This window comes from Dama dama, chromosome 1 (genome assembly GCF_033118175.1).
Source record: "Dama dama isolate Ldn47 chromosome 1, ASM3311817v1, whole genome shotgun sequence".
NCBI classification, from domain to species: Eukaryota; Metazoa; Chordata; class Mammalia; order Artiodactyla; family Cervidae; genus Dama; species Dama dama.
Genome location: NC_083681.1, coordinates 80,714,598 through 80,786,686, shown reverse-complemented (window position 1 = coordinate 80,786,686; position 72,089 = coordinate 80,714,598). Strand labels below are relative to the sequence as shown.

General features: G+C 41.7%; 1 protein-coding gene across 1 annotated transcript; it reads right to left on the bottom strand.

Annotated features, from left to right (window-relative positions):
* Positions 1–24,050: 24,050 nt before the first annotated feature.
* LOC133056579 (fatty acid desaturase 2-like protein FADS2B) lies at positions 24,051–63,417 on the bottom strand. Its single transcript, XM_061142000.1, has 12 exons — positions 63,097–63,417; positions 52,575–52,685; positions 45,303–45,500; positions 42,661–42,762; positions 39,290–39,415; positions 35,081–35,141; positions 32,381–32,457; positions 32,122–32,219; positions 30,616–30,712; positions 28,659–28,738; positions 26,831–26,956; positions 24,051–24,547 (listed from the first exon to the last, which is right to left on the bottom strand). The coding sequence occupies exons 1-12, from the start codon at positions 63,415–63,417 to the stop codon at positions 24,487–24,489; spliced, it is 1,458 nt and encodes a 485-aa protein (XP_060997983.1). The 3' UTR covers positions 24,051–24,486.
* Positions 63,418–72,089: the final 8,672 nt, after the last annotated feature.

Sequence of the window (72,089 nt, the reverse complement as noted above, 5' to 3'; positions counted from 1 at the left end):
ACATGTATCTCTTTCAATTCTGGTTTCCTTGGTGTGTATGTCCAGCAGTGGGATTGTTGGGTCATATGGCAGTTCTATTTCCAGTTTTTAAGGGAATCGCCACACTGTTCTCCATAGTGGCTATACTAGTTTGCATTCCCACCAAGAGTGTAAGAGGGTTCCCTTTTCCCCACACCCTCTCCAGCATTTATTGTTTGTAGACTTTTTGATGTCAGCCATTCTGACCAGTGTGAGATGGCACCTCACTGTGGTTTTGACTTGCATTTCTCTGAAAATAAGTGATGTTTAGCATATTTTCAGGTGTTTATTAGCCATCTGTGTGTCTTCTTTGGAGAAACGTCTGTTTAGTTCTTTGGCACCATTTTTTGATTCAGTCATTTTTTTTGGTATTGAGCTGCATGAGCTCCTTGTATATTTTGGAGATTAATTCTTTGTCAGTTGTTTCACTTGCTATAATTTTCTCCCATTCTGAATGCTGTCTTTTCACTTCACTTGTAGTTTCCTTCATTGTGCAAAAGCTTTTAAGTTTCATTAGGTCCCATTTGTTTATTTTTGCTTTTATTTCCATTACTCTGGGAGGTGGGTCATAGAGGATCTTGCTGTGATTTATGTCAGTGAGTGTTCTGTCTATGTTTTCCTCTAGGAGTTTTATAGTTTCTGGTCTTACATTTAGATCTTTAATTCATTTTGAGTTTATTTTTGTGTATGGTGTTAGAAAGTGTTCTAGTTTCATTCTTTTACAGGTGGTTGGCCAGTTTTCCCAGCACCATTTGTTAAAGAGATTGTCTTTCCTCCATTGTATATTTTTTCCTTCTTTGTAAAAGATAAGGTATCCATAGGTGCGTGGACTCATCTTTGGGATTTCTATTTTGTTCCATTGATCTATATTTCTGTCTTTGTGCCAGTACCATACTGTCTTGATGACTGTAGCTTTGTAGTATAGGCTGAAGTCAGGCAGGTTGATTCCTCATTTCATTCTTCTTTCTCAAGATTGCTTTAGCTGTTCAAGGTTTTTTGTGTTTCCATACAAATTGTGAAATTATTTGTTCTAGTTCTGTGAAAAATACCATTGGTAGCTTGATAGGGATTGGGTTGAATCTATAGATTGCTTTGGGTAGTATACTCATCTTCACTATGTTGATTCCTTCAATCAATGAACATAGTATATTTCTCCATCTATTTGTGTCATCTTTTATTTCTTTCTACATGTTTATTATACCTCAGGGGGCAGTGGGGTTTTTGCTAGAGAGACAAACATGAAATTTACTGTGATCCCTGAAATATTTTTTTTTAAGTACAGTTAGCTTAATTAGGATTGAACAGTAACCATTCTCCTAGGCCTTCAAGGACTCATTTTATTGTTGCAAGATAGAGACAGGATTGTTCTAAACATACACCTGGTCTTGCTGCATAATTACTGTCAAGAAAACTTGTATTAGTTTCCTGTGGCTGCCATAACAAATAATCCCAAATTTGGTGGCTTAGATTTATGTCCTCATAGTTCTTTAGTCTAGAAATTCAAAATCAGTATCACTAGGTTGAATGAAAGTATCAGCAGGGTTACACTCTCTCTGGAGTCTCAAAGGAAAAATCTGCTTCTTGCCTCTTTCAAATTCTAGTGACTGCAGGCATTCCTTGGCTAGTGACCATATCACTTCAGTCTTCAAGGTCTACATCTTCAAATTTCCCTCTAGTCTGTACTCACATCACCTTTTTCTCTGTGTTACATCAAATCTCCCTCTTATACAACTACCTGGGTTGCATTTAACCACCTTACTTGCCCCACCCCATCCCAGTTATTCAAGACAGTCTTCCTTGCCTCAAGACCCTTAACTTAATTACATCTGCAAAGATTTTGCCACATGAAGTACTGTTTACAAGGATGGGGGATGGGGACCTGATAAATTTTGGGGCCATTATTCAGCCTATTACAACTACATTTAGCTCAATTACTTTAAAATACTTATCTTCAGTGTGGCGGAATACCTTATATAACTAGTAACCCAGTATAGCAGGACAACTTTGGAAGGGCATTTCATGGTTACTATATTTCCTTAATTATAAGATAATATCAGTTGAAAGTAGCTTCTGAGAGGAAAAAATAGTAACTACATTAAATGTTTGCATTCATTTTGATCTCAGAAATATTATAGTGTGGGGAAATTGTGTGTTTTAGAATCGAGGCTTTGTGGTCATTTATCTTGATAATATCACCAGGAAGTTACATTGTTTAAAACTAAATGTTTCATGGGTAATTTATTGAGATATTTCCAAAGAATTATCAAAGGTGAGTGGTAATGTTTCCTTGAAAATTTCTCAGAGTAAAATCATCCTGGCTATAAGTGAAGCATAGAAACCACTCCTTTGCTGAGAATATCAGAACTATTGCTAGAGGTAAATTCAGACTTTTCCTTGAGTTGCTTCTGCTCTCATCTCTTTTTCTTTTTTTTAAATTTTTTAAATTTTTTTTTATTTTTTCAGTGGGTTTTGTCATACATTGACATGAATCAGCAATAGATTTACACGTATTCCCCATCCCGATCCCCCCTCCCACCTCCCTCTCCACCCGATTCCTCTGGGTCTTCCCAGTGCACCAGGCACGAGCACTTGTCTCATGCATCCCACCTGGGCTGGTGATCTGTTTCACCATGGATAATATACATGCTGTTCTTTCGCAACATCCCACCCTCACCTTCTCCCACAGAGTCCAAAAGTCTGTTCTGTACTTCTGTGTCTCTTTTTCTATTTTGCATATAGGGTTGTCATTACCATCTTTCTAAATTCCATATATATGTGTTAGTATGCTGTAATGATCTTTATCTTTCTGGCTTACTTCACTCTGTATAATGGGCTCCAGTTTCATCCATCTCATTAGAACTGGTTCAAATGAATTCTTTTTAACAGCTGAGTAATATTCCAAGGTGTATATTTACCACAGCTTCCTTATCCATTCGTCTGCTGATGGGCATCTAGGTTGCTTCCATGTCCTGGCTATTATAAACAGTGCTGTGATGAACATTGGGGTGCACGTGTCTCTTTCAGATCTGGTTTCCTCGGTGTGTATGCCCAGAAGTGGGATTGCTGGGTCATATGGCAGTTCTATTTCCAGTTTTTTTAAGGAGTCTCCACACTGTTCTCCATAGTGGCTGTACTAGTTTGCATTCCCACCAACAGTGTAAGAGGGTTCCCTTTTCTCCACACCCTCTCCAGCATTTATTGCTTGTAGACTTTTGGATAGCAGCCATCCTGACTGGCGTGTAATGGTACCTCATTGTGGTTTTGATTTGCATTTCTCTGATCATGAGTGATGTTGAGCATCTTTTCATGTGTTTGTTAGCCATCTGTATGTCTTCTGTGGAGAAATGTCTGTTTAGTTCTTTGGCCCATTTTTTGATTGGGTCTTTTATTTTTCTGGAATTGAGCTTCAGGAGTTGCTTGTATATTTTTGAGATTAATCCTTTGTCTGTTTCTTCATTTGCTATTATTTTCTCCCAATCTGAGGGCTGTCTTTTCACCTTACTTATAATTTCCTTTGTTGTGCAAAAGCTTTTAAGTTTCATTAGGTCCCATTTGTTTAGTTTTGCTTTTATTTCCAATATTCTGGGAGGTGGGTCATAGAGGATCTTGCTGTGGTTTATGTCAGAGAGTGTTTTGCCTATGTTCTCCTCTAGGAGTTTTATAGTTTCTGGTCTTACATTTAGATCTTTAATCCATTTTGAGTTTATTTTTGTGTATGGTGTTAGAAAGTGTTCTAGTTTCATTCTTTTACAAGTGATTGACCAGCTTTCCCAGCACCACTTGTTAAAGAGGTTGTCTTTTTTCCATTGTATATCCTTGCCTCCTTTGTCAAAGATAAGGTGTCCATAAGTTCGTGGATTTATCTCTGGGCTTTCTATTCTGTTCCATTGATCTATATTTCTGTCTTTGTGCCAGTACCATACTGTCTTGATGACTGTGGCTTTGTAGTATAGTCTGAAGTCAGGCAGGTTGATTCCTCCAGTTCCATTCTTGTTTCTCAAGATTACTTTGGCTATTCGAGGTTTTGGAAGTTTACCTTCCTCTGCAATTTTCTGGAAAAGTTTGAGTAAGATAGGTGTTAGCTCTTCTCTCAATTTTTGGTAGAATTCAGCTGTGAATCCATCTGGTCATGGGCTTTTGTTTGCTGGAAGATTTTTGATTACAGTTTCGATTTCCTTGCTTGTGATGAGTCTGCTAAGATCTTCTATTTCTTCCTGGTTCAGTTTTGGAAGGTTATACTTTTCTAAGAATTTTTCCATTTCATCCAAGTTGTCCATTTTATTGGCATAGAGCTGCTGGTAGTAGTCTCTTATGATCCTTTGTATTTCAGTGTTGTCTGTTGTGATCTCTCCATTTTCATTTCTAATTTTGTTAATTTGGTTCTTCTCTCTTTGCTTCTTAATGAGTCTTGCTAATGGTTTGTCAATTTTGTTTATTTTTTTCAAAAATCCAGCCTTTAGCTTTGTTGATTTTTGCTATGGTCTCTTTAGTTTCTTTTGCATTTATTTCTGCCCTAATTTTTAAGATTTCTTTCCTTCTGCTAACCCTGGGGTTCTTCATTTCTTCCTTCTCTAATTGCTTTAGGTGTAGAGTTAGGTTATTTATTTGGCTTTTTTCTTGTTTCTTGATGTGAGCCTGTAATGCTATGAACCTTCCCCTTAGCACTGGTTTTATAGTATCCCATAGGTTTTGGGTTGTTGTGTTTTCATTTTCATTCATTTCTATGCATATTTTGATTTCTTTTTTGAATTCTTCTATGATTTGTTGGTTATTCAGAAGCGTGTTATTTAGCCTCCATATGTTTGAATTTTTAAGAATTTTTTTTTCCTATAATTGAGATCTAATCTTACTGCCCTGTGGTCAGAAAAGATGCCTGGAATGATTTCAATTTTTTTGAATTTTCCAAGACCAGATTTATGGCCCAGGATGTGATCTATTCTGGAGAAGGTTCCGTGTGCACTTGAGAAAAAGGTGAAGTTGACTGTTTTGGGTTGAAATGTCCTATAGATATCAATTAGGTCTAGCTGGTCCATTGTGTCATTCAAGGTTTGTGTTTCCTTGTTAATTTTCTGTTTAGTTGATCTATCCATAGTTGTGAGTGGGGTATTAAAGTCTCCCACTATTATTGTGTTACTATTAATTTCCTCTTTCATACTCATTAGCGTTTGCAGTACATATTGCGGTGCTCCGATGTTGGGTGCATATATATTTATAATTGTTATATCTTCTTCTTGCATTAATCCTTTGATCATTATGTAGTGTCCTTCTTTGTCTCTTTTCACATCCTTTATTTGAAAGTCTATTTTATCTGATATGAGTATTGCGACTCCTGCTTTCTTTTGGTCTCCGTTTGTGTGAAATATTTTTTTCCAGCCCTTCACTTTTAGTCAGTATGTGTCCCTTGTTTTGAGGTGGGTCTCTTGTAGACAGCATATATAGGGGTCTTGTTTTTGTATCCATTCAGCCAATCTTTGTCTTTTGGTTGGGGCATTCAACCCATTTACATTTAAGGTAATTATTGATAGGTGTGGTCCCGTTGCCATTTACTTTGTTGTTTTGGGTGCACGTTTATACAACCTTTCTGCATTTCCTATCTAGAGAAGATGCTTTAGCATTTGTTGAAGAGCTGGATTGGTGGTGCTGAATTCTCTCAGCTTTTGCTTGTCTGTAAAGCTTTTGAATTCTCCTTCCTATCTGAATGAGATCCTTGCTGGGTACAGTAATCTAGGTTGTAGGTTATTCTCTTTCATTACTTTCAGTATGTCTTGCCATTCCCTTCTGGCCTGGAGGGTTTCTATTGATAGATCAGCTGTTATCCTTATGGGAATCCCTTTGTGTGTTATTTGTTGTTTCTCCCTTGCTGCTTTTAATATTTGTTCTTTGTGTTTGATCTTTGTTAATTTGATTAATATGTGTCTTGGGGTGTTTTGCCTTGGGTTTATCCTGTTTGGGACTCTCTGGGTTTCTTGGACTTGGGTGGCTATTTCCTTCCCCATTTTAGGGAAGTTTTCAGCTATTATCTCCTCGAGTATTTTCTCACGGCCTTTCTTTCTGTCTGCTTCTTCTGGCATTCCTATGATTCGAATGTTGGGGCGTTTCACATTGTCTCAGACGTCCCTGAGGTTGTCCTCATTTCTTTTGATCCTTTTTTCTTTTTTCCTCTCTGTTTCATTTATTTCCACCATTTTATCTTCTACCTCACTTATCCTATCATCTGTCTCCGTTATTCTACTCTTGGTTCCCTCCAGAGTGTTTTTGATCTCATTCATTGCATTATTCATTTTTAATTGACTCTTTTTTATTTCTTCTAGGTCTTTATTAAACATTTCTTGCATCTTTTCAATCTTTGTCTCCAGGCTATTTATCTGTAACTCCATTTTGTTTTCAAGATTTTGGATCATTTTTATTATCATTATTCTAAATTCTTTTTCAGGTAGATTCCCTATCTCCTCCTCTTTTGTTTGACTTGGTGGGCATTTTTCATGTTCCTTTACCTGTTGGGTATTTCTCTGCCTTTTCATCTTGTTTAGATTGCTGTGTCTGGACTGGGCTTTTTGTATTCTGGAGGTCTGTGGTTCCTTTTTATTTTGGAGGTTTTTCCCAGTGGGTGGGGTTAGACGATTGGCTTGTCAAGGTTTCCTGGTTAGGAAAGTTTGCGTCGGTGTTCTGGTGCGTGAAACTTGATTTCTTCTCTCTGGAGAGCAATGGAGTGCTCAGTAATAAGTTTTGAGATGGGTCTATGTGTTAGGTGTCACCTTGGGCAGCCTGTATGTTGACGTTTAGGGCTATGTTTCTGCGTTGCTGGAGAATTTGCTTGGTATGTCTTGCTCTAAAACTTATTGGCCCTTGGGTGGTGGTTGGTTTCAGTGTAGGTATGGAGGCTTTTGGACGGTCACTTATTACTTAAAGTTCCATGTAGTCAGGAGTTTTCTGGTGTTCTCAGGTTTTGGGCTTAAGTCTCCTGCCTCTGGATTTCAGTTTTATTCTTCCTGTAGTCTCAGGACTTCTCCAACTACACTGCACTGATAATAAAACTTCTAGGTTAATGGCGAAAAGATTCTCCTCCGTTAGGGACACCCAGAGAGGTTCACAGAGTTACATGAAGAAGAGGAGAGGGAGGAGGGAGATAGTGTTGAGCAGGAGGAGAAAAAAGGGGGACTCAAGAGGAGAGAGACAGATCTACGCAGTTGTCTGTTCCCAGAGTGTTCTCCGTAGCCCAGACACCCACCAAGATTCACAGAATTGGATTGAGAAGAAAAGAGGAAAGGAGGAAATAGAGGTGTTCTGAGGTAGAAAACAGAGAGTCAAGATTGGGAGAGAGTAATCAACACACTCCTGAATAAAAATGGGAACTGAATATTGGATTCTTAAATGTTCACAATTTATATCATATATTGAAAAACAAAAATTAAACATCTAGAGTAGAGATTAGACTCTTAAAAATACTATATTAAAAACAAAAACCAAAACACACACACAAAAAAATTTTAAAAATATATATGAAGTTCAGTTTAAAAAATAGGTCTCTCTCTTTTTTTTTTTTTGGTAAGGTTATAGTGTATTAAAAATGAAAATTAATGAGTAGTAGAGGAGTACTAGAGGACTTTAAAAGAAATAAGAGAGAAAGAAAAATAGAAAATAGAAGACAAAAAGGAGAAAAATAGAAAAAAAAAAAAAAAGAATTTTCCCTAATTAAAAAAATCGTAAAAATCTATGAAAATGAAAGTTAAGGAGTGATGGGGGAGTAATAGGGAATTTTAAAGGAAAATAAAAGAGAAAAAATAAAAAAGAAAAAATAAAAAGAAAAAAGAAAGTAAAAATATATCTAGGAATTTCTCTGGAGCTGTTGCGGTCAGTGTCGGTTCGGCTCAGTTTCAGATATCTCCTCGTTCCAGCTTACACTTCTCGATATCTACAGGCCTCTTCTGGTGTAATCGGTGTTTTCTACAGGGATTTTAATCTGTTGCACCACTCTCTTCCGAAGCGGTTCCCTTTGTTTATTTGGCTTCTGTTTGCTGGTCTCTTCAGAGCCTCATTTCCGCCCTGACACAGGCGGGCGGAGGTGGACTCTTATTCAGGTAGCTAGTTCCGTCGCGCTGCCGGGAGGGGCCGGCGCTGCGGGGAGGGCCCGGAGCTGCGGGGAGGGGCCGGCGCTGCGGGGAGGGGCCGGCGCTGCGGGGAGGGGCTGGAGCTGTGGGGAGGGGCCGGCGCTGCGGGGAGGGGCTGGGGCTGCCGGGAGGGGCCGGCGCTGCGGGAAGGGCCCGGAGCTGCGGGGAGGGGCCGGGGCTGCGGGGAGGGGCCGGCGCTGCGGGGAGGGGCCGGCGCTGCGGGGAGGGGCCGGCGCTGCGGGCAGGGGCCGGCGCTGCGGGGAGGGGCCGGCGCTGCGGGGAGGGGCTGGGGCTGCGGGGAGGGGCCGGCGCTGCGGGGAGGGGCTGGGGCTGCCGGGAGGGGCCGGCGCTGCGGGGAGGGGCCGGCGCTGCGGGCAGGGGCCGGCGCTGCGGGGAGGGGCCGGCGCTGCGGGGAGGGGCTGGGGCTGCGGGGAGGGGCCGGCGCTGCGGGGAGGGGCCGGGGCTGCCGGGAGGGGCCGGCGCTGCGGGCAGGGGCCGGCGCTGCGGGGAGGGGCTGGGGCTGCCGGGAGGGGCCGGCGCTGCGGGGAGGGCCCGGAGCTGCGGGGAGGGCCCGGAGCTGCGGGGAGGGGCTGTCGCTGCCGGGAGGGGCTGACGCTGCGGGGAGGGGCTGGCGCTGCCCGGAGAGGCTGGCGCTGCTTTCTCGGTCTGCGCTGCTCAGGCTCCCGGCTGCTCTATATGGAGCGCGCCGCACACTGTGTGCAGCTCCAGCCCTCAGGTGTTCCACAAAAGCGCGGAACAAAAGGCTGCGTCCGTTCTTGTGCCTTCCCCTTCAGAGCGGTCCAGGCAGCCAGGAGCTTGACAGGCGCACTCTCTCCAGGTGCTGCGCACCCGTTCCCTTCCACGGTCCCAATCTCGGTTTCCGCCGGTGCCCGTCGGGTGTGTGCGCCTTCTGCCCTCTGCGTCCCCAGCCCCAGTCCCCGCCCGCGCCGGTCGGGTGCCTGCGCCCTGTGTCTCGCCGCGACCTGCTCCAGCCTCCAGCGGGTCCGGGCCGGTCCGCAGTCTGTGAGCCCTCTCCGGACTCTCTCGGTCCCCCCGTTGCGCGAACGGCTGGCAGCGTGTTCGTGCCGGTCAATTTTCTCTCTCTTCCCTGCTCTCCCACAATTCAAGTTGGCAACTCACAAAAGCTCCCTCCGATTGACCTCAGGGCACTGAGACCCGGACCCTACCCCAAGCAATGCCGCCTGCTCCTCTCCATGCCGCCCCCACTTGCTGGTGGCGGATGCGGGTGTCTGGGGCACTCTTCTGCTGAGTGTTGCTTTTGGGCATGTAATCTGTGGGTTTTATTTATTGTTTCCCTCCCAGTCAGGTTGCCCTCCTAGATTCAAACACTTCCCCCAGGCCCGCCAGTGCGAGGGTTTCCCAGTGTCTGGAAACATCCTCCAAAGACTCCCTTCCCAGGACGGATCTCCGTCCTTAGCTCTTTTGTCTCACTTTTTATCTTTTATATTTTGTCCTACCTCCTTTGGAAGACAATGGGCTGCTTTTCTGGGACCCTGATGACCTCAGCTAGCGATCAGAAGTTGTTTTGTGAAGTTTGCTCTGCGTTCAGATATTCTTTTGATGAATTTGTAGGAGAGAAAGTGGTCTCCCCGTCCTACTCCTCCGCCATCTTGGCTCCTCTCTCTAGAGTCAGTCTTAATTATTGCTGTCTTTATTTTATTTTTTCTGCTTTTTAACATTTGAATGTTGATGTCAATTTCAGATATGTGAAATGATATTTTTGTTATGTTTTTAAGAATAATCTGTATATTTTATGTTCATATTGAAATATTTCTGGATGAAATTATATAATATCTAAGAACTGATTGAAAATAATCAGATGTGGGGAATGGAAGATGTTACAGAAAACAAGATTGGTTATCAGTTAAGAATTATGGAATAATAATAATAAAAAAAATTATAAAAAAAAAAGAATTATGGAAGCTGAGTAATAGTTACGTGGAGGTTCATTGTAGGAGACATTTTGCATTTGTAAAATTTTCTAGAATAGGATTTAAAAAAAAGCAGAGCATGACAATCCTTTGGTACAGGTTCTTGAAAGATTCCTGCATTCCGTACCAGCTCCTGGGATCCTTCCAAAAGCATCAGCCTGTATGTTCCTAACTAACCTGTAGAAAGCTTAGCAGACCCCTCTGAAAAGCGGGCCATGTTTCTGGTAGTGGGTTCATATTTAAGAGGTGTGAAAACAAATAAATGAACACCCCATCCACTCTAAGGCAAAACAGAAAAAGGAATAGAGTGTGATGGAGGAAATCTAAATATGATATTTGTCCTGGCTGGGCTACAGAAAGTTTTTCTTCATGCCAGTGGCAAACGTCACCTACAAATTAGCACTTGCCATCTACTCTGCAAGTGTAAAATTATGAGCCACTGGAGTTGCTGACCTTCAGCAAACCTGGACGGAGTTCAGCATGGATATCAGGAATGAGGCGCTCTGTGCACTGGGAAAAACTGACAAAACAGGACTCCAATATTTTCAGAAGAGTATTTTATGACCCCAATTCTTACATTTCCTCTTACTTAGCTAGAAGAAAACAAAAAATCCTTTATGGTGATATTTGCTTCTGGTAACTGGCAGCAAACGTCTGCAAAAAGTATGTTCTTGATTTCATGTCTTCTCCCTTCATCAAAATCACATGTATACTGACCTCCTCCTGCCCCCACCTCCTTGGAGCAGTTTCTCAGAGCTATGTGAAATGCTGTCTCCTGGGCTATAGTCCTCATTGTGCCCTAATATTTAACTCACAGTTCTCATCTTGTGGAATTTTTTAGTAGACACTAAGCAGTACTGTGAAGAAAGCTGAGTGCTGGGAGCCAGCACACGAGATCCCACCCATGACAAGGTCATGAGGGAGAAAACCTGACGGGCAAGGCGGATCAGGTTTTCAGGGGTTTCAAAAAGGCCAGCTCACGAGATCCCACCCATGACAAGGTCATGAGGAGAAAACCTGACAGGCAAGGTGGATCAGGTTTTCAGGGATTCCAAAAAGCTTCCCCCGGTGCTCACCTTAAAGATGGTATCTGTCTTTCTGATGCCTGCCTCAATGGACTACTCCCTAATTTCTGTAACATAGGCAGAAGGCCTTCCCAGATTTCTTTCCAAATAAGAATCAATTTAGAACTTTAATCCATAAGTTTTTTGGGTAGTGGTATTTTATGAGATTATCCAGGTGAAAGGAGTGTTTTAATTTAAACTCCTTTGCTGGTAGTTTGTTAGCCAAATGCATTTATGCCCTTGGTACTAATATGCATGATTGCTTATATTATCCTAATCATAAAATAGCATAAAGAACCTGATTATATAAAAGCCCTAATAGACATAGAGCCTTTTTGAGGGGTGGAGGAGTCCTATTAGAAAACATAAGAAAAATTATTCTAATGGTGGTTATTGGGTTGATGTTTGCTTGCTGTGTTTTGCTTGCTGTGTTTTGCTTGCTGTGTTTTTGCTTTTAATGTGCTAAGGCTGTGTTATATAAACCATTGTTAATATAGTTAAAGATCTAGAGAAATAAGAACTTAGCTCTAGTGTGGTAACAATGAGATGGTTGTTAATTGTCAGCCAGGAGTGCTAGGCAGAAGCTGCCTCACCAAAGTCACAGAGTCAGTGTGGGGTAAACTTCTTAGATAAAGGCAGCTGACAACTTCTGCAGAAGGATTAATTTTTGTGTTAACAAGGTTATACTTCTACTCTGTACTGTTGCCCTATGAGACTGCTACCTTTCAGTTAAGGTCACCAGAGAAACAGAAAATAGGTTTACATTGACCTGACTTGCATAAAATGTTAATAGGCCCCAAGGCCAGAAGATAATGTACAAGACCCTCATAAACAAAGAAGTATGCAGAAAACACCCTGGTTTCATGAAGGACAAGCTGACATAATGTTAAACTATCTTCCCCTTAGAAATGTACTAATTTAGGTTATAAAAGCCATGGTAAAAAATAAAGCATGGCCAGACTCTTCTGACTCTCTGCACCCCCGTCTGGTCATTCTCTCTCTCTTTCTCTCTCTCTCCCTCGCAGACTGGGCCCTATCAGGTCTGGTCTCACGTGTCTTCTATCTCTCGCCGACGCCGTTCATCCTGAGGGTACCCCCTGGATCCTGCTGAGGCTGGACCCCGGCAGCTGAGCACCGAAGAATTGATGCTTTTGAACCGTGGTGTTGGAGAAGACTCTTGAGAGTCTCTTGGACTGCAAGGAGATCCAACCAGTTCATCCTAAAGGAGACCAGTCCTGGGTATTCATTGGAAGGACTGATGCTGAAGCTGAAACTCCAATACTTTGGCCACCTCATGCTAAGAGTTGACTCATTGGAAAAGACCCTGATGCTGGGAGGGATTGGGGGCAGGAGGAGAAGGGGACGACAGAGGGTGAGATGGCTGGATAGCATCACCGACTCGATGGACATGCGTTTGAGTAAACTCTGGGAGTTGGTGATGGCCAGGGAGGCCTGGTGTGCTGCGATTTATGGGGTTGCAAAGAGTCGGAGACGACTGAGCGACTGAACTGAACTGAACTGAACTGAAGCAGTACTTGGCTATGGAGATAGACATCATGGTTTTAGTACTGCCTCCATTGCCTACCAGCTGTGTAACCTTGGACAAGTTACTTAACTTCTCTGCACTTCTGTTTCCTCACCTATAAAACAGGGATAAGAGTATCGAATTTTGTGAGGATTATGTGTTTATGCCTAGCACAGAATAAATGTCAACTGGCATTATTATTATTGTTGTTGCCTGAGCTTCCAAGTAATTAGAGTCAAAGTACACTGGAGGTAAAGAAGCCCTCAGGAAATCACCATTCACTGTACTGTCCTGACCACCTGCAGCACAGTAACCAACAAAGTCTCTGACTGCTGCTTCCCTGACATATGCTGGGGTCCCCGGGTTGGAGGAGCATGCTGTGCTGAAGGGTTTGGACCAGGTTTCTCTCCACTGCTGGCCCACTAGGACCTCCCCCGGGAGATGGGGCCTCACTGGGTGTGTGGTCACTAGCAGCCCACCTTGAGCAATGGATTTTCTCACGAGGGAGGTGGTTCTGCCCAAAGACCAGGCACCAGCCTCGAATGGACAGGTTTCCTGGTTCTGCTGAGCCATTGATTGGTGCCATAGTGGGTCCTGCCCACAAGCAACCAAGGGACAAGAAATGACAGTGAGAGGATTCAGACAACAGTGGAATCATGGTAATGAGGGATCGAGTGAGGGAAGAGGCTGATCCTGGCCTTCTCCACAAGGCCCTACAGCTCACCTGGCCTTGGGCCAGCACGTGAGTTGAGGGGTCCAGAGAACAGGCTGGGGGCTCTGTCCTGTAGTGTTACCAAAAACACAAGTTCGTGTGCTCAAGCCACAGTGAGGCCAGACAAACCAAACCATTGGAATTTCGAAAAGAGAAAGGTTGATTACAGGACCATGCAGAGACAGGTGGCTCATGCCCTAAGAACTCCAAAGTTTCTGAAAGCTTTCAGCAAAGCCCTTTAAGAGCAAGAGGTGAAGGAGGGATGTGGTTAGTTGTTGCAAACTTGTTGATGTCAGATCCTTTGTTCTTGAAGTCAGGTCATGGCTAGGAAACGATGTTTCTGTAAGTCTCTACCAAATGAATGTTATGCTTTGTCCTGCTCAGAAAGGATAACAAGGCACAATTTCACCCTCCAGTGTCCCAGTCCTGGCGAAGAGGAGGCAGATCTCTGTTGGCAGTTCCTCAGGGCCAGGTCCCCAGACTCTGCCCAGCTGTCATTGCTGAGGGAACCAGGGGCCCAACCTAACTGGCCCTCAGGCTCCTCAGGCCACCCCAACGAAGAGACCACAGACGGGACATAGGCAGACTACCACTGTTAATCAGGTGCCGCGGCCATGATCAGGGAGAGGTTCACCGCTTCCTCGAGGCCTGGGTCAAGGCTGGAGAGTGGCCTCGGTGAGGCCTCTGACGCCCTACAGAGCACAGCTCCCAGCCTGTCCTCTGGGCCCCTGGCTAACCCGCGTGCCTAAGGCCAGGTGATCTGGAGGGCCTTGGGGAGGATGCCAGGCTCCTCCCCTACCCTCAATGCCCGCCTCACTAGGGGAGAACGCCAGGCTCCGCCCCTCACCTCACAGCCCACCTCGCCTGGGGAGAACGCCAGGCTCCGCCCCTCACCTCATTCCCTGCCTCGCCTGCGGAGAACGCCAGGCTCCACCCCTCCACTCACAGCCCACCTCTCCTGGGGAGAACGCCAGGCTCCGCCCCTCACCTCACAGCCCACCTCGCCTGGGGAGAACGCCAGGCTCCGCCCCTCACCTCACAGCCCACCTCGCCTGGGGAGAACGCCAGGCTCCGCCCCTCACCTCATTCCCTGCCTCGCCTGCGGAGAATGCCAGGCTCCACCCCTCCACTCACAGCCCACCTCTCCTGGGGAGAACGCCAGGCTCCGCCCCTCACCTCACAGCCCACCTCGCCTGGGGAGAACGCCAGGCTCCACCCCTCCACTCACAGCCCACCTCTCCTGGGGAGAACGCCAGGCTCCGCCCCTCACCTCACTGCCCGCCTCGCGACTCCCACTCCACAGTCTCAGTCCCTTCACTGCCCTTTCCGAACCGTGGACTGCTTGTGGGCGGGGCCCTCTGCTGCGCCGTCAGTCAGTGGCTGAGCAGGACCCGCTGCTTGGGAACAGGCTGAGGATAATGACCACAGAGATGGCTGCCTTGCTGAGGGATGCGCTTACCACCCTCTGTTACAGTGTGGCTCCAGAGCTCTCACCCAGGCCACTCACTAGCCAGTCCCAGGCCTGAGGAAGCGGCGAACCCTCTCCTCCAGCCCTGTCTCTGTGACCTAATAGCAAGGCATCCTGCCTATGTCACGGTCTGCAGGAGCCCACCTCCACCGCTTTGGGCGGCCTGAGGAGCCAGAGGGCCAGTTGGGTTGGGCCCCCGGCTCCCTCAGCGATGACAGTTGGGTGGGGTCTGGGGACCGGGGTCTGGGGACCTGGGCCTGAAGGAACTGTCAGCTGAGATCTGCCTCCTCTTCGCCAGGACCAGGACATTGGAGGGTGAAAGTTGGGCCCTTCCTTGTCAGAAGAGAGAATAGCATTCATGTCATAGAGATTTACAGTGACATCATTGCCTGGCCATAACCTGACTTCAGAAACAAGGATCTGACACCAAGAAGTTTGCAACAACTAGCCACGCCCTTCCCTCACTTTGCCTGTCAAAGGGCAGTGCTGAAAGCTTTCAGTGACTATGGGGTTTTGGGGCATAAACCACTCACCCCCTTACATGAACCTGTAATCAGTCTTGCTCTGTTCCAAACTCCTACGTTTTAGTATTGCTTGACTTTACTGTGTGTTGGGCACACGGACTTGCAACTTGGTAACAGGAGGTGGTCCTGCCCAAGGACCCAGCACCAACCTCGGCTGGACAGGTTTCTGAGGGCTAAGAGGGCGATGGAGGACCAGCGGAGATGCCCTGGAAGAGACTCCTTCCCTTCAACCTCGGCCACGGACAGCGGCAGGTTCTCAGCCAAGTGGCTGAGGCCTGGGGGAGGCTGTTCTCCAGCAGGAACCTGTCCGGGGCCACGTACTGCAGGTAGATTATGTCGCGGTCACCTGGCAAGGTCTGGTCACAGACACGCCACGTGAGGGAGGCTGAGATGGCCATGGTGCTGGCTGTCTCAGCCATTCCTCTTCCAGTTTTTCCTTCCACTCATCTTTAATGGGACGTGTCTCACGGCGGTGGTGGTGGGGGTGACGGGTGCTGATTCTCCAGTAGCTTCTCCAGGACTAGTGAGAAGGAGTCAAGCAGGCCTCTTACCTCGGCTGTATACCCTGGCCTCAGGCCTGGCCAGGCCTGTGGCTCTTCAGGTAGCTTCTTTTTGCCCCACATATTCTGCCGTTGGAGCACTGGACCTGCCGCTGTGGATGCTGGCCACTGGCGCAGGCGCCCAGCAGCCCCCTTCCCTCCCTTCCACAACCCCTCGTCTCTCCCGCTCACACCTCCTGCTGCCCTTTCTGTGTTGGACACGGCCCTAGCCATCTTAATTTCTATTTTCGTCTTAAATGTATATTATTCTTGTCTTCTTCATAAAATTGTCAGCTTTTTGAGAGTGAAACACTAGAGGGTCCATATTCCATGTTCCTGCTATGCACCTTAGCCACAATACCAGGTTTTCCATCGTTGCATGTTGGATTCTCTGAGGTCCTCCAAATCCTATTCCATTGGATAGTGCTGGTAGCTTTTTACCACAGAAATTCCAGCAGGTCTGGACCTTGTACCCTCTGCAGGACTACTCTGAGATGTGATCAGTACTTGAATAGAAAAATAGCAGTCCTTGAAGAACAGGCACTCAGGGCAGGTTGGTGCTGGAGGTATAACAAATCAGTCCAAAACCACTGCTCTCAAGGAGCTGATGATATTTTTCCACTCTCTGTACTTTATAAATGACAAGGGTATACTTACATTCATTCACTTACCAGATTTCTATGTTAAAGCTTATATTACAATGAAATAAGATAACATAACTAATTTTGGATGGTGTTGAAAACTATGAAGGAACCGAAAATGGATTAGCGCTTAGGTAATGATAGGTTCTCCTGGTGAGGAAGGAACAGGGATTCTGTGCATAAATTGGATTGGATGGATGGTGACTATGATAATAAGTAGATACTCCTCATGCAAATATCTGGGAGCTGCCAGGTAGTTAGGACATTTGAGTTCAAATGTGCTGATGATGGAAGAAGAGGGTAAATAATGAGAACAGTTAGGAAGCTGATGCAATAGCCCATGAAAGCTGGTCAGGGCTAGGCAAGGTACTGACACTCTAACATATGTTGACTCTTTATAACCCCAAGTAATTCCTTGCATTTCATTCGATTACTTATGAATAAAGGAGGTACTCTCTAGAAAGGAAGGCGCAAGCTCATGATCAGAGAGTAAGTGAGAAATAGGTGTGTAACTATTAAGAGAGCCCAAGTTTAGGGCTGGAAACTTCACATTGAGGTTTAGGGCAGCCTTTCTCTCTTATGTTCAGCTCTACCTAGTCCTTCTCCAACAAGTCATTTGGCAGAATGCAGATTCTTTTAGTGTAAGCCAATATTTGTACCAGTGAAAGGAAAACCCAAGTCACTCTCTGTAGCCTTTTTCAATTGACTGAGCAGAGGGTTCCTAATTACAGGCTTGAAACTTAACATTATAAAAACTAAGATCATGGCATCCAGTACCGTCCCTTCATGGCAAATAGATGGGGAAAAAATGGAAACAGTGACAGACTTTGTTTTCTTGGGCTCCAAAATCACTGAGGATGGTGATCGCAACCATGAAATGAAAGGATACTTGCTCCTTGGACAAAAAGCTATAACAAACCTAGACAGCATATTAAAAAGCAGAGACATCACTTTGCCAACAAAGCTCCATATAGTCAAAGCTGTGGTTTTTTGAGTAGTCATGTATGGATGTAAGAGTTGGACCATAAAGAAGGCTGAGTGCCAAAGAACTGATGCTTTCAAACTGTGGTGTTGGAGAATATTCTTGAGAGTTCCTTGGGCAGCTAGGAGATCCAACCAGTTTATCCTAAAGGAAATCAGTCCTGAATATTCATTGGAAGGACTGATGCTGAAGCTGAAGCTTCAATACTTTGGCCACCTGATGTGAAGAACTGACTTGTTGGTAAAGACCCTGATGCTGGGAAATATTGAGGGTGGGAGGAGAAGGGGGTGACAGAGGATTGTCAACTCAGTGGACATAAGTTTGAGTATACTTTGGGAGATGGTTGAAGACAAGGCAGTCTGGTGTGCTGCAGTCCATAGGGTTGCAAAGACTTGTACGCACTGAACGACCAACAAAAACAAGGCATGTTTTTAATTTTTTTTTTTTTTGGTTGGGGTAGACACCATATGGAACAGAGAGCATCAGAATGATAACTGGATTCTAGGCAGCAATTACAAGCAATTTTGGGAATGCTTGTCATGAGAAGATAGATTAATTATCATTAAAACATTTATTGAACACCTGGTCAGTGCTAAACATTGGACAGGGGCTGGTGATAAAATGGTGAGTAGCAGCATACAGGGTGGCCACTACCCTCATGGAGTTTTCAGTGTTCAGTGGGCACACAGGCAGAAAACAAGTTGTGCTAGTGAGGTGCACAGGACGCAAGGGCTTGTAAAAGGAAATTTAACTTGGTCAGTTAAATCTGGGAGGATTTCCAAAGAGAACTCTATGCTTACATTAATAAAATGATAGAAATTTACTTTTATTATTTTTTTTATTTAGATATAGTTTACTCATAATATTCTGTTAGTTTCAGGTGAACATCACAGTGCTTAAGCATTTTTATAGTTTTTTGTTGCTGTTGTTTAGTTGCTAAGTTGTATCTGGTTCTTTGTGACCCTGTGAACCTTAGCTTGCCAGGCTCCTTTGTTCATGGTATTTCTCAGGCAAGAATGCTTGAGTGGGTTGCCATTTCCTTCTCCAGGAGATCTTCCAAACCCAGGGAACAAATCTGTAACTCCTTCACAGGCAGGCGAATTCTTTACTGCTGAATCACCAGAGAAGCACTTTTATAGTTTATACTCCATTAAAAGTTATTACAAGATAATGGCTATGATTTCATGTGCTATGCAGTTTCCTTGTTCCTAATCTGGAAAATTGTTTTTGAATGCCTCTGAAGAGCCAAGGCAAAATACACTGAAGAAATGAAGTTGAAAAGTATATTATCAAGGGTGAAATAGATCACCAGCCCAGGTTGGATGTATGAGACAAGTGCTCAGGGCTGGTGCACTGGGAAGACCCAGAAGGATGGGATGGGGAGGGAGGCGGGAGGGGGGATCGGGATGGGGAACACATGTAAATCCATGGCTGATTCATGTCAATGTATGGTAAAAACCACTACAATATTGTAAAGTAATTAGCCTCCAACTAATAAAAATAAATGGAAAAAAAAAAAAAAAAAAAGAAATGAAGTTGAAGTGACAGTGAGGGAAAAACCTGGGACATTATTCCATAGTCATATGGGCGGCTGTGTTCTTTGAACAGAAGTTTGTTACCATCTCAGGGCCTTTGCACTTGCTTCTAATGATGCTGCTCATCAAGACCTCATGGCAGTCTTCTTCACATTCTTATAGTCATTTTTTTATATCCCCCTTATTGAAACTAGTCCCTGCTTATCACTGTCTCACATAGCCTTTTGTTTTCTTCATTTGTGGTGACCTTGGTTTTTCTTCCATTTACCTTTTCTTAATGACTTTCCGCACCCACCCACCCCCAACTAGATTGTAAGCTCCAAGAGCCCAGGCCGCTGCAACTCTTTTTCATATCACCTGGCCTCAGTCTGACACATGGTAAGTGACCAATAAATACTGCCAAGTGAGAGAGAATGAAGGAGTTACATATATATCAATAATCAAAAAATAGAGAAGGATAAATGCATGCACAAGAAGGTTTATTCTGTTTTGAGTTAACAATTTCTTTTGCACAATGTTAACCATGTTATATTCCCTTCACATAGCAAAATTCCCATAAAACTCCCTTAAAGATGAAACTGCTACCCAATTCTTTATTGAAGATGAGAAATGAACTTTATTGTTTGCATAGTCTGAGGTTTAGTTTTAAAAATAAGTCTCTGGAAATTTACTTTGAAGCACATAAAAAGGATAGAGTAATGGATAGAGAGGTAGATGGATAGATATAAAATAAAACAAGTTTACTAAAAATGTAACTTCAAAATTTTGATTATGGTTAGACAGATGTTCATTGTAAAATCCTTTCAATACTGCCCATTTTCATAAATGAAATTTAGAAAGAAAGGGTATCTGAGTGTTCCTTCTCTCAACAGAATTTATGTTTAATCTTTATTGATGTTAATAAAGTACATTAAAATTTTTATATTTAATTTAGTACTTCCTGTATCTTTAGAGTAGATAATTAACAGGGAAATAGTCAAGAAAATCCTTTACAATATACTGATTAAGCAACAAGTGATATACTTCTCTTTGGTATGATTTCCTGTAGAGAGTTGTGCACTTATATGGTTGACTAGAAGTTTGGAAAACTAGAACCCATGACTCTCTACTATTCTTCCAGCCTGAGATCTGCCTGCTGGTTCCAGGGGACTGAGGAAAGTTAGAAGTGGAAGGTGCCTCCCAGGTGTTGTCTGTAGTAACGGGAGAAATCATTTTCTCACTTGTGACTCACAATCCTCTCATCTAAGGAAATGTGCCCTTGTCATCATTAAAATGGTTCAGTGTCTTTCTGTCCTGTGAGTCTATTTGACTTTGTGGCCGCTCTTGCTGTTGATGGGGCCAGGATGGAAGGAAACCTTGTTACGTTAATAACAACAACCATCATCTGAATGGGTGTTCCTGGCTTATGAAAGTATTTTTATTTGCTTACTTTATTTGGTTGCCCCAACAAAGCTATGATGTAAATAGGCCAGGTAATATTATGTACCCACCTGTTTTACAGATCAAGGCAATGTGTGAGAGACATGGCCAATTTCACAGTAGGGTATTGAGGAGCTGAAATTAGGACTGAGGTTCCTGCCTTCTAATCCAGTCAGTCATCCTTACTTAATGCCCAATTGAAAATATGATTTCTCACTGCCAAAATGTTTCACATTTGGAAAAAAGGGAAGCTTTTGAGGAAATAGGATATCAGAGAAAAGCCATGTGAAGGTAGCCACAGGTAAGTTGGACTTTCCCCAGGTTGAGTTCATGCCATGTCACCACCAAAGCTCAGATCCATTTCTCCATTCCATTCTTCCATGTTTAATGCAGTGTCTCTCCCTTGAAAAGTTAAATCTCTGCTTGATTCTCCCCCCACTGAAGAATCTGAGCTGGATAATACTCTTTTAGGATGGGGAGTAGTTGGTCAATGGGGACTGTTTCTATCTTGTCACATGTTCCTCCAGTCTTCCCCTCCTCACGTGCCTGTTCTTACCAAGGTGGAAAGATAGCTACCTTTATGCTAATTCCACCAGCTCCTGGGAAGCTATTAGAGTCCAAATGTGTCCACTGCTCATGATTGTAATACCACTTAATTCCCCTTTATTTTTGGTTTCTTGGCATGAATGTTAATGAGTATTGACTATGGAGTCAGACATCCCTGTGTCTGAAACTCTCCTCACCCTCTCCTACCTGTGCCATGAGGCAAGTTGCTTGGCCTCCCAAAGTAACAGGTTTTTATCTATAAAATGAGATTAATTATAGGACTTGCCCCGTGGAGCTGTTGTGAGGGCTAAATGGAATAATACCCATTCCACACATGAAAGGTGCAACTCAGTACTTACTGCTTGGTAGATGCTCATAAGTATTGGTAAGCATTTTAATAATTCAGAGTTAAAATATAGAAGCACTCTTCGTATACTTGATAAAATTCATCTTACCATCTGGGCTTCCCCAGTGGCTCATTGGTAAAGAACCTGCCTGCTAATGCAGGAGATACCGGTTAAATCTCTGGTGGGGAAAATCCCCTGGAGAAAGAAATCTTACTGTCCAATTAGAAGGAATAACATTTACACACAGCTTTTTCTTCCTCCTTCCTTCCCTCCCTTCCTCCCTCTCCCTTCTCTCCCTCTTCTGTCCTTCATTTCTTCCCTCCCTCCCTCTTTCTCTCCTCCTCTCAGCCTTCCCTCTTTTCTTCCATCCTGTAGACTGAAAAAAAGGCACAACACGAGAGCTGTGACTTAAGTTTTACTGGAGGCAAAATGAGGAATATTGCCCTGGAGACAGGATTTCAGGGAGCTCTAAGAAACTGTGCCAAAGAGGTAACAGGGGAGTCAGTATACATGTGATTTGAGTGAAGAAGGGTAGATGCAATCAAGCACACCTTTTGGCAGAAGCTTGCTGCTAGTCACAAGGAGCAGATGTCACCATTAATGATCTTAGTGTTTTTCTCAGATGTGAGGAGTTGCAAGATTTGGGCTCATAAAATTTTCTCCTGGAAATATCTAACTATCTGAGTAACCCTTCTGCCAATTTTTCCCAGAACACAGTGCCTCATTCCTTATCTCCTCCCTGAACTCATTTCAGAGGGTGTTGAAGGTCAGCGGCTGCAATGGCTCATAATTTATTGCTTGTAGAGGTAGCAGGCAAGTGCCAGTTTTAAGTTGACACTTCATTTTTCCCCTCCTTCCTATCCTCAGCCCACCCCCTTCCTTCCTTCCTTCCTTCCTTATTCACATCTTTACTGAGCATCTCTGTCATGTGAGGCAGTTCCTACTCTCATGGATGCTGCAGGTTACCGTAGAAGACAAATTATTAAAGTAATTACATAAATGGATGTAAAATTATACCTCTAGTAATTACTACAGAGCTACAGAGTATATCACAGGAGGTCTTGACTCAATAGGGAAGCTTCCCCGAAATTGTTACCAGGCAAAGGGCTCACTGCTTGATGTGCATAAAAGCCAACACTATATATACTCAGTTGTTCAGTCATGTCCAACTCCTTGTGATCCCTTGGACTGTAGACCACCAGGCTTCTCTGTCCATGAGATTTTCCAAGCAAGAGTACTGGAGTGGGTTGCCGTTTTGGCACCAGCTTTTGAGAAGTTTTATTTTTAGGCTAACTGGCAAGGAGATGGGGGCAGGGCTCAAATCTATGTCTTTGATCTGGGGTCTGGTTAAACTTTTATGAATTAGTGGTGGCTGGGTTGGTCTGCAGAAATGCTGATGGAGCAGGTTGCCATCAGTGAGCTTTGGAACATAGTCATCTATGGTAAAATATGGTTCAGGTTTCAACATGGGATCTTCAAGGGCCATGGGCCCTTCACTTCTAAAAGTATTCTGGCATTCAAGTTCCAGCCATGCCCTGATCCTTTGGTTTCCTGGGGGTTGTGGTGGGACCTTTGGTTCTAGGCGTTATTTGAGGTCAATGATTCTCTCTTCTGCACTCACCTTGGCTGCCTGGCTTGCATTTGGTTCTCTTGTCTTTGAAAAAGTGTCAGAGGCTTGTTAGAAACAGAACCAGTTAGGGGTGGTTCTGTGATTCCAGGATTGCAGGTAAGTGGCAACTAACCAGGTGAGGAGTGAGGGCAGGGCTGATGACAGAGCAGTTCAGACACTGGCTTCAGAAGCCAAGACCCTTCAGCAGAAGAGTGTGTGAGCCTGGAGGGAAACCACCTGGGCTGAAGAAGAGGCAAGTAGTATAAGGTGGGGCAGGGCCCATGGGGGAGGACCGATATGTATAGTCTGTTGGCAGTCACCAGGTTTTCATCTTCATTTCAAGAGCCATGGGAGTCTGTTGAAGAACTGCAAGTAGGGCTGTAACATAACTTTCATGAACCACTTGGTATACAGGCATGTCAACACAAGTTCCTGTACCTGATGCCTAGTGAGGCCAAGGAAACTCAAATGGAGTTTGGAGCAGAGAAAAGTTCATTGCACTGCTGTGCCAGGAGAGGAGGTAGCTCAGGCCCTGAAAAGTCTAGACTTCCCAGAAGGATTTTGGCAGAGCAGCTTGTAAGGGCATGTGAGGGGGAGGTCCTGGGGTTTGGGATCAGCCTGTGTACAGTTCTCTGACTGGTTGATGGTGAGGCACAGAGGTTCCCATCCTCAGTTCTTGGTCAAAAAGTAGTTCCTCCTTTTGGGGAGGGGATAGGTTCCTATATGCAAAACAATTCAAGAAATTTGCAACTATTTTCTGGCCCCTCAGAGAGGAGCTAAAGCAGAGGAGGTGCCATGATCACCTTTTGAGGGGAGCTGTTCCCAGGAGGCCCCATAGGGTCCTGCTTGGTTACGGAGACAGAAAGAAGTCTGGCCAATCAAACCATCTTTATTCCTGTGGCCAAAGAGCAGAGGGTGCAAATGATCTGCAGGATGGATAATCTGAATTCTAACCCAGTGCTCAGTGATCTGGGGAGTCATGAAATTTTCAGGCCTTGGGTCTCCTCCTCTGGGGAGATTATTGAACAAGCTGTTAGAAAACAAAAATTCAACTGAGTAAATTTGATGATTTAATTGGCTTTATTCAGTGACATGAATAAAGTTAATCAAATGGGGCTTTGAGAGGCTGGGCAAATGGAAGGCTTTTATTGGAAGAAGGGAGGGGCAAGGAAGCTCTCAGCAAAGTATATTTAGGGCAGACACCTTTTTTGGTGGTGGGGAGAGGATGACAAGGGTTTTATCCTCTTCTTCTTCTGGGCTGGGGGCAAGGATGGAGAAGGGACAAAACACAACAGATTACCTCCTAGATAGCTGATCAAAAAAAATTACAGATAGTTGATCAGAAAATTACAGACAGTTGATTAAAATTACACTTTGGGGAAGGTTGAAACTGCAAGTAAGTCAGGCGTTATAGAGGTTTGGTATCATGACCTTTAGCACAAGTGACACTTTGGGGCCTGAGGCTTCCTCTTTAACACAGACTCACACACATCCACATCATGTTTCTGGATGCTTGTAGTAAGCATCCGTCCAGACGGCTGCAGACTTCTTCAGGGCCCTGCGAGAGGAGCAGACAAAATTGTGAGTAGGTGAGACTAAGGTCAAAGGGGCTACTTCATGGAACATTTGCTTTTTTACTTAATTCAGGGCAACATCATCATTTTCAGCTGTATCTGGAAAATGTCTTTATTTTGCCAGTAGGGTGAGTCAAATACACTGACTTATGTATTAGAATGTGAGTCCACCTTTTCTGGCTTCTCAGGTGGCTCATTGGTAAGAATCCGCCTGCCAGTTCAGGAGATGCAAGAGATGCAGCTTCTATCCCTAGGTTGGGAAGATCCCCTGGAGAAGGAAATGTCAGCCCATTCCAATATTCTTGCCTAGGAAATCCCTTGGACAGAGGAGCCTGGCAGTCTACAGTCCATCACCATTTCTATATGGAAGAGATTGAATTTTTCTTTCAATTATTTTTCTTCTGTACTCCAAAACATCACTTATCCTTTTCTCCATATTAAAAGAAAAATCTCTACTGAGTCTCTACAAGATAAACCATATACATATACCAACCTATCCTGTATCCACCTACCTCTCCTACTTTATAAAGTTAAAGACTTTTCTAGGCTCTGGTGATACAGCTGTGAGTAGGAGTGGTGAGAATCTTTCCACCTGGAGCTCTGGTCTACATTGAGAGATACATATTACATAATTTATTACCCAATATGCTATTAAATCATGATTGTAACAAGGATCAGACATGAAAAGAAACAGGGGCTGTAAGAGCATGTGACAGGTTTAGTCTTGGGGGCAAGGGAGAACTAAGATGGAGAAAAGACCTTTTAGGTGAGCTTGGAGGGTGAATGGAACTTGAGAAGATGACAGGAGGCAGGTGGCAAGTTGGGGGATTAGTCTAGGTAGGAGAAAAGGTGACCAAGGATGTGTCGTGGCAAGGGGCAGCAGCTGAAGGGAGGTCAGGTATTGGGAGGGCAGGAAAGGAGGAGGGCAGTGGTAGAAAGTGAAGATGGGTCATTGTTCAGGGGTCAGATCTGACCAGGTCTAGCCTTGCTGGCTTATTTATTCATTTTAAAAAGATACTCTTGCTTTTCTTTTTCCTAATTTTAAGATAAATTATACAACCAAAGTTTTGGCTGTTAGTTTGACGAGCACAGGATTCTCTAGGGAACTATGAATGCTTCAGGATGAGTATGGATTCTCAGTTCCTATAGGAAGAGTCACCCCTGCCTGTCCCACTGAAAGGTTGTTGTTGAATGATAAGATGCCGGGATTCTTGGCCTCCGGAGGAGACGAATTCAATCTGGGGCCAGAGATGAGGCTGGATCGCTCAGAGCTTTTGTGTAATAAAGTTTTATTAAAGTATAAAGGAGATAGAGAAAGCTTCTGACATAGGCATCAGAATGGGGCGGAGAGCACCCCCTGCTAGTCTTCAGCTGGATGTTATATAGCCACTAGCAGTCTGTTAATGAAAAGAAAGGAATGTCTTAAAACTCAAAATGGCACCAGATAATTCATCCCAGGCCATAAAATGATTGACTTGAATCTTGTAGAAGGGCAGATTACCATACAAATAGTTTCATTTACATAGATTAGGGGAACAATATCTGACTATAACATACCGGTTTGTCAAGTAGGTTGAGCCACTTGGCGAACCAACTTGAAGACAGAGTCTGGGGTACATTAACAGAGCTTAAGACAAACATTTCCATAAGAAAAATGTATTGGTAAACTCAAGGTTTGAGAATAGTTATCTTCAGGTTAAACCAGGTGTCATGGCAACACAGCATTTTAAGAGAAACCTCCTTTTAAATTTGTAGAGAAGGAAAAAAATATCGATAGTTTGTTTCCTCCTGCCGCTTAAGACAGATAAAAATATCTGGCACTTGCAGCCTCTTTCCTCCATTTGGAGACCCCTGGCCTTCCTGCCTGTTACCCACTCACCACCAGACCCTGCAAGCATCTTAGTCTGCAACCCTGGACAAGACAATTTGAGAGTCCCTCCCATTGGTTAAGTTCTAAAGCATATCAAGGCTCTGTGGGTGATACAAAGGCAAATAATAAAGAACCCTGATTTATAAGAAGCTTGAAATTTAGTAGGGCATCAAGGCATTTTCACTAAGAAGTACCCAGAAGGCAGCAGGTAAATGGTAGGAATTACTGTTATCATTTCTGTGTTAGTGTTGCTCCTTATAGAGCCTCATGTCCATGCTGGGCACATGGATGTTCCTTAATAAATAGCCATTGGCTGAATGATTCATAAAGCAGTAAAGAGTCTGGGGACCAGCAGTGAAGGAAAATGAGAGCGGTGGGTTGGAGGGACTGTTATTACCTGGCAATATCTCCAAATGCCTTCAACATGGGCTTATTCACATATTGCAGTCCATGCTTGGCACACAGTGACTTCACCAGAGGTGCCACCTTGTGATAATTATGGCGTGGCATTGTGGGAAACAGACTAGGGAAACACAGAAAGGAGATATAAAACTTCTCAGACCTAAGGAGAAACCCAAAGTTTGCATTCCCCCTTTGCAAAATAAAATGATATCAGCCACGCAGACCCAACCTTGACCTTGCACAATACTTTAGTTCTGGAAAGTTAAAAAACTTGCTGGCAGACTCATCTTATCCTTTAACCCACTACAAGCCTTTTGGGTGGCAAATGTTTAAGAAGAACTAAGAGAATACGTTTTAGCTCCTTCAGCTGTTTATTTTTGGCCTGATCAAATGAAAGTGTACCATTTAGAACTTTCTACCATTTAGAACTACCCAGAGAATTGGAGATACTGAACTGCCCACCCCGCCCCTACTGATCTCTGTCTTAGTCTCTGTCTTTCTAACTTCCTTAGCAAGAATAGATGAATGCATATTAAGTCATGGTAAATAGCTAAAAGTCCTAGGGAAGAAATAGAAGTGAGGAGAGGTGGATTTTTAATTCCAAGTTTTCATTAGTCAACCAGATGACTATCTTGGATGTAAACCTCTCCTTTAATAAAACTGTGAGTAATAATCTTTTTTGTTTGTTTGTTTGTTTGTTTGGCTGAAATTTTCAAGCCCTAATATGAGAAATAGAATGAAAAAAATTCCTTGAACAAATAAAAGTCTTGTTCCTTCTTTGACTATCATAGACTCACATGGTTTAGACAAAGAGAATGTGGAAAGCCTCGTCCCTGATACTCTGGAGAAATTGCCTCTTAATGTTTTAACTTGCATCAAGGCGTGAACTACCCGTTTCCTCTCTGTAACTGACCCATTGATAAAGTATTTACAGATACCATTTAGAAATTGCAGCAGGGACTCCACTTCATTTATTTTGTAAACTTGGCTCTAAAGACACAGATAAGTAAATATTTGAAGTATAGCATAGTTAAGTTTGAACACAAGTTGGTTACCCAAGTGTCCTGATTTTTCTTAGGTTTTGCCAACAAAGCAAATGCAAAGAAACATGCTGCTCATGGGAGGGAGAAGCTGTGCAGAGCCAGCAGCAAATCGTGCCTAAGCCTAATCGTTTTTGGTTTTGTTTTTAAGGAAAATAAAAGGAACCTTAGTTAGGAGATTTATATATATATATATATAACATAGAAGGAAATTAGAATGCCCCCCTTTTTTTTAAGCTATTTTGCATATGTTTTGTAAGCAACAAATTTTTTTGTATAAAAGTCTCGTCACTATTTCTGCTGCTGTTTCTAGAAATGAGCATTGCATTTAATTATCAACCAGATTATTAAAAATTGTATTAAAAAGACCCCAGGACTTCCCTGGTGGTCCAGTGGTTAAAATTCCATGCTCCCAATTCAGGGACATAGGTTCCATCCCTGGTCTGGTAACTAAGATCCCACGTGCAGTTGAGCATGGCAAAAAAAATAAAGACCTCATGTAGAAAAAAAAAAAAAAAAAAGAAATCACCAATTCCTAAGCCCATAGGAATCTGGAAACTGAGTCACTGATACTTTTCCAAGATTTCACTCCATTTACTCGCAATTGTGACACTTCCTTCATTTCTTTCTTCCTTTCTTTATCATTGCTGTTAATCCTTTAGAGAGCCCTGGTTCATTTTTTTCCCTTAAGATGGTGAGTCTACTGCTCCTCCCTGGACTATATGGAGGGCAGTTATTAGTGGCAGCCCTTGCCCTTTATCGTGAACTATTTCTCGTACTCACTGGTGCTCAATTTGGAAGTTCAAGTGCCCAGTGAACCAGTCGTTGAAAAAGGACTGTTCAACATTACAGGTGGCCAAGACCTGCAAAGAAAAAGCTTACGTTAGATGTAAATGAACTCATGTCAAACAAGAGATTTAGTTACTCTTTTAGTTATTCATCATTCAACAAGTGCTGATTGAGTACGCATTTTGTGTAACAAACCATGATGAATAGAAATAAGTCCCAGGTCTCAGGGACCTTATAATTATAAGGGAAATAAGGCATTTTGCTAAGAAGTATAGATAAGGCAATAGATATGAAGAAGTAAATAGGATCTGAGAGGACTAAGTCACTATTTGCCCTCAAATTCAGAAGACTAAGTTATCACGAGTAAGGACTTTGGCAGATGGAAGTGGGATTGTATGACTCTGGTAGAAATTATAGGAGTTTGAATATAATTACCACAGGATAGACTTAAAGGACTTCTAAATGGGGAATAAAGTATACAAGGGCTTTAATCAAGGGTTTTGTGCATAGAAATACATTTATTAATATATACAAGTAGCTTCCTTTTTAATCTAATGTATTTTATTTTATACAAAGACAGACTGAGAAGAAGTTCATGGGATTCTCCAGACTACCTGGAACGCTTATGAATGTGACTTTTATTCAGTGTCTTTCTAAGATTTAATTCTTGTTAGGGTTGTTGCCATTTTGAATGTTATTTTTGCAGATGCTCTATGTCAGGGTTCCTCGAAGTGTATGTTAGAGCACCTTGGGATTCCCTGGAACACTTTCAGGGGATCTTCAAGGTCAAAATGATCCCCATAATACTTCTGAGACAGTATTTGCCTTTTTCATCCTCATTCATGCATGCTTATAGCATGGGTTTTACCAGAGGCTGTTAAACATAGGATGATGTCATCACTCTGATGTTAACCTTTATTGGCTTTAAATTAATTAATAGATACTTTAAAACTCTGTTTCAATTTCAAATACAGTAAGTGTCAGTGGATATATCCTCCAAAAATGAAAGCTCTTTGATGTTCTCAGTAACTTTTAAGAGTGGTTTCTTGACCAAAATGATTGAGAACCACTACTGTGTGGAATGTCCACTGAATCTGGAAATGGGCATGAAGAAGGAAGCAGTATGATGACTGGATTCTCCAGTTTACACAACACAGCCAGTGTCAGGCTTAGGGGGCAATGGTATTCTGCATGGGTGACAAGTCTTTTAATTGTTAACAGCATGTTTGCAGAGAATGCAGAGTCTATTCTCTGGGCCCCACTATCTATACAATGAAATGAGGAGGATTCCAGGGTTCTCCCTTCTGTTATTCTAGGAGTGTGACATTTGTTGAAAGGCTGTATCATGTTGAGGCAGGTTTAGTAAAACTTGCCTGTAAAGTGCCGCACAGTAAATGTTTTAATTCTGCATCACAGCTACACAGTTCTGCTGTTTTAGAATGAAAGCTATCATAGAGAATATGTAATGTATGAGTGTAGCTGTGTTCCAATAAAACTACAAAAACACAGACTGGACTAGATTGGCCCTCTGACTGTAGGTTATTAAGCCTTGGTTAAGAGCAAAGTTTCTGAAATCAAACTGCTGAAGTTTAAAACCTGCTTCTACAGAACTCCCACTGGTCCACTGGTTAAGACTGTGTGCTTAACACAAGTTTGATCCCTGGTAGGATAACTAAGACCTTGCATGTGTGGCCAAATAAATAAATAAAACCTGCTTCTACCACTTATCAGCTGTATGATCTTACACAAGTTATGCAACTTCTTCATACCTCAATTTTCTCATTTGTAAAGTGGGAATACTCTGAGCATGTAGCTACATGTAGCTACATCTAATGTAACTACATGCAAAACAGTTGACGTGCCTGGCAAGCCTCCAATAAATATTATATGAGGTAAGCAGGTGGTAATCAGGATGCTTTGGTGGATGCTTTCCCAAGAACAGCATTATTACCTGAGTGCTAAACCAGTCCTTGTTCTCCTCTTTGCTCATTTTCATTGGTATGTGGCTCATCTGGGTAACATATGCAATCCAGGGACTCTCAAGAAAGCTTTAAGAGAATAAAAGGAAGTTTAGATAATTCCTTGGGGAGTTTCAGTTCCAGTCACTGGGCTTGCATACCCACTGGCAGATCTGGCCAAGCATTAGAGGAAATGGCAGTGACTCAAAGGTTCCAATAAAGTGGTGGTTATTTGATTTTCATCTTTGCAGACCTTTTATATCTGAAGATTACACACCAGGTATCAGTCACAGTCCCTGTCTTGCAGCCTACTGTACCAGAGCAGCATCCCCAGTATTTTCTGTAGGCATTGGTGCAAGGCTCAGAAGATCCTAGATAACTGAAGGTCAGGCTTCCCTGGTGGCTCAGTGGTCAAGATTCCATCTGCCAGTGCAGGAGATCTGGGTTTGATTCCTGGGTCAGGAAGATCCCCTGGACAAAGAAGTGGCAACTGACTCCAGTATTCTTGCCTGTGAAACCCCCAGAGCAGAGGAGCCTGGCAGGCTACAGTCAATAGGGTTGCAAAAGAGTCAGACATAGCGACTAAAGCAACAACAACTTAAAGATATATGCAATGTGATTAAGAGGTTGGCTGTTGTCATCAGATAGAACTGGGTACAAGTTGTGATTTGGCACTGCCACTGCCCTTATTTGCTCTTGAATAAGTGATTTAATTTCTCTGAACTTTAGTTCTCTTACCAGAAAAATGAAATTGATACTATCTACATTGCCTGGTTGTGTATTTTTGACTAATCAAATAAGATAATGCATGTAAAGCCTTTAGCAAATTGCCTGATGCACAGTAGCTACTGTTATGGTTATGAATAGTAATGCAAATGAATAAGGAAGGAATATATTGGGAAGATGAAGAGGATTATTAAGTTTAAAGTCATTCTGATTTGGAGAAAATCTCTAGTCATAAAATAACTTTTTAAAAGACTGGCCTCCTATTATCTTTGGTAAGTATTATGATGTCCAGCTGGATTACAGTTTGAAGGACTTGGTGATCAGGCAGAATGCAATTGTCCTTTGAGAAACATGCAGGTCCACTTAAATGTGGATATTTTTAAGTAAACACATACGCTACTACAAGATTAGTGGTTGCCTGAATTCACAGTTGTGGAACCACATATATGGATAGATGACTGTGGAGCTTGAATATCTTTGGATTTCGGTAATTTAGGTGGGTCCAGGGATTAATCCTCTTCAGATGCTGAGGGATTACTATACTGCAATTGGGAATTAATCACGTGGGAAAAAAGGCAAGATTGGGCAAATTCAGTTTCCAAGAAACTCATTCAACTATTTCATCTGTTTTATCCTACATTTTCTTGGAAATGTCTCAGCTACAAGAATGAGGTCTGGTGTCATAATCTGCTAATCATTGCTAATCATAAATATCAGAAAAAGGTAAGAGGACCATCCGGGTAATAAGAGTAGTAATATTATTGTTTTCTTACTTGATTAAGTATATGAGCCCCATGGTTCCGAAGATTCCATAGAAAGGACCAAATGTGATGAAATAGCGAATGTAAAAGCTGCTGACCCAGGCAATGTCCTGTGGAAAGAAGTGCTTGAAAGTTAAGCTGGTGGAAATAAAACTGGCTAAATCTTATATCCTGGTACTCAAGGAAGCTGCATCTGGAAAGGACCAAGCATTTACATTTTTCCCTTTCTACCAGCCTGATCTAGCTTTAGAGAAGGAATCGAGTTACTCACCTTCCAGTCCCTTCCGTGGTACATCTCTAGAATGGATTTCAGGTTGAAATATACTGGTACAAGAAGGGGGACCCCAACTGAAAACAAAAACAAAACAAGAAGATGGTGAACAAATGAGCAGATATGATTCCTATGCAAGCTAGTGGGAGTTGATCTCCTTAACATTCTACCCCTGGAATATTGCCCCTGAGAAGGGGTGCAAGGTGGAGATCCACAACCACATCCTGGATGCTGCTGGGCTTTTAGAGTCTCTGAGGCTGAATCAGGACTTTGGTTCAAGCTCCCTTAAGGAGACTAGGGAAGCTTTGAAGATCCGAGTCATTCTTGATGAAGGCATCCTGGAAGGGCTTCTGCTCTGAGCTTTTAAGTTTTCTCAAGGTCCCTGGAATCCTTCAATCCTTCACGATCCTTCGTGTTGGACCCTGTCACAACATGTCAAGGTGACAGATACAGAGCTGGCATACTGTGTCTGGCCAAATAGTTATTTGCCTGCATCTCTCCCAGGACCAGTGAAGTTGCTTGGAGCACATAGGAGTCATATGGACAACCTTCAGATTTTGACAACTCTCTCCTTGATCAAACTTGAGTTGGATGCTCTGGACCCCCTTCCTGACTAGGCTTCACATTTGACCTGTAAACTTTCAAAGCCTGTGAACTGTCAGCACAGATGATTTTGTCCACCCTACACACTAAGAGACTTGCACAAATGTTAGAAATCGTTTCTAAGAACAGTTCAGGGCCATGCTCCTGGGATGACTCCAGCCCCCTTAAAATTCTTGAGAAAGTTCAAGACTGTCCAAAGAACTTACTACTTGTTCAGTAGGCTTCTGACCTTCTTTTTATTCAATCATTTGTTAGAAAACTTACAATTATAAAATTCATACTGTGTCCCTCTGGAATGGATTGTCCCTGATCCAGAAATGTCTTTCTCAAGGACATGGGAGTCATCTCTTTGAAGTACAATCGTGGAGGATCGGGCTCTGTCCTGAGGCCTTTGGGAGGGTAAGGAGTTTGACTTTGATAAGCACCAGTGAGAAGACACACATGGCTTAACCACATGACCAGCTTCCCCTCCCTTTATCCTCTTTCCCTAATTTCCTTTAGCATGTCCCAGTGTTTTAAAAGTCTCCCAACTTTCTTTTCTGAGAGTTGAGCTCAGCTTATACTGAAGTACCTTTCCCTACTACAGGAATCTGCATGAAAGCTGTCTCGCCACCTTTAGGAAATGTCAAGCTTCATCTCTCTTTGACGGGTTGAGTAAGACTCATTTGTACCTGCCATACTAAGTTAAAGACATTTGAAAGAAAATGACAAAATGAAACAGCTCCTGAGGATGATGTGGTTTGTAAGCTGGGCATGCTGCAGTGAAGCTACAATATTCATCCATTCCTTGTAAGCTAAGGCTGTATTGTTTTACTACACACAGGAGGAGAGTTCAGACAAGAGACCCCAACAGTTTTTTCTTATGTGAATACACATCTCTCTGGGCTGGAATAGTTCCCTTTCAAACTGGGGCACCAATGTCCTCCACACTTTTCTTGGTCATGAAAGAGAATAACCGCATTAGGAGAAGTCCTCAGAATTCTAGCACAGGAAGAGGCTGCCGTGGTGGTTGAGCCTCATGTCTCAGAAAATGGACTCACAGGCCATCCCGGTCAGGCAGGAGACAGATGACCACTGGTGGCCAATGTTTGGGCGAGCCAGATCATCTGCAACCGTTTCTCCATCTTAACACTGTTGGCATCTTAGGGTCAGATAATTCTTTACTGTTCAGGGCTGTTCTGTGTCCTGTAAGGCATTTCACAACATCCCTGGCTTCTGCCCCATGGATGTCAGTACCATTCTCCCGCTTTCTTGTGATAATCAAAAAAGTATCTATACGGTGTCAAATGTCCCACTGGGGGCAACTATGCTCTTAGGTGAGGACCACTGATCTACAGGAAATGTTTGGAATCTTCCCTAATTTGTGTTTCTTTTACAAATGAGTAAGCATGTTTTAGATGAGCATATTTTGGGGTCCTAATCTTTTCTTTGTGATCTATCATGAGTTTGACTTGGTTAAGAGCAGAACATTTTTGCTTCTAATATTTTCATTGGTATTAGCATTATTCAGCTACCCTATTTTCTCTCAAGCCTAGAACATATCCAGATCTATCTTATATATGTGTGTGTGTGTGCATGTGTGTGTGTGTGTGTGTATCTGTCCACTAAAATACCTTCTCCAGCTGTATGTAAGCTGTGGGAACAGTCAACTTTCTTCCACACAGAAGCTCTGCAGGTGACTTTTATTCATGAGACTCTACCTACAGTCAGTGCTTGAGCATTCTTTTCCTATTTTTCCTCCCTATCCATATACCACTATCCTTTTCTTCTTCATAAGTATTGTATTTATCCAGGACGAGAATCACAGATACCAGACCCCTTGATTGGCATCCTGCCTCCCATCCTTCTTGGAACATCTCCTTCCTTGTACAGTAGCCAGAGTGATGAGATGCCCATTAAGAATGCCTAATCTCTCTTCTATTTTCCTTTTCAGATTTCACCCAGGTAAGTCTGAAATAAAGCATGCTGCTTTTTTGAGGCACAACAAGACATGGGATCGTCTCTCTGTGGGAGGATTTCAGTCATGCCTTCTGGTTTGACAACAGTTTGCTTCAAGGAAACGGGAAGATAAGGATTGTGGCTCCCTGTGTGACTCACCCATGCAGAAGTACAGGTGCTGCTTCTCGTAGTTGATGTATTTGATTTTACTGTTGCCATACTGAATGGAGAGAAAATAAAACTAAAGTAAGAACAATATAGACTTCTGTTATTATACTCAAGGTCATGTGTGTGTGTGTGCCCATGCGTGTGTGTGTGTGTGTGTAGAATCTCTATAGAAAGAGCCATCTGGTCAGAGTTCATTTACTGTCAAACTGAAGCCACTGAAGAACCAGAACTGAAGGGGGAGGAAATACTGTGGTGCCTTTTTCTTTATTTAAATGTGGGCAATTCTTGCAGGGGTGGCTTATTCCATTTGACTTCAGGGATTGTGATTGTTTATTATTATATCCATGGGAGCCATTTTGAAATTTTTGTCCTGGTGTGGAATGGAACAGTGATTGAGGAGAAATATTTCTGATAAGTTTTCAAGGTCTTTTTCAACCTATATGCTTAGAATTCTGCTTGAAGCTCAGGCTACTTGTATCCATTCATCCATTTAACAGATATTTGTTGAATGGTTGTGTTATAAAACACATAGTCATAACCTCTAATATCTACTTCATCTTTCCTCCTTTAAGTCCATCGTGGATCTCATCCTGTGATTTACTCATTTTTAAGGCATGATAATATATAATCTTACCACTGGAAATTTGAGTCATTTTCCAGGGGTCTTCTTAGTTAACTTAGTCTGTACCCAAATGCACAAGGGCAGCAAATATCTTGAGAGGAGGCATAGAAGTAATGGTTTATCTCTATTACCTAAGAGACACTTAATAAACGTCTAGCTGAAGTAATTAGTGAATGAATGATAATTCAAATCTCTATAATTTTACCATATGTTCAGTCAGTTAAAACACTGTGAGCCAAAAAATAACAACAACAACAACAACAACAACAACAACAACACTGTGAGCCATGTTTGATTTTTGCCTTTCCTCTTCTTTTAATACTTTCCCTTCTACATATTTCTTCTGTTATTTGGATATTAGACTTGACCTTTCTTTCTCTTACTATCATGAATAAAAATAATATTCATGGTGACAAAATAATGATAGTCATTTACAGTTACTCCCATCTGGATTTAAGTGGTAGGAAACTACAAACAAAGCTAGTGGAGGGGATGGAATTCCAGTTGAGCTATTTCAAATCCTGAAAGATGATGCCAGGAAAGTGCTGCACTCAATATGGCAGCAAATTTGGAAAACTCAGCAGTGGTCACAGGACTGGAAAAGGTCAGTTTTCATTCCAATCCCAAAGAAAAGAAATCCCAAAGAATGCTCAAACTACCACACAATTGCACTCATCTCACACACTAGTAAAGTGATGCTCAAATTCTCCAAGCCAGGCTTCAGCAATACGTGAAATGTGAACTTCCAGATGTTCAAGCTGGTTTTAGAAAAGGCAGAGGAACCAGAGATCAAATTGCCAATATCTGCTGGATCATCAAAAAAGCAAGAGAATTCCAGAAAATCATCTATTCCTGATTTATTGACTATGCCAAAGCCCTTGACTATGTGGATCACAATAAACTGTGGAAAATTCTGAAAGAGATGGGAATACCAGACCACCTGACCTGCCTCTTGAAAAACCTGTATGCAGCAGGTCAGGAAGCAACAGTTAGAACTGGACATGGAACAACAGACTGGTTCCAAATAGGAAAAGGAGTACGTTAAGGCTGTATATTGTCACCCTGCTTATTTAACTTATATGCAGAGTACATCATGAGAAACACTGGGCTGGAGGAAGCACAAGCTGGAATCAAGATTGCCAGGAGAAATATCAATAACCTCAGATATGCAGATGACACCACCGTTATGGCAGAAAGTGAAGAGGAACTAAAGAGCCTCTTGATGAAAGTGAAAGAGGAGAGTGAAAAAGTTGGCTTAAAGCTCTACATTCAGAAAACTAAGATTATGGCATCCTGTCCCATCCCTCCATGGCAAATAGATTGGGGAATAGTAGAAACAGTGGCTGACTTTATTTTCCTGGGCTCCAAAATCACTGCAGATGGTGATTGCAGTTATGAAATTAAAAGACACTTACTCCTTGTAAGGAAAGTTATGACCAACCTAGACAGCATATTAAAAAGCAGAGACATCAATTTGTCAACAAAGGTCCATCTAGTCAAGGCTATGGTTTTTCCAGTGGTTATGTATGGATGTGAGAGTTGGACTATACAGAAAGCTGAGCACCAAAGAACTGATGCTTTTGAACTGTGGTGTTGGAGAAGACTCTTGAGAGTCCCTTGAACTGCAAGGAGATCCAACCAGTCCATCCTCAAGGAAATCAGTGCTGGGTGTTCATTGGAAGGACTGATGTTGAAGCTGAAATTCCAGTACTTTGGCTATCTCATGTGAAGAGCTGACTCATTTGAAAAGACCCTGTTGCTGGGAAAGATTGAGGGAAGGAGAAGGGGACGACAGAGGATGAGATGGTTGGATGGGATCACCGACTCAATGGACATGGGTTTGGGTGGACTCTCGGAGTTGGTGATGGACAGCGATGCCTGGCATGCTGCGGTTCACACGGTCACAAAGAGTTGGCTGCTACTGAGCGACTGAACTGAACTGAAACTTGAAAGAGGGAGTTGGTGGGAAATTTTGGAGGGTTGGCTAATATAGGTGAAGGGTTGATTTTTGAGTATTGTTCCAAAGGAGAAGTCTAACTTTTCCAGAGTATGAACACAGGACCTGGCCCCTACAGGATTTAATTAATACTTGTTGAAGGAATGAATATTTGAAAAACGTGGTACAAACTGACAGTAAAATGGGAAGAACAGAAATGTTTAGGGCTTATCCTTATTAGTTTTGTTGTGAAACAATTGAATTTTAGAGATTAAATGATTTTAAGTAATGTGTTGTGCAGTTGCTTTGAAGTTAAAGTATACAGAAACCTAAGGCTCGAGGAATATGTCTCTAGAATGGTGGAGAAGTGATGATGTCTCCATCCTCTGTGAAGAGGCAGCATGTGAACTGGATACAGTTCTATGGAAGACACTTCTGGGGGGAGTCAGGCTGCCTCATGAACTCCAGTGAGACAAATCTCCATTGCTTTGAGGGAATGAGGAGAGAAGTCAAAATATCATAAGTTTAGTGATCAGCCGAGGAGTTCACAGGGATTCCCTGGTGGCTCAGACTGTAGAGAGTCTGCCTGAAATGTGAGAGACCCTGGTTGGATCCCTGGAGAAGGAAATGACAACCCACTCCAGTATGATTGCCTGGAAAATCCCATGGGTGGAGGAGCCTGGTGGGCTACAGTTCATAGGGCCTCAAAGAGTCAGACATGACTGAGCGACTTCACTGCAGGAGTTCGCAAACTTTAGAGAGCTCTGACTTGTTTGTGGAGTCATGGTGAAGAACAACTGAGTGAAGACTACAAGCTTTCTTTCTTTCTTTATATCTCGACAGGAGACTTTTTCTCCTAATTGGAAGAAGGTTGTCTTCCCAAACTGGGAAAACCTATTTTCAGAAAGTTGCACAATTCTGGTTACCACAAAGTCCACACAGCAACTGACCAAGCTACACTCCTTTGTTGTTAGAAAGCTCCTAAATTCTTCCAGAAGGAGATAGAACCACTGCCTAAGCACTTAATTCTCAGGATCCATCATTTCCTCTCGAGGAAGGATACCTTTCTGGGTTATCCTTATACCTTCTATGTTGAAAGCAGACTCTAAAAATCTTGGTAATAATCCTTCCATGCTGGTTTTTAAGCTGAGGTTTAAGAAAGTCAACAGCTGAGACATTCTGGAGTTTGTCTTCCTTTTTCTGTTGCTTAAGAGGTCTGAATTAGAGGTGAGGTCCTAAGTGTATTATGAGGCATTTGAGCTTAGTTTCATGTGTAAATGAACCAAAATGAACATAGAAGTAAAAATAACAACTTAGTTTCTTCCAACAGCTATAATTAGTTGACATATGTAGACGTTTTGTGATTTAGCACTTGTTGAGTGTTCTGCCATGCCTTCTATGAGTGATTAAGCCCGAAAGACTTTTAAGATCATTTAGTCATTAATTTCACATTTTATTCTTTCTTTCAAAACCAGATTCACTTATTTAAAATCTATATCGTGGACTTAAAAGAAGAAGAGATGCTCTGAAATCATGCTTGAAGTCAGAATCTCCAGCCTGATCTCCTCAAGACAAAGGTGTAGACCTTTCCAAGAACGACTTCCTGAAACACTTCTCTAGTGCTTAGGATTTCTAAACATACCTTGACAGGTTGTAAATCTCCAATAACAAAAAGTGGGCCTACATCAATATCTGGGTCTTTGGGGTAGATGTTTGTTTTGACATGATGTTGGAAGTGCCGGTTATTCCACCATTTTGCAGATAAGCCCTGAGGAGAAGAGAACATTCATTAGCTGCAAGATTTCTCTCCTGAAATATCTTTCATTATCAGAGTTTTCCAAAACTAAAGAAAAACAACCCTAAATATTCATTGGAAAGACTGATGCTGAAGCTGAAGCTCCAAAATACTGGCCACCTGATGTGAAGAGCCAACTCAATGGAAAAGTCCCTGATCCTGGGAAAGATTGAAGGCGGGAGGAAAAGGGGATGACAGAACATGAGATAATTGAATGGCATCACTGACTCAATGGACATGAGTCTGAGCAAACTTTATGAACTGATGAAGGACAGGGAAGCCTGGTGTGCTGCATTCATGGGGTCAGAATGAGTTGGACATGACTAGCTCATGAATAGTAATAATCAGAGTTTTCTGCCTACATCTCCAAAGTTTAATTAAGATATGGATTCCTGGAACATGCTGTCCCTCATGCCTGGGTCACAGCATGATTCTTTGGCTAGAGGTTTTAAAAGCCTACCAGCAAATAATTATCTTATCCAGGAACACAAATTCCAGCGTAAAACAACTCCTGATAATGAAGAAGAATAAAAACCGTTGAAATGTCTTTCCATCTTTCTTTTTATTGCCCTCCTTTTAAAAAGAAATATGAAATAGGTAGAGCAGAGAGTACACTTCTCATTTTATAAATAAAGAATCTTCAGCTCTAAAACTAATTAGTTCTGGGAAGGAAATGGCCCCAGGGTTCCTACTTCAATGAATATTTTAAAGAGTTATGGGTCTGAAGTCATCTCCTATGGGGGCTTGCCTCTGATCATCACATGTTCAAGCGTCAATGATCTCATTAAATATAAGTGACAATAAAAGCATTTTAGTTGATGCCGAGCTCATGTCACCTCTGATTAAGTTGTTTGGGATTTTCTATCTTTCAGTGAATATCTGAACGTTTTAACAGAGAAAAGGATTTGGAAGCACATCAACTTAGTTGCATCCACTGGGTGTATAAATGTTTCTGTGTGGTTTGGGAAAATTATCTACCCTTTGATGTTCAACTTCATCTTCAGTAAATATAGTATAATATAATGACATTTACCTGTATGGGTTGTGTGAAGAGACATGAGATGCTGTAAGTAGAATGCTGGCATATTGAGATATTCAATTTCTCTTCTCTTCCTCTATTATGTTAATCATTTATAGAAAAATAAGCAATAGTCATAGTTTTTATTGCATATTTGACATCTCTCAAAAATTGATTAACACGTATTTTAGATCTGCAGTGCTCAGTAGAGTAGCCATTATCTATGTGTGGCCACTGAGCATCTGACCACTCAAATTGAGGCAGGCCGTGTAAGTATATAATACATACTAGATTCAAAGCCTCAGAATGAAAAAAGAAATGTAAAATATATTAATAATTTTTGTATTTCTTTCATGTTAAAGTGAAAATATTTGGAATATATACAGGAGTAATAATGTTGGAAGAGGGTGTTTTCTGTGACAGGCCAGTGTGTTCTCTTGGCAAAATTCTTTTGGCCTTTGCCCTGCTTCATTCTGTACTCCAAGGCCAAAGTTGCCTGTTATCCCAGGTGTCTCTTGATTTCCTACTTTTGCATTCCAGTCCGCTATAATGAAAAGGGCATCTTTTTTGGGTGTTAGTTCTAGAAGGTCTTATAGGTCTTCATAGAACCATTCAACTTCAGCTTCTTTGGCATTAGTGTTTTGGGGAAAGACTTCGATTACTGTGATATTGAATGGTTTGCCTTGGAAATGAAAGAGATCATTCTTTCATTTTTGAGATTGCATCCAAGTACTGCATTTTGGACTCTTTTCTTGACTATGATGGCTACTTCATTTCTTCTAAGGGATTTTTGCCCACAGTAGTAGATACAATGGTCATCTGAATTAAATTCACCCATTCCAGTCCATTTTAGTTCACTGATTCCTAAAATGTCGATGCTAACTCTTGCCATCTTCTGTTTGACCACTTCCAATTCTCCTTGATTCATGGACCTAACATTCCAGGTTCCTATGCAATATCGCTCTTTACAACATTGGACTTTACTTCCACCACCAGTCACACCCATAGCTTGGTGTTGTTTTCACTTTGGCTACATCTCTTCATTCTTGCTGGAGTTATTTCTCCACTCTTCTCCAGTAGCATATTGGATACATACCGACTTGGGAGTTCATCTTTCACTGTCATATCTTTTTGCCATTTCATACTGTTCATGGGGTTATCAAGGCAAGAATACAGAAATGGAGTACAAAATGAAGCAGGGCAAAGGCTAGCAGAGTTAGCTAGACTTGGATTACTGTGATACTGAATGGTTTGCCTTGGAAATGAACAGAGACCATTCTGTCATTTGGTTTCTCACCAAATCCTAGAACATCATAGAAAAGCTGAGATCCAGCTGAAGTCCTAATTTTAGAGATGAGAACTCTGAGAGCCAGAGATAGAATCTTACTGTCAGAATCTGTCAGAACTATCAGAGCCAGGGCTGAAACCGACTGTCATCAATCCTTGTACTGTTATCAGGTTTCCACCCATGGTTCCATTCCTCCATCCATCCCTTCATGCATTCCACACATGCTTATGGAAGGCCTACTGCGTGTTAGGCACTCTGCTAGGCGCTGCATTTCAGGGGTGCATAGGGCAGTGTGCCTGTCCTCCTGGAGCATATGTGAGGAAGATAAGACCAACTGCCCTGCTTTTTCCGGCAGTCTGGGTTTTGCAACCCTCAACTCTTAAACGGAGCCATCTAACTTTCCTTGGTTTCTCTCTTTTGTTAAACTTTTCTCTATTCTGCATCTTTTGTTTTATTTATACATAGTCCTCCCAGGGCTAAAATGGTTGGCTGGATTCCCCTAGCCCCCCAGAGGTACATGTCCGGATCCCTTCTAAGAATATCCCTACTCATGACTTTGTAGGGTATATCTCCTGAGAGGTGTTTCTTTAGTGGTGTACCAGGGATTGGGCCAAATAGTTTATTGGCTAAGAAAAAAACAGAACTTCTTAATAAAAATAAACCTTTCCTCCTAAACAGTTAAAATTCTAATTTTAGCATATATGTTATAATGTTATGTTATATATATATATATATATATATATATGTATATATGTATATATATATATATACTTATATATATTCACTACATTGTTTGTATATTTACATTTACTTTTGGGGTGTGTGCTAAAAATTTTTGCTGATAAGCATATGTAGAAACCACTGCTTAGGGAAATGACTTTCAGAATCCCATCATTGCCCTAGAACATTTACCTGGATATGACCCATCACAAATGTTTGCATCAGGCGGTTCCACTTGGACTTCTTAAACATGGATAGGTGTCCCATGTCATGTTGCAGAAATGAACCCTGAGCCTGGAAGAGACAAGGTTGCAGTCAGAGAAGCTGACAAGGAAAGAAGAAAGCAGTAAGTGAGCCCGCTGGTAGGTTCGGGAACCCATGAGAACAGTGGAGATCTCTGTATCTGTCACACTTGCTGAGTGCTTTCCCGTCCCTGCACCTTTGCACAGGTGGCTCTCTAAGCCTAGAATGTTCTCTCTACTGTCAGAATCGTCCAGTGTGGAATGGAAGGAGGATGCCTTTGGAGTCAGGCTGACTAGGGCTCTGAACTGCCTTCACCACTTTACAAGTTATACAACTCTTGGCAAGCTAGTTGGTGGCTCTGAACTCAGTTCTTTGTCTGAGAAGCAGGGATTATAACATTATACCTTGCTCATTCAGCTGTCTTGCAGGCAAAATACATGTAAAATTCCTGATAATCCTAAGCAGTCAAAGAAGTATTTGTTTCCTTTCTTGATTCCAAAAGTTGCTTCTCAAAGAATAAAGCAAGTTGACTTTTCAAGAAAAAAATTAGCATATAAAATTTTGTAATTAACATTGATGTTAATTCTCCATGAAACCATCCCCAATTGCCTCAATTAGAATTAGATGCCTCTTTCTGCTCCAAGAGCGCATGCTTGTTTCTTTCCCTTCTGCCTTGTATCTTGTCTAGGTATTTAAATGACCATCTCCTCCACTGGATGACTGCTGCCCAAGTGCAGAGTCAGGTGCATTTCCCTTTGTGTCCACAATGCAGTGTTGTGGGCATAGAAGGCCCTCTTCAGAAGTCTGTGCTTCATTCAAAGGATTTATCAATTGCCCTGCTACACGCCAGTTGCTGATTGCCATTTCTGCAGAATCCATGATCCTATTATCATGTAATAATAAATAGACTCTCTTCATAGACTGATGTATTGATAAGTATTGGTGAAGTGAAGCTTTTGGCTAGGGTCTCAGGGAATTTTTTTTAAAAATACATATTATATATATAACATTTTAAATAGACTCTTTTATTATTAAACAGCATGTATAAATAGTGAATACACACACACACACACACACACACATATATAGATACATACATATAGGTATGAATTAATGCCGGGAGAAATATCAATAACCTCAGATATGCAGATGACACCACCCTTATGGCAGAAAGTGAAGAAGAACTAAAGGGCCTCTTGATGAAAGTGAAAGAGGAGAGTGAAAAAGTTGGCTTAAAGCTCAACATTCAGAAAACTAAGATCATGGCATCTGGTTCCATCACTTCATGGGAAATAGATGGGGAGACAGTGGAAACAGTGTCAGACTATTTTTTCGGTCTTCAAAATCACTGCAGATGGTGATTGCAGCCATGAAATTAAAAGACGCTTACTCCTTGGAAGGAAAGTGATGACCAACCTAGATAGCATATTAAACAGCAGAGACATTACTTTGTCAACAAAGGTCCATCTGGTCAAGGCTATGGTTTTTCCAGTGGTCATGTATGGATGTGAGAGTTGGGCTGTGAGGAAAGCTGAGCACTGAAAAATTGATGCTTTTGAACTATGGTGTTGGAGAAGACTCTTGAGAGTCCCTTGGACTGCAAGGAGATGCAACCAGTCCATCCTAAAGGAGATCAGTCCTGGGTGTTCATTGGAAGGACTGATGTTGAAGCTGAAACTCCAATACCTTGGCCACCTCATGCAAAGAGTTGACTCATTGGAAAAGACCCTGATGCTGGGAGGGATTTGGGGGCAGGAGGAGAAGGGGACGACAGAGGATGAGATGTCTGGATGGCATCACTGACTTGATGGGCAAGAGTTTGAGTAAACTCTGGGAGTTGGTGATGGACAGGGAGGCCTGGTGTGTTGCGATTCACGGGGTTGCAAAGAGTCAGACACGACTGAGCGACTGAACTGAACTGAACTGTATGTGGGGCTTCCTTTCTTCATGGTGGCTAAGACGGTAAAGAATCTGCTTGTAATATGAGAGACTCGGATTTGATCCCTGGGTCAGGAAGATTCCCTGGTAAAGGGAATGGCAACCTATTCCAGTATTCTTGTCTGAATAAATCCATGGACAGAGGAGCCTGGGGGTTACAGTCCACGGGGTCTAAAATGATTGGAAACAACTGAGCGATTAAAAAGAAAACAAAATAAGTTCACGTATGTGCATATAGTCTTAATAAAAATCATTGAACAACCATTGAAAATGTTGGTTTTTTTAATGAATGAAAGATAAAGGCAAAGGTTACATGGTCTAGAACGGAACTTCAGTTACTGACATTGTGTGGATACTATTGGGCAAAGGGTAGCAACTGTCAAGGATATTTACCACATGCCAGTGTCTGTGCTAGGCACTCTACAGAGTAACTTGTTTAGTTCTCCTGAGAATATCTTCATAAAAAAATCATTACCCCGTGTTACAGATGAGAGAACTGGGGCCCAGTGGGTTTTGATAACTTGCTGGTGTCAGACACTGATGAGTAGCTTGCCAGGAAGTGCCAGGCAGCCGCTGACACCAGTTTAAAGAGGGAAGAAAAAATTCTGAGGCTTCCCATAGAGCCGCTGCCTGGGCTTAGGACACCTACTTACCTGAGCAACCGTGAGAAGAAGAGAAATGAGCATTGTGATAAGCCAGCCATTGCCAAAATGCCACACTATTATCCAAGCCAGGGCTTCCAAAATCAAGACCTGGGCGAAGTGAAGGGAGAAGAACCCCAGGTTGGCATTGAACATATTCATGGTCTCTAATGTCCTCCGCAGTTCTTGGAAATCTTCCACCAACTGGGACTGTGAGATAAACATGCAAGAAAGGAATTAGTTCCTTCAGTGGAGAGGGAGTACAGATGAACATAATTATTAATCTATTTTAATAATTAAATCTATGATGCTTTAATTTTATGAATATACATTTATTTATTTAATAAGTATAATTATGCATAATTTAAACAAAAAAAAATCTTAAAAAATTAACAGAAGCAAAATGCTTAAAATAAGTTACAAAATTTTTTTTTTCTGGAGAAGAGGCAGATGAGTAGTCATTTGTAAAGTGTCCTCAAATTGTTATGGGACTTATACTTTTTTTTTGGGGGGGGTGGGGGGTTTCAATGAAGAGATACATATCTCTAACAATTCTCTTTTTAAAACTTATTAATTAAAAATTTTTTGATGCAGATCATTTCTTTGGAAGTCTTTATTGAATTTGTGACAATATTGATTTTATTTTATGGGTTTTTTTTTTTTTTTTTTGGCTGTGAGGCATGTGAGATCTTGGTTCCCTGATGAGGGATCAAACTTACACCCACTGCATTGAAAGGAGAAGTCTTAATGACTGGGCTGCCAGGGAAACCCCCCAAAAGTAGTTTTCTACTTTTCAAAACAAAGAGTTTTATTGACATGTAGGTGATGAACAATGTTGCATTGGTCTCAGGTATACAGCAAATGATATATATGTGTGTTTATATACACATATTGTTTCTTCAGAGTCTATTCCATTCTAGACCATTATGAGATACTGAATATAGATCCCTGCCAAACAGTAGGTTTTTGTTGTTTGTCTGTTTTATATGTAGAAGTGTGTATCTATTAATAATAGTTGCCTTTTTAAATCAATGTGTTGTTTGATCTCTGATTATACTTTGGGGAACTTTGCTATCTACATGGATCTGTGTTACTTTCTATGTTATCAGCTGATAACATAGATAAGTAGCTGGCTTATCACAATATTCATTTCTTTTCTTCTCATGGTTGCTCAGGTAAGTAGGTATCCTAAGCCCAGGCAGTGGCTTTATGACTGGCATATCAATATGCCAGTCTTTAGCATGTGCAAAAGACTTCTTTATGAATGACAGAGTTCACTTAGATTAGCTCAAAGGATGAATGTCCTGTGAGATGCTCACAAGCTCTACAGGAATAAGACAGGGTCTCCTGTGTTATTAGTGTGTGTGTCCATTGGTTGGAGGAGTCCTGATTCTGTGTAGATGTACTGTGCTTATGTATGTAGGTCAAGTGCTAGCACTGATTTACAAACTTGCACATCATACTCAAGAGTCAGTGAAAGGCCTGGGAAGAAATATCTTCTTAGCTTAATGACTATAATGGGTTTGAAACTCAGACTGTTGAGAAAGTGACCAGGGTATAACAATGAAAACTGGATTGTTCAGATGTAAAAGAGAAGAGAACTTTGAAATAATAATAAAAAAAGAGCTATGAATATAATCCTAGAAGCAAGAAAATTCATTTAAAAATTCACTGATAAAACTTTTAAATGATCCAATCCCTGAGAAAAGTCTGGATGGTCTCATCTCTAGAGGCCCCATGAACATCAGAATTCTGGTGGCCATAGATAACTTTAATAGATCACACAAGTGTGCTAGTCAACATAAGAGTCTGAAATACAGTACTTGGGTGCAAAATAAAAAATGAAAGATGATTTCTGTTCATTCCCAAGGGAAACCATTCAATATCAGAGTAATCCAAGTCTGTGCCCTGACCACTAATGCTGAAGAAGTTGAAGTTGGATGGTTCTCTGAAGACCTACAAGAACTTCTAGAATTAATAGCAAAAAAGATGTCTTTTTCATCATCAGTTCAGTTCAATCAGTTGTGTCCAACTCTGTGACCCACGCTAGGCTTTCCTGTCCATCACCAACTCCTGGAGCTTAATCAAACTCATGTCCATTTATTCAGTGATGTCATCCAACCATCTCATCCTCTCTTGTCCCCTTCTCCTCCGCCTTCAATCTATCCCAGCATCAGGGTCTTTTCAAATAAGTCAGTTCTTTGCATCAGGTGGCCAAAGTATCGTACTTTCAGCTTCAGCATCAGTCCTTCCAATGAATATTCAGGACTGATCTCTTTTAGGATGGACTGGTTGGATCTCCTTGCAGTCCAAGAGACTCTCAAGTGTCTTCTCCAACACCACAGTTCAAACGCATCAATTCTTCAGTGCTTAGCTTTCTTTCATCATAGGGGATTGGAATGCAAAAGTAGGAAGTCAAAAGATACCTGGAGTAACAGGTATGCCTGTTACAAAGTAACAAGCTTTGCCTTGGAGTACAAAAGGAAGCTGGGCAAAGGCTAACAGAGTTTTTCCAAGAGAACTAACTAGTCATGACAAACACCCTCTTCCAACAACGTAATAGATGACTCTACACATGGACATCACCAGATGGTCAATACCGAAATCACATTGATTATATTTTTTGCAGCCAAAGATGGAGAAGCTCTATATAATCAGCAAAAACATGACTGGGAGCTGATTGTGGTTCAGATCATGAATTCCTTATTTCAAAATTCAGACTTAAATTGAACAAAGTAGGGACAACCACTAGGCCATTCAGGTATGACTTGAGGGAAATCCCTTGCAGTTATACAGTGGAAGTGAGAAATAGATTCAAGGTATAAGATCTGACAGACAGTGCCTGAAGAACTATGGACAGAGGTTCATAACATTGTACTGGAGGTAGTGATTAAAATCATCCCCCTGGAAAACAAATGCAAAATGGCAAAGTGGTATCTGAGGAGGCCTTACAAATAGCTGAGAAAAGAAGAGAAGTGAAAGGCAAAGGAGAAAAAGAAAGATATACACATCTGAATGCAGAGTTCCAGAGAATAGCAAGTAGAGATAAGAAAGCTTTCCTCAGTGATCAGTGCAACGAAATAGAAGAAAAAAATAGAATGGGAAAGACTGGAGATCGCTTCACAAAAATTAGAGATACCAAGGGAAAATTTCATACAAAGATGGGCACAATAAGGGACAGAAACCATATGGACCTAACAGAAGCAGAAGATATCAGGAAGAGGTGGCAAGAATACACAGTAGAACTATACAAAAAAGATCTTAATGATCCAGATAACCATGATGGTGTTGTGATCACTCACCAAGAGCCAGACATGCTGGAGTGTGAAGTCAAGTGGGCCTTAGGAAGCATCACTAACAACAAAGCTAGTGGAGGTGATGGAATTCCAGCTGAGTTATTTCAAATCCTAAAAGATGATGCTGTGAAAGTGCTGCACTCAATATGCCAGCAAATTTGGGAAACTCAGCAGTGGCCACAGGACTTGAAAAATCAATTTTCTTTCCAATCCAAAAGAAAGGCAATGCCAAAGGATGTTCAGACTTCTGCACAATTGCACTCATTTCACACAATAGCAAAGTAATGCTTAAAATTCTCCAAGCTAGGCTTCAACAGTATGTGAACTGAGAACTTCCAGATGTACAAGCTCAATTAAGAAAGGCAGAGGAACCAGCAATCAAATTACTAACATCTGTTGTATCACAGAGAAAGCAAAAGAATTCCAAAAGACATCTACTTCTGCTTCATTGACTATGCTAAAGCCTTTGACCATGTGGATCACAACAAACTGAGGAAAATTCTTCAACAGGTGGGAATACCAGAATGCCTTATCTGCCTCCTGAGCAACCTGTATGCAGGTCAAGAAGCAACAGTTAGAACTGGACATGGAACAATGGAGTGGTTCCAAATTCGGAAAGGAGTACATCAAGGCTGTATGTAATCACCCTGCTTATTTAACTTCTATGCAGAGTATATAATGCGAAATGTCAGGCTAGATGAAGCAGAAGCTGGAGCCAAGATTGCTGGGAGAAATATCAATAACCTCAGATATGCAGATGACACCACCCTTACGGCAGAAAGTGAAGAGGACCTGAAGAGCCTCTTGTTGAAGGTGAAAGAGAAGAGTGAAAAAGCTGGTGTAAAATTCTACATTCAAAAAATGAAGATCATGGCATCCGGTCCCATGATTTCATGACAAATCACAGTAACATTATACTGGAGGTGGTGATCAAAATCATCTCCAAGGAAAAGAAATGCAAAAAGGCAAAATGGTGTCTGAGGAGGCCTTACAAATAGCTGAGAAAAGAAGAGAAGTGAAAGGCAAAGGAGAAACAGAAAGGTATACCCAACTGAATGCAGATTTCCAGAGAATAGCAAGTAGAGATAAGAAAGCATTCTTATGCGAACAAAGCAAGAAGTAGAGGAAAATGATAGATTGGAAAAAGCTAGAGATCTCTTCAACAAAACTGGAAATGTCAAGGGAACAATTCTTTCTAAGATGGGCATTGTAAAGACCTAACACAAAAGAAAATATTAAGAAGATGTGGCAAGAATAAACAGAATTATACAAAAAAACTCTAATGACCCAGATAACCAGGATAGTATGGTCATTCACCTAGAGCCAGACATTTTGGAGTGTGAAGTCAAGTGGGCCTTAGAAAGCATTGATATGAACAATGCTAATGGAGGTGATTATAGCTAATGGAGGTGATGGAATTCCAGCTGAGTTATATCAAATCCCAAAAAGATAATGCTACTATAGTGCTACACTTGGTATGCAAATTTGGGAAACTCAGCAGTGGCCACAGGACTTGAAAAATCAATTTTCATTCTAATCCCATAGAAAGGCAATGCCAAAGAACATTCAAAGTACCACATAATTGTTCTCATTTCACATTCTAGCAAGGTAATGCTCAAAATCCTTCAAACTAGAGCTCAATAGTACATGAACTGAGAACTTCCAGATATACAAGTTGGATTTAGAAAAGGCAGAGGAACCAAAAACCAAATTGCCAACATCTGTTGGATTATAGAATAAGCAAGAGAATTCCAGAAAAACAAAACAAAACAAAAAACCTGCTTCACTGACTACTCTAATATTCCTCTGGGTTTAGTGTTTCTTCTGACACTTTGTGGATCACAACATGCTGTGGAAAATTCTTAACGAGATGGGACCTGCCTCCTGAGAAACCTGTATGCAGGTCAAGCAGCAACAGTTCGAACCAGACTTGGAACAATGTGCTGGTTTAAAATTGGGAAAGGAGTATGTCAAGGCTGTATATTGTCACCTGCTTATTTAATTTATATGCAGAGTACATCATGTGAAATGCTGAGCTGGATGAAGCAGAAGGTGGAATCAAGATTGCTGGGAGAAATATCAACAACTTCAGATAAGAAGATCATACCACTCTGATGGCAGAAAGTGAAGAGGAACTAAAGAGTCTGTTGATGAAGGTGAAAGAGGAGGGTAAAAAAGCTGGCTTCAAACTCAGCATTCAAAAAATGAAGATCATGGCATTCAGTTCAATCACTTCATGGCAAATATGGGGAAAAATGGGGAAAAATGGGGAAAAAATGGGGAAAAAATAGAAACAGTGACAGACTTTATTTTCTTGGGCTCAAAAATCACTGCAGCTGGTGACTGCGGCTATCAAATTAAAAAATGCTTGCTCCTTGGAAGAAAAGCAGTGACAAACCTAGACAGCAAATTAAAAAGCAGAGACATTACTTTGCCAACAAAGGTCCATATAGTCAAAGCTGTGGGTTTTCCAGTAGTCATGTATAGATGTGAGAGTTGGACCAGAAAGAAGGCTGAGCACCAAAGAATTGTTGCTTTTGAACTGTGGTGTTGGAGAAGACTCTTGAGAGTCCCTTGAACAGCATGGGAATCAAACCTGTCAGTCCAATAGGAAATCAACCCTGGGTATTCATTGAAATGACTGATGGTTAAGCTGAAGCTCCAATACATTGGCCACCTGATGGAAGAACAGACTCATTGGAAAAGACCCTGGTGCCTGGAAAGGTTGAGGGCAGGAAGAGCAGAGGGCGACAGAGGATGAGATGGTTGGATGGCATCATGGACTCAATGGACATGAGTTCGAGCAAACTCTGGGAGATAGTGAAGGAACATGGAGGCCTGGTGTGCTGCAGTTCACGAGGTCGCAGAGTCAGACGTGACTTACTGACCGAACAACAGCATCTCGGCTCCTACACCTTGTCACAGGAACCGGGCTCTGTGTCCAGGCTGTCTGCCTGAGGGCGCACTCATCCCAATACAGTGCATTGCTTCCTGACACACAGCCTTGAGGGATGCACATGGACCTAAGGAGTCAGCCTAAGTATTCCTCTTCATCCTGCACATAACCAGCCCTGTCTCCTCAGATTCCTCCTATCCCCTTATGAGTTTGTTTCTTCATTTTTTAAAGTGGAAATGTAATTCTTATTCTTTCTGCCTCACAGTGATATCTGGATCACCACTTTGTACAAAGTATTTCAAAAGAATGGTACAATTGTAAGCTGTTTTAAAACATGAAGTGCAAAAAAAAAAAAAAAAAAAAAAATGCAGTGCTTAATATTAGCTAAAATCCCTTTAAGCTTTATGTGCAACCATTCTAGTGAATTCTAGTCTTATGGAGGCCCTGCCCTCTGAAGACAGTTTTTCAGTCAACCAAAGTCTTGGCGAAAGAAAAGTGGTGCTTTTTGTGGGGAATACCCAAAGGTTTGGAGCCAGAAAGAGGTGAACTGGAGTTCCTGTCCTTTGCTTTTCAGAAGATAGTTTATTCTCCTGGAACTGTAATTTCTCCAATTGTAAAAAGAACTATAGTTAGGATATAGTCACATCATTGATTCAAAAGCTATTTATGGAATTCCTACTACAAGTCCAATCCTGTGCCGGTAGGCACTGAGGACTCAGGGATGAGCAAAATTGACATAGTCTCTGCTCTCATGAAAACTGGTTCAACAGGGAACATCAAGCAATTATAAGCAGACATGGAAAAAGAAAAGTTATGTGTAAGTTGCGTGGCAAGAAGTAGGTAGTTAGAAACATGGAATTACTGTTTGGCACAGGGCCAAGCATTCCATTCCTTTGTTTCTCAGACATTTAAGAATTCTGAGGATCTCAGGAGGATGACATTGCTTTGCAGTACTTGGAATCTACTCATTTATGCTCTTGAAGGTCCTCCCAGGCAGGATGGCTAGTTTCCCACAGAAAATGATAAGTTGGCCCTGAAATATATCTTGTTCCCATCCCTCTGCATACTCTTGAGTCCCAGGACCTCACTCACGTTTTTGTTTCTCTCCTGATTGGGCTCTTCTGGAGCAAGCTCTCCGATGAGCAGTGGTTTAAGGTACAACTGCACAATGTCAGGGTCCGGATGCATGGCTCTGAAGACGTCCTGTGAATCAGAAAGAACTGTTAGAGGCTTAAAAATTACACACTTACACACAGATATCTCCGCTTCCTTACTTTGTTCTGTATTGAGCTTAGGAATTAGAACAAACCATGTTATAGAGCATTTACTTCTAACTCTAGGTTGACACTTCAAGTTCATTGATGAGAATTACCCTTGGAATTCCTCTATGAAAGCCTCACACTGGAGATCCACGCATTGAGTGCATGGCTTACTAGGGAAGTCCCGGGTAGAAAGTTGATCCCCAAGCATTGGAAGAGATCGTTGTTTATTTTATTGAGCACCAGAAGTAGTTGGCTTTGAGATTATGGGCCGTGGTGAATCTTTAGAGTCAAATCTCAGGCATGGTGTGGAAGTTGCCCACATTATTTGGGGCATACAGCAACCAAGACTGCCTATGCAAATCACATCTATCAGAGTTTCCCTTTTAGTTCTTGGTCAAGGACCAGTGGACAGAGGCTCTTGAATTAAGTTATTTCCAAGGAAAGACAAGTTAAAGTTGATGATGATAACAAATGTCTAAGACAGCATGGGAGCAAAGCCCTCGAACCCTTAGTTGTCTAAAGTGGCACTTTCTTGGCTAAGTTTATCACTGAAGAAGCTTTAGCACTCTTTCTAAAACAAAACAAAACAAACAAAAAAAACACCATAGCATTCTCTGTAGGGGCTTGAGACAGGCACAAAATAGAGCTGACCCACTATATTTTTCCAAATCCATTCCCATTTTAAGTAGTAACTCCAGGTGGCTATGAGAAGCAGTGTTGGTTCCCATGTCCTGCTTAAGTTTGGAAATAAGAGACAGTCTTTTTTTTTTTTTTTTCCCTGAAGGGATTTAAACTGCTCTGGGGGGGAAGGAGGCTTCTCCAAGAGAAAGATAATGGACTTCTTGCTATTATGACTTTGAGAATAGGAAGGATTAATTATGAAGAGAAATAACCAAGGTTTTAATGTGAATGTGTGGAATCCATACACAATACTTTGGAGTGGTGGTGTTGCCTAGTGCTGATTAAGAAACCGGATCCCCGAGCAGCCTTCCTACACCCAAGTTCGATACTTGCTGTGTAATTGTGGACAAGTCTCTTGACCAGTCCATGCTCCTGTTTTCTCTTCCCTAACACGGGAGTGACAGTAATAGCTACTCAATATATAAAGTTATTATAAAAATTGAGTGAACTGATTAGAATCTGAGTGGCTTATAGTAAATTCTCAGACATATTAGTTCTCTTTCCTATGTGTATACCTCTGGGCTTCCTTGGTGGCTCAGATGGTAAGGAATCCGCCTGCAATGTGGTGGAGCCCTGTTAGATTCCTGGGTTGGGAAGATCCCCTGGAGAAGGGAAAGGCTACCCACTCCAGTATTCTTGCCTGCACAATTCCATGGACAGAGGAACCTCGTGGGCTACAGTCCACGGGGTTGCAAAGAGTTGTACACGACTAAGCGACTAAGACAGAGGGATAAGAGCTACCTTCCTTCCTTGTCTTCAATAAAGTATAACAGTTCAGAGATTTTCTTTCCATACTCCAATGTTTAATGTGGAGTAAGCTCGGTATTATTTTAGTGAATATAATGAACCCTCCATCTTCAAAATCTAAAGCAACTTTAGGTATATCTAGAACTACATACAAGCCTACACATAAAACACTTTCATATGTGTAGGTTGTATGTGTGTGTGTGTATATATATATATATATATATATATATATATATATATATATATATATATAATATATGAGGTTATTCAGAGGGGTGCAATCTCAACTCTTTAGACTCACTTTTCTAGATTCACTGATGTAAGAAGGGATTTGCATCTGCTAGAACCAGTCCAGGCTCTACTCTTCATTCTGCCTTTGTACACTTTCTCTGACCCCCTTGGGAAATGCTGCTTTCAAAGATGTGTTTTCTTGTCACATTCAATGACTCTAAAGTTAGTTTACCTAACCAGGATGAGAGTTATTCGGTGATTACCAATGTGACTAAACGTTTCAGGGTGGCCCATACTGAAAAATCATGTTCTGCCTGTTGTTAAGGAACAGATGAGGGTGAGAAACAGTCTGAGGGATCAAGATCAGAGTGTAGAGGAGGGTGAGGCCCTGGATTTGCATCTTACTCTGAGCAGTCATCCGGAGCCCTGGAACAGTGTGCTGATGCTAATGTTCCTCTGGGTTCACTGTTTCTTCTGATCTTCAGCAAGATTCACAGGTCAATACTGTGACAACAGAGACTGAAGACCCACAGAGTTTTCCAGAAGAGTAAGAACTGCCCTGCTGTGTGGAACTCTTTTCATTGTATTAGTGGGCAGCACAAAAGTGGCTTAGGTGGTCTTGGAATATTCAGTTTGAAGGAATTCCCTATTAGAGTCTGGATACTGAGTAAGTTGTATAATCTCCTTCTCGAAAGACCTTCAAAAATGAATTATTTTTTTAAAAATTAACATTATTTGTCAAATATGCTCCTCCTGAAGAAAGTCTGGACTAAATGAAGGGGAGAGGGAGTAACACCTTTTTTTAAGTGTTTCCTGTGTACAAGGTGCTCTATGGGCCAACTCAGCATCATCAACTTATTTCTGTGAGGTTCCATCATTTTTGTTATACATATAAAGACCCCAAATCTCAGGACATTTCCACAGTAAGTGGGAGAGCCAGGATTTGAACTCAAGGCTTCAGTTCGGTTCAGTTCAGCCTCTCAGTCATGTCCGACTCTGCGACCTCATGAATCGCAGCACGCCAGGCCTGCCTGTCCATCACCAACTCCCGGAGTTTACTCAAACTCATATCCATCAAGGCGGTGATGCCATCCAACCATCTCAGCCTTTGTCGTCCCCTTCTCCTCCTGCCCCCAATCCCTCCCAGCATCAGGGTCTTTTCCAATGAGCCAACTCTTCGCATGAGGTGGCCAAAGTATTGGAGTTTCAGCTTCAGCATCAGTCCTTCCAATGAATACCCAGGACTGATCTCCTTTAGGATGGACTGGTTGGATCTCCTTGCAGTCCAAGGGACTCTCAAGAGTCTCCTCCAACACCACAGTTCAAAAGCATCAATTTTTCAGTGCTCAGCTTTCTTCACAGTCCAACTCTCACATCCATACATGACCACTGGAAAAACCATAGCCTGAACTCAAGGCTATGTGGCTTTAAAGCCAGGAAGCCATAAGGTCCATTCCAGCCTTAACATGTACAGTTCTTTTCTTGAAAGAAGGGGGACACAAGGTTGTTTTGGGAGGATATTAAGACCAGTACATGCATGCTAGGCAGTTAGTAAAGGTGTTTCCCACCTTAGGTTTTAATCACGTGCATCACTTTGTCTGTGACCCCAACCTACTTCTCCAGGTTTACCTCTCACCATAGCCTTCAGGCCTCATCCTGTCCAGTGTAAGTCTCCCTGTTCTATAAACATTCCATGACCCTGTGTAGTTCTGAAGCTTCATGATACATACTGCTCCCCTTGTCTTGACTGCTTTCCTCCATTTATTTTCTACTTAAACTTCCTTCTCATTCTTCACCAACCAAATGAAATATGCCTTCCTAACACAGTCAGGAAAGTTATTTATGATCTCTTCTGGGCTCCCATGACCCTGTGCTCCTAAAGCTTTTCAAATGATGTTGCAGTGAACCTGTGTATTCACAAAGGCCTTCTTAGTGGCTTTTGACTTTTTTGAAGACTGGGACCATGCATTATTGATTAAATTATACCTGATGTTTCTTGCTGTGCCTGGAATATGACATGTGATCAAGAGATGTCTCATGAGTAAGGGAAAGGGTGAATGAATAGAGCAGTATATGATTTCTCTAACAAGGAGAAAGTTGAGAAGTATTGAGTTCAAAGGATATGGGTCTTAAGCACTGCTGTCTCTTCCCCACTCTCAGCATCTCTATTTTCTGACCTTTTAATTACTTTATCATCTCTCATTTTCGTCTGTTATCTTTTGATTCACTTCTCAACCATCATCGCTATTTCCTAACCTATTCATAAATTTACACTGTAGCTTCTACACTGATTATTTCCCAAACAGTATCAACACAGAGGAAAGATGTGATTGTCTTTGCTTTCACAAGTGAGTTTGGAAATCCTGCTGATTTTTTGCTGTTATTTAGTGGGGGATGGAAAGGTGTCCTTTATTGGAAGAGCAGTATGATCCCTCGTGGGAGAGACAAGTATGTAAAGTGAGAAGGCCTGAGAAGGATCATGTCCTTACAATTTACCTACTGTATACAGGCTGTGCCCTGCATCAAGGCACTTGGCCTAGAGGGCACGTGTGGGTTGAAATCCAGGAGCACTCCATTTGCCAAATCTTGTTCTGCAATCAACCAGAGTGTGTGCCTATAAAATTTACACCAAAATACAGCATAGGGAGCAGTGCAGTGTGTTGTTTATATTGGGGAAATGCTTAATCTCTGAAGCTTCAATTTGTTTTCTAACTGTGGATATTACTTATTCTCCCACATGGGCTCATTTATTCTTTCATTCCTTTATTCAATCATTACAAAACCTTGCTGAAGACTTAGCCTAGCAACAAAAAGCTTAAGCTTTGGAATTACATGCCATTAAATGATGATATTTTTATATTATTACTATTTGGTTAATCTGAAGTGGGTTGAAATTTCCCCAAATTCAGAAAAAAAACCTACCCATGGTGAATATATGCTTATAGTTACAAAACAATGTAACTAGAACATAGATTTTGATTTACTTAGCTCAAAAGGCTCACTCAGGGACTTCCCTGTCATCTGGTGGTTAAGACTCCATGCTTCCAATGGAGGGTGTGGGTTCAATCCCTGTTGGGCAACTAAGGTCCCACATGCCTTGCAGGACAACCCCCTCCCCCCTCCCCCCAAAAAAAAAACCAAAACAAAACTCCCCAGAATATTCAATACCCAACCACGGACACTGAGTCCTACACCTTGCGTAGTTCCTCTTCTTGTTTCTTCTCAGATCTCTCCTGTTTCAAGGCAAATGCTAAATCAAGGTCCCTCGTATTTCTGGAATATCACAAGTTTTGAGTAGGCTGATTTATGGGGAGAATATTGTCTTTGCCTTTGTTGTGGAAAAGAGCCACTTTGGAGTGGAGAATGTTTACATGAAGTCGCCAAGATTCCCCTCCACCCACAGGGATAAACAGAGGGTTATTATTATTATTATTTTTTGCCATAACTCACTCTATTATTTGAGAACTTTCATCATTTGAGACTTTTTCCTGTGATATACTTAACTGAGCTCCAGGCCAGACTCTCTCTCTCCACTGTCCCCACCAAACCTGTTCATCTTCCTGGCTTCATTACCTTGTAATGGCAACTGCCACCCACTTACCTACATAGACATCCACCAGGCAGTTTAGACTCCTTACTCCTGCTTACTTACCCAGCCACTTATCCCCTGTTATAAATTATGTCTCCTGGTTATCCATCCCCTCACCCTCATTCCTGTTGTCAGTGCCTTGTTCAGGACTTCAGCATGTTCCCTGGACTCCTTCCTTCATTTTGACTCTTTTTATTTTATTTCACATGGGACCATAGCCTATTAACAATGTTGTGATAGCTTCAGGCAGACAGCAAAGGGACTCAGCCATTCGGATACCTGTACCCATTCTGCCTTGACTTACTCTTCTTGATCTTCAACCTTTACTCAACCTCCAGGCTGGCATTTGAAAACAGTCCCTGTTCATGGCCATTGTCACCCATTAGCACTTTAACTGCACTTGTCTCTTTACTCTCATACCTATTTTTCAACCTGAACCATCATTCAAATGAGAATCAAATTAAATTTTAATTTTAAAGTAAAAAAAAAAATGTTGACAGCCCACAAAAGATGCAGTTATTACTGATGACAACTTTCCTTTTATAAACAGCTGGAATCCTGGTTGGTTTCCTTGTAGGACTGCATGTAGGGAGGGATGCTGTGCTGGAGAAGTGTCATTACCTGCAGCAGGAGGAGAGGAAGACCTACAGTGATGGTAAAATCCAGGGTCCTTCGCTCAGAACCCAGGACCCTTTCTCCCCCTCCTCCTTCTCTTGTCTCTTTCTTTACCTCCCACACCCTTCATCCTCTCTTCCTCCTTCTTTCCTCATCCTCAAGCCATCATGTTGACCAGGATTGTGCTAAGCAAAGGATGTGGCCAAGCCGGGACACCTATTCTGCTGGTGCTTACTCACGATGTGAACCTGATCTGTATCCCACCTCTGTACACATCCTCTCTTGCCCCGCCCCAGCCTTGCCTCTGTGATTCCACATGACTCTTTTGGACTTTCACACAACTCGTTCCTCTTCCACCTTGCATTCTTCCAAGCAGACGAAATAAATTTTGCTATATTTCCTCTAGGCTTTTGTCATCTCTTTCCTGTCATATTGGATTTTTACTCTGATGAAGAATTTGAGTTCCTCATTGTCCCTCTCAGAGTGTGATGTTCAGACACAAGGAGGTGGCTGACCATGCACATTGGGTGATAACCCTGACTTCTTTGTTCTGAACATGCTGCTCTTGTGCACACCTCACAAGACTGTGTTTACTTCTTTTGTGGAGCCCAGAAATATTGTTGACTTACTGATATAAAATTTGGGGCTTCCCAGGTGGTGCTAGTGGTAAAGAACCCACCTGCCAATGCAGGAGACATAAGAGATGTCGGTTTGATCCCTGGGTGGGGAAGGTCCCCTGGAGGAGGGCAGAACAATCGACTCCAGTGTTGTTGCTTGGAGAATCGCCAAGGACAGAGGAGCCTTGGGCTATAGTACACAGGGTTGCCCAGAGTCAGATGTGACTGAAGCAACTCAGCACAACTTAGCATGCAGCATGCTTCATATGGACATGTTGTAATCCATATAATCAATTCCTCTTGTTCGACTTATAGGCTGTTTCTGGCTTTTCCTAGGTAAGCTTTTCTAGGTGAGAGGATCTGAGCCTCGACTTTAGTTATGAGCATTGTGCATTAGTTTTAAATCATATAATTTGAAAAAATCAGATTATTATGTGCAATAACAGGAATTGATGTGCCTGTGTTTTGTATAATAGACTTATTTTTCTTAATACTATTCCTTGGACAAAATGACAACTTATCTCAGAATAACTAAGTAATAATAAACACCATTTTTTGAGTGTTTGATCTGTGCCAATATAAGAAGAAAACCTTTATTTTATCTCTGCCAACTTTGACAACCATAGTAAGATAAAAGTATCATTATCCCACTTTCTAGACAAAGGAGCTGAGGTTCCAAGAGCTTCAGCAAGCTCCTCAGGACATACCTAGTAAGTGGGGGAGCCCACATGCAAACCACACCCTTTCATTCCCAAATTTGTACTCTTAATCATTAGAGTGGACACCTAAAAAAGTTTTAGAATGACTGACCATATGAATGAATGAATGAATGAATGAGTGACCCTATGGAACAAACTACCTTGGTATCATTATGTACTTTTCATGAGAAGGATGGAGGCTTGGGGAAGAGTTTCTATGTAAATAACGAAAGACGCCCCCCTCTGGGTAGGTGCAGCTATGATCCAGGGCTTGTGCACAGAGATCATATTTGGTGCACATTTGCCTTTCAGGGCACAGCCTGCAAACACTTTTTAGGCTGTAGAGAGAGAGCATTTGACCTCAGGTTCTCTGACTTAACGTCCTCCTCTCCTTCCCTAGAGAACATGCCGTTTCTCCACCAAGTATTCCTCTGTTACCAGTTGGCAACAAACAATCAGGGTTTCTAAGCAGATGGTAAACAGGAAATGTGAGTCACATCTCTGAGGCTATGGATGCTGTGATGTAAATAATAATAGCTATGATTTAATGAAAAGTGTGTCTGGCATTATGCTAAACACTTTACAAGCTTTAGTCTCATTTTCTAATTAGATGGGTAAGGTCATCCCCATTATGCAGGTAATGAAGCTGAGTTCCAGAGCATTCCAGTGACTTTCCCAGGCTTATATAACCAGTATACTGCACCTCAGGCTCCATGTACTCTTGAGTGGCCATGGAATACTGTGGTTGTCAGAGTTCTCCTGGCACGCTTCCATTCTTCTCTAGCCATCATCCCCTGGAGACTTTTCTCTGAACATTCTGGATCTGCCTTCTAAAAGTGTGGGGCACATGACTGACCATGCTCAGGGTGTTCATCCTCAAGACACAAATCCTAAGGTGTCATGCGTATTTTCCCATAAGGTTCTGATTGTTTCTATTTTATTAATCAATTCTACCTTCTTGACTAGAATTGGATGCAGAATTGTGGTCTTTCTCTGACTTCTGGGAGATAAAAACTCACCAGCAAATGACAAATTCATCAGCTGAGCTGCTTGCTGCAAGCTACGTCTATCAGTTATATTTAAGTGGTCGAAGGTACATATTTTTCTAACATATCCTCTGAGCTGATTCTGTGACTTGTGTTAGAAAAGCATTGTCCATATTTTCTTTGTGTTGTGGAGATGAGATCTGTGGTATTTTCTTCCTCTTTTTTGCCACTTTAGTTTTTTAAGTGAAGTATAATTGCTTTACAGAATTTTGTGGTTTTCTGTCATACATCAACAAGTATTTTTTCCCTTTATTTTTGTTAATCTTTCCCCTGATTCTTGCACAAATGCCTGTCACTTGGCTTCTTCTATCCTCAGCTCTCTGGCTTCCTAGGGTCTTCCTGACACATGTGAGACTCCCATCATGGGCCACAGGCTCATGCGCACTTTCCCAGGAAAACGTTGAGCTTTGTCTTAAAAATATCAGATCAGACCAGAGTGGTGGGGACGTGGAAGGGTCTGCTCAGAGAGGCATTCCTCTGACTGCAGAATCAAGATGAGAAGATTGTAGAAGACCCTGATTAGACGGAAAAGTTGAGAAGTTGGGGAAAACAAGAATTGGGGAAAGATGTTGCTAGTGTCAAGAAACAAAATCTTTCTTACTTTGCAGACTTGCCGCATGCTTGTGTATTCTGTTTTCATCAGTCAGGTAACACAGAGCAGAGCTTGATGAATCAATATTTTTAATCGTATGCTTTGACAGCAGTTGGAAAAATTATATACTAACAAGAAAACAACAAGGGTAACATAAAAAAATCTGTTTAAATTTCTACTCTATAATATGCTAATTTTCTGATCTTGAATTAGTTTATTTAACACCTTTTATTCTCCATTTCTTCATGTGTATAATATGGAGGAAAAGTTCCTGATTGGGCTAAAACCAACTTTCTTATAGAATATTTTAGAAGGGATTCCTAAATGCTTTTAAGGTTTGAGAAACCTCCCTCTTCAATATTAAATGACAATTTTATTTTTAATATCAGCTATAAAGGGCTTTATGGTATAAAACCTATGTGATTTAAAAATTTGTCACTGTTATTTGTGGACTGTGAGATACATTATTTTCATGTTTTAGCATTAGTCTTTTTTTTTTCTTTAATATGGGAATACTATTCACTTTCCTTATGGTGAAGTTTAAGTGAGGTCATGCATTTGAATGTGTCTATAATGTCTTCGGGCTTCCCAAGTGATGCTGATGGTAAAGAACACTCCTGCCATTGCTGGAGAGGTAAGAGATACAGGTTCGATCCCTGGGTCAGGAAGATCCCCTGGAAAAGAGCATGGCAACCCACTCTAGTATTCACGCCTGGAGAATCCCAAGGACAGAGGTGCCTGGTGGGATGTGGTCCATAGGGTTGCAAAGAGTTGAATGTGGCTGAAGTGACTTAACATACATGATGTGTGGTATTTTAGGAATCCATTGAAAATCTATTTTTTTTTTCAGCTATTTTGGTGAAGGAAAGTGGTTAAGACTGAAAGTTAAGAAAGATAAGTGTTTTGAATCTGAGATCTGCTGGCTGGGTGGACTTGGGTCAGTCACTTGACCACCCTGATTTCAGTTACCTCTTCCAGAAAAGTGGGTTGTATTACCCGTATCACACTGAATGAACTACACGACAAAAAAGGACTCTACAAAGTCTAAATTCCTGTGTCACTGTACGCTTTAAACATTGTTCAACGTTTTGATGGTCACCAGATGAATTGCTGTCTATTTCATGCACTCCAGTTGCAGGAGTCTGAGAAGTTTCTACTTGGGTGAAGTTGTTTTTTCCAGATTTTACTCACGTATTTGTAATGTTCTTCTTATAAGACAATGACTCCATTTCAAAACAAAACAAATAAAACAAAACAAAATCATAATGCCAAGAACAAAAACCCAAACCTGAATTACACATAGTATCTACTGTCAGCATCTGAGCCCATCCCAAACCTAGTGTAAATAATAGTTAGACCTTGAGGCTTAATTAACTTTCAAGTTTTTCTGGATGGGAATCCTGAAAAATTGCTTTGGAGGGAGATGAGTGATCATGGAACTTGAACACGTACTTGGAAAGCTTTTGGAAAGACAGCCAAGCTCCCAGCCACCCAGCAGCTGGAAGAGAGAGAGAGGGCAGACTTTGAGTTCCTTACCGTGGCGTCTTGCCCAGCATAGTGGTTGAGGACCTTGCGCCCACCGGGATGCCTGTCCGCCCAGCCAGTAACATCGTAGACCTTGCGATTGATCACCAGCCACTGGTCAGTCTCCTGACTGTGTCTCTGGATCTCCTGCCAGCTGTACCTGTTGAGGCTTTTTCTGGGCAAGTCGCACTTGTCATTTGCCTCCTGCCTTGCAGAGAGCCTGGCTTTCCCACTTGCTCCTGGTTTCCCGTTTGCCTGATGCCTCGCGCCTAGGTACAGCTGGTTCTCGTCTACAAGGCTCCCATTGCCCTCAGGCTTTTCTTCAAATGTCATTGTCTCTGTACTTTTAGAATCTCTGGCTTGACACCGAGAATTTCTATTTTTCTCCTGATTCAACTACAGAATGACCTTTTCCCTCTCCTTTTATTCCATGAAGTAAGATGCCTACACAGAAAACTTTTTAGCCTACTTGACTCTTGGCAAACCTGATAGTGAGCTCTTTCCCAGTGTCTCACTTCTCTGTCCTGAATCTTTTTTGTCCTGATGAAGACCGGACTACCTTTTCTCGCACCCAAGATTAGTCTGCCTTTCTCTCTTCTCTCTCTCTGCTAGCTGATCTTTTAGCTGCATTCTTATTCATCATTAAATGTCCCTTAGCCAAGAGCTGGAGCCAATCACAGCCCAGAGGATGGTGTGGCCTGACCCCTGGAAGGAGAGGCTGGGCTCCTTCTCTGCTGACTGCCTACACTGGCATCATGCTGGGTCAGGTGCATTAGCTCTCCCCCATGTCTCTGAAAGGAACAGTTGTTTTAATTCAACACATGAGAAGATTTCAAAACATTTAGGAGGATATGAACGCCTCCTGGAATTGGGAAATGTTCTTTCTTTGTTGTTGTTAAGATTGGAAATTTTCCTTTTGTTCTGGTTTTCTCAGATTACTTAATTTTTTTTTTTTTTTTTTTTGGAATGAAGGATAATTGCTTTACAGAATTTTGTGGCTTTCTGTCATACATCAACAAGAATCAGCCGCAGGTACGACCATATCCCTTGTATCTCCCTCCCCCTCTTACCCTTCTAGATTGTCATAGAACCCCTGTTTGAATTCCCTGAGTCACATAGCAAAGTGTTCTTTTGACAGCTGTTCTTTCTCCTGAAGGGTTTTAAATTTCTGAAAAAAGCATTTTTGACTTTAAAATGTTTGTAACACCCTATTGAGGTTGCATTGGTTTATAACATTATATAAACTTCAGGTGTGGAAAATTATAATTCAACTTCTGAAACACTACAGCATGCTCACCATCAAAAGTTTTATTTTCCATCAGTCACCATACAGTTGACTTTCTTTACCCATTTTACCATCCTCCCAACTCTTCCACTAGAGTAGCCACTTCACTGTTCTGTATGTTTGTTTTTAACATTTCAAGTTTATATTCCAGAAAGGAGTGAAATCATATGGTAGCTGTCTTTCTCTGCTTGATTTTTTTCACTTAGTATAATATTCTCAAGAAAGTGAAGTTGCTCAGTCATGTCCAAGTCCATGCAACCCCATGGACTGTAGCCTACCATGGGATTTCATTTTCTTTTTTCCTTTTCTTTAATCCTCATTAAAGGATTTTGATTTGCATTTCCCTGATGACTAACAGGAGAAGGCAATGGCACCCCACTCCAGTACTCTTGCCTGGAAAATCCCATGGACGGAGGAGCCCGGTAGACTGCAGTCCGTGGGATCACAGAGTCGGGCACAACTGAGCGACTTCACTTTCATTTTTCACATTCATGCATTGGAGAAGGACATGGCAACCCACTCCAGTGTTCTTGCCTGGAGAATCCCAGGGATGGGGGAGCCTGGTGGGCTGCTGTCTGTGGGGCTGCCCAGAGTCGGACAAAATTGAAGTGACTTGGCGGTGGCGGATGACTAACAACGTTGAGCATATTTTCATACATCTGTTGGCCATCTGCATATCTTCTTTGGAAAAATGTCTATTCATTTCTTCTGCCCATATTTTAACTGGGTTGTCTGTTTTTTGGAGATTGAGTTGTATGAGCTGTTCATGTTGTTTGGATCCCTTTTTGCTCATATCATTTGCAAATATTTTCTTCCATTCAGTAAGTTGTCTTTTTTGTTCTGTTGGTGGTTTCCTTTGTAGTGGAAAGCTTTTAAGTAGGTCCCATTTGCTTATTTTTATTTATTTATTTATTTTATTTTTCACTGTGCTCGGGCTTTATTGCTGAGCATGAGCTTTCTCTAGTTGCAGTGAACAAGGGATACTCTTTGTTGAAGTGGCTTCTCTTGCTGTGGAGTATGGACTCTAGGCTCATTGCTGAGCATGGGCTTTCTAGACTTGCAGTGAGCAAGGGACACTCTTTGTTGAAGTGGCCTTCTTGCTGGGCAGTGTGGACTTTAGGCTCATTCTGAGCACGGGCTTTCTCGAGTTGCAGTGAGCAAGGGGTGCTCTTTGTTGAAGTGGCCTCCTTGCTGTGCAGTGTGGACCCCAGGCTCACAGGCTTCAGCAGGTGTCTTGTTGGCCCCAGAGTGTGGGTTCAGTAGTTGTGGTGTAGTTGTGGCTTAGTTATTTCATGGCACGAGGGATCCTCCTGGACAAGGGATTGAATTTGTGTCCCCTGCATCGGCAGGCGAACCCTTAACTGCTAGACCACCAGGGAAGTCTCCTGTGTGTTTACTTTTGCTTTTATTTCTTTTATTTTATGCTGTTCAGTCACTCAGTCATGTCCAACTCTTTGTGACCCCATGGACTGCAGCACACCAGGCTTCCCTGTCCTTCGACATCTCCCAGAGCTTGCTCAAACTCCTGTCCATTGTACATGTGTGAACATGTATGTTCACCCAAGTTCATGCCCAAGTTCAAAAAGAATGAAAGTGAGAAGCCAGTTAAGAAGCTCTTGCAGTACTCTAAGTGAGAGGTGATGATGGATTACACACGAGGAGTGGCAGTAAAAGTGGAGAGATTGTGCAAATGAATTTATTCTTTAAGATTCTTCTCTGATATATTGCTTTTCTAACAAGGAAAAAAAAAGTTGAATGTAAAAAGCCAGGTCTTTAGTCCATGTGGGTATTTTCCCATGCTCCAACAATACCCAATGATTCATCACATCAGGACCTTCATTAGTTGGAATCACATATAATTGCTGCTTTTTAAATGTCAAACCAAATATAATTAGTGTCTTATGGCTCAGTGTAGGAAACAAAATTCACCTGAACATCCTCGTGTTGAGCATCTATTTTGCGCTGGCTTTGTGCTGGTTCCTACAACCTTGTATGTGTTCATTTTAATCATCTGACTTTCACCCAGGGACACTTACTAAGGACCATGACCTTTATATCTGCGTTTATAACCACCTATACAGTGACTGGCAAATTTTAACAGAAAGAGCCCTATTTGTACAGAAGAAGCAAGGTTTGGGTCCTTGGCAAAGCTAGAAATAAAAGAATCAACAAAGACAGTGGTTTGGGGATGGATTTTTCTGGTTCCAAATGATATTGTCCTCATGCTTGGTAATTTACTGAAGAGATAAAGGATTGGCAAAAATAGAAACAATTCTCTAACTCCTACTAAAACCTAAGGGAACTTTGGTCTCATCCCTTGAGCCAAAGTCCTGAGAATATGCAGGAACTAATTCTGAAGTTGGAATTTAGCTGTCTCTGTGGTGTGGTGTTGTGTTTTTGAGATTGCTTCATGCTTTGGAACATTATTCTGAAATAATGAAGTTAGATCCTGGTTTATAGACTCCATGGTGGGGACTGCGCTGAATGACAGGTATAGTCAGTAAAAATCTTTTATGAAACCAAGTAGAATTGGTAATTCATGGTGGGAGTATATGATTATGTAAAAACAGCATGTGGTTTTTTGAAGAATAGAATTTCCTCTGCTAAGTCTATGGCATCTACCATGACCTTGTCAGCAACCTAATGTACGTGATCTTTGAACTTACTCCTTTGCACCTGGGCCACATCCAAATCACAATATTTGTGGTATGATGGTAAATAAAATGGGCTGTCCTCTCACAAGTAAGAGAAACACTCCCAGGAACAGTACATTTCTTTGAAATGATGGTGATCATGATTTGACAATGGTAACAATAATAAATCATTTATTAAGCCCCAAAGATGTGCTAGCTGTATTCTAAACCCTTCACATGCATTAGAAAAGTTAATCCTCACAACAATCCTCTGAGACAAGCACTAAAACTTGAGTAACTTGCTGTTAATTTACATAACGCACAGTGGCAGGACTGGCAAATCACTTACACAATGACTAATCTTCTAGCCATTGTTATGCTTCTCAACCATGAAACTGCCTTCTGCTGCACAAAAGCTTTGTTTCAACAGTATGATTTGTTTGGAAACCTTCTCTCTTTACCTGGCCAGGAAAAGGTCTATATATCCATTAAGACTCATTTAAGGAAACATGAAGATTTCTTTAAGTTTCTTGTGTTTTCTTGGTACTTAGAATATTTCGCTACAGACTAATGTTCATATGGGCCTGTTTGCCTTCACTGCTAATCTCTAACCAATTCTTGCTTCTCTTTATCCTTGGGACCAGGTCAATGCATAATAAATGTTTTATCAGTGAATAATGAAAGAATGACGATAAGAGCTTAATTATTTGAGCAGAGCCAAAATTCAGACAGTAAGCAGCCCAAATGAATTGTCCTCAGAGAAGTGCAGTTGAAATGTATTTAATTGTCTAGCCATCATCTCTTTCTAATAGAATTGCCCCGGCCTCTGATGATGTAGTTCAACTGGAGCAACTATGTCTCTGTAAGGTGACCCTTCACCTCTAAGCCTCAGAGGCTGATTCAGGAGAGCTACTCAGCTCCAGCTGAGCCAGAGAACTTCTTTTGGAATTAGCTATTATCTTGAATGGAGGATATGTAGACTTAAGTTATTGACCACAGTTGCTCTCCACCACTTGGGCCAGGAAGCCCAAAGGCTTGTCTGTAACAAGTGCAAAAAGTGAGATAAAAAAACTCAAGATATAAATTCAGGAAAATTTCCTGGCTAGATCTCTTGTAGTATTCCAGTGACTGAGAGCAATAGGCTCCATGAGAAAATAATAATTTTTGTTGTGTCCACTATCATATTCTCAAGTCTAGCAGACTAGGCCATTAATAATTATTTGTTTAATCAATAAATAGGCAGGGTCCTAAAAAGAAGAAATACCTGGAGGAAGGAAAGGGACAGCAGGTCTAGTTCTTATATCTCATGTAGGATTATAATTGATTACCACAGTTGATGCCATCATTTGAACTTAGAATCTTCTGTTCTGAAAAATGTTGCAAGAATTTACTTGGGTGGATTAGATAATTATGAGTTACCTGGAAAGCTTTTGTGAATGTTGAATTCTGGGTATCAGCCTGTGGAAATTCTGATTCAGTTAGTTCAAGGTGGGGTTTCCAGATTCTGCACTTTCTGAAAGTTCCCCAGATGATTCTATTGAGCAAATAGGTTTTTAGAGTTTCTTGAATTCCCACACCCTATGGTTCATTCACCTCCCAGTTCTAGTACTAGATTTTTTATTCCATTAAGTGTGTTTTAGATAACATCAAATTGCCATTCATCAGGGACTACTGATGAAATGATCAAATGTATGTAAAGAATAGCATAAACTGATTGCTCTGCTTTTAAAATTCCCTGGTGAAAATTCAGTTACCACCATCCTTCAGTGAAGAAAACAACAGTTCTTACTTTTGGCTCTGAAGTCTCAAGGTACCATCTAATCAGAATGTAAGACAAACTCCTCTTTTACATGTGAAGCCACAAATCAGTAATATGACAAGGGCAGAGAATGTGGGATTTGTAAAAGTCCTCTATTTATCATTGTAAGCTGGCCTCATTTATCCTGACCCTTTCTGTTTGCTTTCCACAGACGTAGTTTTAGTTCAAGATAAACTGGAAGTTGAAACTCTGACCATAAACATAAATTGCTCCATTATGAATTGGGAATGGGTCTGTACTTAGAGATCCTGAGAGTCATGGTGCTGGTGGCTGCCTTTTCAAACAGGTGGTGCCTAAATTGTGATAAAGCAAATATTACTCAAGCATCTGGGTTCTAACCATCATTGTTGATTGTTGTTGTTGTTCACTTGGTCTGTCCAACTATTTGTGACCCCACTGACTGCAACACCCCAGACTTCCTGTCCTTCATCATCTCCTGGAGTTTGCTCCAACTCATGTCCATTGGGTCAGTGATGCTATCCAACCATCTCATCCTCTGTCATCCCCTTCTCCTTCTGCCTTCCATCTCTCCCAGCATCAGGATCTTTTCTAATGAGTCAGCTCTTCACATCAGGTGGCCCAACTATTGGAGCTTCAACTTCAGCATCAGTCTTTCCAATGCATATTCAGGGTTGATTTCCTTTAGGATTGACTGGTTTGATCTCCTTGCTGTACAAGGGACTCTCAAGAGGCTTCTCTAAAACCACAGTTCAAAAGCATCAATTCTTTGGTGTTCAGCCTTCTTTACGGTCCAACTCTCATATCCATACATGACTACTGGGAAAACCATACTTTGACTATATGGACCTATGTTGGCAAAGTGATGTCTCTGCTTTTTAAGACACTGTCTAGGTTTGTCATAGCTATTCTTCCAAGGAACAAGTATCTTAATTTTGTGGCTGCAGTCATCATTTGCAGTGATTTTGGAGCCCAAGGAAACAAAATCTGTCACTGTTTCTAATTTTCCTCCTCTATTTACCATGAAGTGATGAAACTGTATGCCATGATCTTTATTTTTTGAATGTCGAGTTTTAAGCCAGCTTTTTCACTTTCTTCTTTCACTTTCATCAAGAGGGTCTTTAGTTCCTCTTCACTTTCTGCCATTAGAGTGATATCATCCGCATACATGAGGCTGTTATTTCTCCTGGCAATCTTGCTTCTAGCTTGTCATTCATCCAGCCTGGCATTTTACATGATGTACTCCGCATAGAAGTTAAATAAGCAGGGTGAAAATATACAGCCTTGATGTACTCATTTCCCTATTTTGAACCAGTTCATTTTCCCATCCTGTTCTATTATTTCTAGTCCTACATACAGGAGGCAGGTAAAACGATCTAGTATTCTGATCTCTTTAAGAATTACCCACAGTTATGATCCACACATCAAAGACTTTAGTGTAGTCAATGAAGCAGAAGTAGATGTTTTTCTGGAATTCCCTTGCTTTATCTATGATCCAACAAATTTTGATAATTTGATCTCTAGTTCCTCTGCCTTTTCTAATTCCAGCTTGTACATTTGGAATTTCTTGGTTCACGTACTGCTGAAAACTTGCTTGAAGGATTTTGTGCATTACCTTGCTAGCATGTGAAATGAGTGCAATTGCACGGTCATTTGAACATTACTGATTAGCTGGATGCATTGCACAACCATTTTTCTTTTTGGGGTCTCCGTGTCCTTATCTTGCATTGAGTGATGCATTAATGTTGTTCTCAAGGACTCAGTGATCCCAAAGGATACTGAATTAGAAATCAAAAGCAATATTTTGGCTTATCATTGAACACTGCATTGGATAATATCTGAGATTCCTTCCAGCTCTTAGATAAAAAGAAGCCCTGTTTTCCTTGCTCTGGTAAAGTTAGGTCTTCATTGTTCTCGCTTAACCATAGACAAAGTATACTTCTGATTCTGCTCTATTGTTTATGGGATTAAATCTTCAGATAATATGACATTTCATAATAAATATTTAAATCCTGTGAACATATGTGCCAAACAGGTGCTAGGCGTTCTCAGGTGACACATAAGAAAGGCCGCGTGTGTGACCTCTGCTCACAGTGGTTTCCCGTCCCCACCCGCTCACTCCTTCTGCACTCCTGTTAAGGTCTATGTGTGACGTCACAAAGTCACCATGCCTATGTCAGTCCACACCACCCTGCCTTTCTAGGGTACTCCTGCTCATTCTTCAGAATTCAGTTTAAGCAAACACTTGTATTGTTTCATGCTCAATCTTGATAGAAACTCCTCTTTGTGCTCTCACGATTCCTTCGGCATGGTGAGATTATTGTTTTGGTCACGTCTTGTTTGTGTTTCTGTCGCCACTGTTGTCTCTTTCCTCCTCTAGATCATCAATTGTTTGGAGGCAGGGAGCATGCCTTTTTCACCTCTGCATTTTTCAAACCAGGCACTAACTCGTGTTCAGTATTCACTTACAGAGTGAATGACTGGTTCAGTGGATGGCTAAGGCCCAGAGTTGTGCACACTCCACTCTGTCATATATGATTTCTGTGATGGAGGTGAGGGGGTGAGTGCAAGCCCCACTTAACCCCCAGCTCCTGTCTCACCTTAGCAGTGCCAAGCCTTGTGACTGATTTCAGTGAGATCCCTGCCTGCTCTTCCTCACCTGGTCAGAGTGTCCTTAGGTCTTTAATTCTCGGTGCACTTATTTATCTTTGGATGTGCTCTTTGCATTCTTGTATCATTTACATAATCTTTAAGTCTGAAGATAGTTGAAAAGTCTGCTAAGCAAATTCTCATGAAGGGCAAAAGGTGATTTCCGAAGGACTAACAGTCTTCAGGTGACAAACTAAAGACCCAAACTGTGGTTTTCTAAGGAGCATTTGCTGTTGCAAGTGACAGATTCATACCTTTGCATTCAGTACTGCAGTTGATCTGATTCTTATGGTTGTTTTTACCTTTTATAGCACAACTGCTGTGTTCCAAAATGTTAATTACAATTTCTCAGTCAGTCTTAACAGTTGATCCTTAGCCCCATTTTGCAGATGAGTTTCAGAATAGATATGAACTTCTCAAAGTCACATAGCTGGAAAGTGACTCAATTAGGATTTGAACTTGGTTGTGGTTGGCTTCATAGCTGAAGCTCTTTCTGTTTTACACAGTGTTATTCCACTATGACTAATTTCGTTACATACCAGTTTATTGTCAATCGGCATCCTAGTGAACCTCCAACTTTCCCCCTGAGTTTGAGTAGAGCCATTGGGTATTTCAGAAAGGAATCTTTCTTTAATTTCTGACATCTATGGGGAAAAAAAGA

What these genes read in the sequence shown, in the direction of transcription:
- LOC133056579 (XM_061142000.1), bottom strand. Translation starts at nt 63,417, where the DNA reads ATGACATTTGAAGAAAAGCCTGAGGGCAATGGGAGCCTTGTAGACGAG. An exon ending in TTGTGATGGGTCATATCCAG is followed by an intron (nt 39,416 to 42,660) that starts GTAAATGTTCTA and finishes TCTTCTCCTCAG; the next exon opens with GGCTTATCTGCAAAATGGTG. An exon ending in GGGCTCATATACTTAATCAA is followed by an intron (nt 30,713 to 32,121) that starts GTAAGAAAACAA and finishes ATTCTCTTAAAG; the next exon opens with CTTTCTTGAGAGTCCCTGGA.